Here is a 72089-nt window from a genome sequence, read left to right on the forward strand (position 1 = left end):
AGGATATACGTCACACGGATCTTATCTATACTACAGTGCTATGAATGAGGATTTATAGTGTCAATTGTCACTGTAGCCATGGTCTAAATTAATTATAAAATTAAGGGGTACACATCATATCCCTACATTTTAGGAGAAGCATTTACATTGCTGATCCTTTTTCCTTTTGTAATTTATTAATGTTAAATGTATATTACATGTCTTTAGAGAAATAAAATACTGTTTAAATCATATCCCTACATTTAACTGATTAATTTAAGATTTTAGAGGGGGCTACATTTATATATTATTGAAGCAGATCCCAAAGTGCTACATCCCTTTTCTCTTCTCTCTCTCCTTTAATTTCAGTACTATATTGCAAAGAAAAAAGCGGATATTTTGGTTTTGATAACTGGAATCCTGAAATGATAATTGTTGACTAAGATGATTTTGAAAATCGTGACTTCAGTCTAGTGGCTATAGTGACATGCTGATATCTGTCTGTTTCTGTGTTGTTTAACAGCACTATAAGCAATATTCTAACTATCTGACAGTGGCCTGTAAATAATCAAGGCTGGACCAGTCAATCCAGTGATTCCAGCTTCCTGTGCATCAAGCCATGCTGTTGAGATATGATGTGTGCTTAAGCAAAGTCAGCCAACCTGACTGCCTGATCTGTTAGTCACCTTATACGACAAACATTGGTTGCTGATGACCGTTTCTAACCTGGATCTTCCTGGTGGTATTTGATAGACACTGACAGTCACTATGGCTGGCTACACCCTCTGTGAGCTTGCATGTCGGCAGGAAGGAAGGAAGTTGCACAAAGTCATTGATGTTTACACTCCATTTGTGTTGAGCCACATCTCAAAACAAGGAAGTTGATTCACCTTCAATTATGTGAGACTTAAATATCATATTTCTGTATGAAATTGATTTTGTTGTGAATACTTGTTGACTATAGTGGTAAAAGTTCAGTTTGAATAGATCCACTCTGCAGTCCTCTACCACGCCTCTGCAGTCTCCAACCATTCCTCTACCACTCCTTCGCAGTCCTACCATTCCTCTACCTTCCATCTGCAGTGTCCTACCAGTCCTCTACCATTCTTCTGCAGTGTCCTACTATTCCTCTACCACTCCTCTGCTGTGTCCTACCATTCCTCTGCAGTCTCCTTCCATTCTTTTACCATTACTTTGCAGTTTCCTGCCATCCCTCTGCAGACCTCTATCCTCCTCCTGCAGTCTCCTACCATCCCTCTGCAGACCTCTATCCTCCTGCAGTCTCCTACCATCCCTCTACAGACATCTATCCTCCTCCTGCAGTCTCCTACCATCCCTCTACAGACATCTATCCCCTTCCTGCGGTCCCCTACCATCCCTCTACAGACCTCTATCCTCCTCCTGCGGTCCCCTACCATCCCTCTACAGACCTCTATCCTCCTCCTGCGGTCCCCTACCATCCCTCTACAGACCTCTATCCTCCTCCTGCAGTCTCCTACCATCCCTCTACAGACCTCTATCCTCCTGCAGTCTCCTACCATCCCTCTACAGACCTCTATCCTCCTGCAGTCTCCTACCATCCCTCTACAGACATCTATCCTCCTGCAGTCTCCTACCATCCCTCTACAGACATCTATCCTCCTGCAGTCTCCTACCATCCCTCTATCCTCCTCCTGCGGTCCCCTACCATCCCTCTACAGACCTCTATCCTCCTTCTGCAGTCTCCTACCATCCCTCTACAGACCTCTATCCTCCTCCTGCGGTCCCCTACCATCCCTCTACAGACCTCTATCCTCCTCCTGCAGTCTCCTACCATCCTTCTACAGACCTCTATCCTCCTTTTGCAGTCTCCTACCATCCCTCTACAGACCTCTATCCTCCTACTGTGGTCCCCTACCATCCCTCTACAGACCCTGCATGCTGTTCAGTGGCCCAGAGCTCAGCCAAATATGTGTCTTCGATGTGTTTAAACGAAGATTGTGCTAGTCACTTTTCCCATGTCTGTATGGCCAGAAGACTGCAAACATTAATCGATTACTGTTTGCCACCTCCTTATGACTGGCAGTTCAATATTAAGCATGAAATCACAGGTTCCTAGTCACCCTAATGGTAAAAGTTCAGGATTCAAGTACATTATATACCATGTAAACATCACTCCTCAAGGACACCGGACTCACTTGCTTTGGAACACTGGTGATGTGCGATAATGCTTTTTGAAGTGATTCTAAACACAATTGTCAACGGAAGTCAAATATCACCATTGCTTTATAACTCACTTGCTTTGGAACACTGGTGATGTGCGATAATGCTTTTTGAAGTGATTCTAAAAGCAATTGTCAACGGAAGTCAAATATCACCATTGCTTTATATGTCGTTCATCAATATGTAAGCATTTGTTGGCTCCAACGCTTTTGTGGACACGGGACACTTGCAGTCAAGGCATCTGATATTGTGTGTCATATATAATTCATATTGGATTTCATTTCTGCTGGTGCGAAGTTCATTAGGCTGTGCAAGTGGTAATAAGTTCATGTGGCGACATACACCTGATTAGTGATGAATCCCGAGATTGTCTTCTCAAGGTTGTCTGTCGGTCTTGATCTTGAGGTGCTGCACTTTCTGGAGTTGAGTTTTAGAATCCTCTAGTTGTTTGTTTTGAATCCCAGATTTGCTGTTATTATTTTTATTGGTTTAAGACAACCTTCTCTAGGTTATTGTCATAAATATTCTGTAACAATATGCTATTGTTAGTTAACATGAAACTAGTTAGTTAAACTATTAGCCAAAATTGGTACCTAGCATCATATTCAGTAGGCTGTAGTGTTATGTGAGGATCAGACATCCATGACGGTTCGGGTTAGAATCGGTCTTCAGCAACCCAAGCATGTTGTAAGAGGCGACTAACGGGATCGGGTGGTCAGTCTTACTGACTTGGTTGACACATGGCATTGTGTCCCAGTGGTGTAGACCGATGCTCATTATGTTGATCACTTGATTGTCTGGTGCAGACTTGATTATTTTCAGACTGCCACCTTATTGCTGGAACATTGCTGAGTGCGAGGTAAAACAAACACGTTTTTATCAGATGACCTTACTCGACCAAACAATTTTGCTGGACTTGGGCATCAGACTAGTGGCTCGTCTTACATTGCCCTTTCCAGTGTTCACGAATAGCGTCTGACCCTCTGACAAATCCGGCAGATTCGCCAATGGTCTGATAGAAGTCTAAAACCCACCGACCCCTGTGTCTGTCTGTATATTTCACAATGACTTTGACTGAAGTTGTTATATGTGACATGTGACACTTGTTTTCTGTTTATATTTCTTATGTTTGTTAATAATTTCAATGCCAATTATTAGAAATGTTCAATCTGAAATGTGTGTTTAATTTCATTCTATGGGTCCTGTGAATTTTCAATGGGTCAGACAGACATCTGAAACTTGCAGGACCCAATGTCCTGTTACTTTGAAACACCATTCAGTGAACACTGCCTTTCAAGCTAACAGAAAGATCTACTCTTTTATATTAATAGTGAGTGAGTGAGTGAGTGAGTGAGTATGGTTTAACACTGTTTTACCAGTATTCCAGCAATATCATGGCTAGGGACACCAGAAATGGGCTTCACACATTGTAACCATGTAGGGAATTGAACCTGGGTCTGTGGCATGACGACCTAATGCTTTAACCTCTAGGCTACCCCACCACCCCAAATTAATAATAGCTGCATGAAACAACGAACTTATAAATGTTAATCATATGAATGAAATCTGAATACGTTAGATTTGCAAGAAAATAATATTAAATGGTGATATTTCCATGAATTGTCACAGCTGTATGACTGAGTACATCACTTTGTATAACTAGAAATCAACATGATGAGCAAGTACAGCAAAGTTCAGCATGGTAATGGCAAAGCATTGAAAAGAATATTGGATACCGTTGAACATATCAAATCATAGTCATGAGTTGTGCTGTTTATGTAATGTCAGTGTTATAACGGTATCAGATTTCAGCGATGAAATGACTGTGTTTTTATGACCACTTTAACAATTTTACGTCCCATGTGGATACTTTACAAGCCAGAGTTATATTATCATCATAAATCTGTGTGTCATGTTTATATCATTCAGTATCATGATGAGAAGTAATGATATATTGTTATGATATATGGAAAATATTGTGAAACTGTTAGATGTTTCATTGAGCATCTTCCAGCTTGTCATGTACTCTACATCCCCTGCGTGAATGATACAACAAAGACGCGTTGTAGCCAAGTGGTTAAATTGTTCTGTCTGTGTACCAAAGATCTGGTTTCGATTGCCCGCTTTTTGTGCTAAAACGGTATTAATGCCTACTGTCTCGCCCCAAATGAAAAATACATGTTATTAAAGCCCAAATTTCAGCAGATCATAGATGCAGTGTTCACAGTGTAAAGCCTTACGGACTGTGTGTGGAATGTTAGTGCTTGGCCAGCTGGTCCCCGTTCCTCAAATCAATCCTAGCGAATGACTGTCGTAAGTCTATGTTAAAGTATAGGAGTTACGATCATCTTAGCGCTACAATCGCTTTTTAGGAACAGTGCCCTGAACACTAAGTCTCTGGTTGGTTTGTTGTTTAAAGCCACACTCAGCAATATTCCAGCTATATGACGGTGGTCTGTGCATAATCGAATCTGGACCAGACAAATCCGGTGATCAACAGCATGAACGTCGATCTATGATGACAGACTGGTGCCAGGGCCCATTTCACAAAATTGATAGTAACTCTATGACTTCATAACTCCTATAGTTGAACATAAACTTACCACAGTCATAAAGCTATGATGGCTTTGTGAATCAGAGACCTGGTATTGAAGTCGTGTGTAATGACTGGGGAGTTTTGTAAACATAAACAACACAGCGTGATTCTCTACCATACAAGCTGTGCGTGTGTGATCGCTGCCACAGTGATAGCAGGGATTATTTGCTTCAGGCATCAGTTTACAAGATGTCCCGTGCAAAGGTCATGTCCCTCTACTTTTCACAGCAATTGTTATTTAATACTGTTAAAGGACAAAAATAAGTCGTAATGATCAGACAAGCAAAGAGTGAAAGTCCATGCTTAATGTGATGATGGAAAGTGCTGACTGAGCATGATCGACTGTCATTCAAAAATAATCTGGTTCATCTTGATTGTGGTGATGGGTGGGCAGGCTTCCTACGACAGGTTGATTATCAAAGTCTATTTCTTTGCAGGAAATATTTTTATTTTATGTTTGCTTTAATATTTGTATTAATTAATTAAGTTTTTGAAAACATTGCATTGATAGGTTTTGATTCTTTGATTCAAGTGTGATCATCTGCAAGATACCTGTGCTGTGTTGTCGGTTAGGAAGCTGTAAGTCTTCATGAAGATGCTTGTTTCCTACTGGTTACTGAGTACTATTTTCCCACATACTACTCTGACACAGTTAAGGTACAAATTTCAGTGTCAGAGAGTTGGGTTTTATGCTGCTTTTAACAATACTCCAACAATATCACAGCGGGTGGACACTAGAAATGGGCTTCACACATTGTACCGGCAACCATGGGGGTAGTCTGTCTCACAGTCCCTGAACCATATACTTTTCCCAACAGCCTAGCCCTCCCTGCAATGCTAAAGCCCTGAATGAAGCAAGTCTAGATTTCCCCAATCTGCCTTGGGTCTCCTTTTCAATTTAAATTGGTTTAATCAAAATTATGCATGTTCAGAGACTAAGCATTAGTCTGCTATGTGGGGAATTGACCAAGGGCCTTGAGTGAGTGAGTTTAGTTTTAGGCCGCACTCAGCAATATTCCAGCTATATGGCGGTGGTTTGTAAATAATCGAGTCTGTACCAGACAATCCAGTGATAAACAGCATCTGTGCAATTGGGAACCGATGACAGGTGTCAACCAAGTCAGCTAGCCTGACCACCTGATCCCGTTAATCGCCTCTTACGACAAGCATTGGTTACCAAGATCAATTCTAACCCGGACCTTCACGGATCATGGGCCTTGAGCATGACATGTGAATGCTAACCCCCAGGCTGCCCCTACTCTTGCGACTGAATTCTACTTCTCCAAAGGGACCACTGTCAGATGCATTTTTACTTAACTTAATAGACTAACACTTAGTCCTTAAGATATTGATAGTAACAAATAAAGCCATTTAAATTGAAAAGGATCCCCAGTGAGTTGGGAGATTCAGGGGGGATTCCTGAACCTGGTGAAATCTACACTTCCTTCATTTAGGGCTTTAGCATTGCAGCAAGGGCTGGGCAGTAGGGAAAATAATGTGGTTCAGGGACTGTGAGACAGACTATAAATGTAACTGTGCCTTGTGGAACTGTCATGCAAGGGCAGTAATGGGATGTGAAAATAGACAGGTGAGGTGAGGTGAAATGGGGTTTAACGTCGCACTTAAGAATATTTCGCTCATAGGACGACGTGCATACGTGTGTATGTGCGGCTGCTTGTACTAGCCCAGACTTAAGCTGGTTTTATAGTGCTAGCCCACTGAGATACCATGCCGCAGTGAAGCATGAATATGCCACTTAGACACATTATACTGACTCCAAGCCGACCAGTCTTTGTCTTACCCATTAATGCCGAGTGCTAGGCAGGGACCAGCAAGTACCATATTTTGGTATGATGCGGCCGGGGATCAAACACTCGACTTTCCGCTGTAACCACTACACCACCACACCACACCACACCACACCACACCACACCACACCACACCACACCACACCACACCACACCACACCACACCACACCACACCACACCACACCACACCACACCACACCACACCACACCACACCACACCACACCACACCACACCACACCACACCACACCACACCACACCACACCACACCACACCACACCACACCACACCACACCACACCACACCACACCACACCACACCACACCACACCACACCACACCACACCACACCACACCACACCACACCACACCACACCACACCACACCACACCACACCACACCACACCACACCACACCACACCACACCACACCACACCACACCACACCACACCACACCACACCACACCACACCACACCACACCACACCACACCACACCACACCACACCACACCACACCACACCACACCACACCACACCACACCACACCACACCACACCACACCACACCACACCACACCACACCACACCACACCACCACAGCACACCACAGCATACCATAGCACAGCACAGCACAGCCAGCCACGCACACGACACCACACCACACCACACCACAACAACAGCTGATAGACTCTCATGTGTTCGTTAAAATTAAGAAGAAGTTGACATCGATAGAGGAACCCTTTCATGTCTATCACTTCTGACTGCCATTCAAAGACTTCAGCTGATAAGACTGAAAGTTTATCAGAGATGTTGCTCCACAATGTTAAAGCCCAGTAATGCTAGCAATACCTTGTGTCAAGGCTGGTTCTAGTGAGCTGGTCCTCCCAATTATTTTACAGTCAACACCATGCTTCAGTTTCCATGTCTGCTAGCCCAGGACACTACAAACATGGACTACTTTGAGTGTACGACATGGGGTCGGTGGGCGGTTACTGCACAACGGGAAGTCAGTTTGTCATGTTACATTGAACTAAGTTTTACTTGCTTTTTGCAATATTCCAGCTATAACACAGCAGGGGACACCAGAAATGGGCTTCACACATTGTACCCATGTTGGAATCGAACCCGGGTCTTTGGTGCGGCCAGTGAACGCTTTAACCACTAGGCTACCCCATTTCCTGTCATTTATAGACCACAAAACATAAACTTCAAAACAACAGCTACTTGTTTTAATAGATGGATTTCTTGAACATGGAACACTTGCTATTTTACAAGTAATATGACCTATCAAATTGTATAGCTTGGCATCTCTAATGTCCTCGGTGTGCAGCCTGTGGGTGCAATATGAAACATGGGAGAGTCTCAGTGTTCTTTTATCCCAATGTCCTGAGCACTATCTTCTAGATTACCAATCAGTATTATTTATGTGCGAGTCTCGAGGCTGGCAGTATGCCAGGTCATGTGACCGAGTCTGCTGCTTGTGCGACCACTGAACCCTGTCTATTGGGACCTGTCTGTATGGAGTAGCCACAAGGGGAGGTAATTGATGAGTGGAAAAGGAGTTTTATTCACTTTCCTCATTATCGAAACCACTGTCAGTCTACCAACAAGTTGTTTTTGTTAACAGCTGTAGTTGGTAATCATACCGCTGTAAATTTTAATAGGTCGGCATTTAGAACCAATGTGTAAGGGGCCATGTTGTAACTTGTTTACAAAAAAGTGAATGCAAGGTTTGTTTATTAAAGTGCTGTTGACACATTTAGGTTTCTAATGTCATGACATTTTTTCGGAAATGCTTTCCAGCAAGTTTGAGATGTAAAACATCTCAGTGATAACTCTTTATTCATAGCTGAAATTGAAAGATTGATAAAATAAAATAATAATCATAATTATTTTTACCATAGCAGTATTATGGCTGTCCTTAAGAATAAGATAAAACTATAAGGGCTGAAATTAATATTTATTTTCACTTGTCCACAAAGTGGATAATCAGCTGAGTTGTCATCTAACTCATGTTTAAAGTTGTAGTCCTCAAGCTAGCTCTCACTATAATTTTGTTATAATTTTTGATTGAAAAATTAATTAAAACTGCCTCTGCTGCTAAACAAGGTAGACATAAATAAAAGCAGTTGGGTTTCGTACAAGCAGGACAGGCTACAAGTTCCAAATGACCAGTGTAATAAGGTTTCTCTCTCCTTTGGACTAATCTTAAAAGAAAAGAAGTTCTAAGGCTGTCAATGCATTGACTTGTCATGCTGATGACATTGGTTTGATTTACCACATGGCTACCTTGAGTGAATCGACAGCCCTTTCTTGATGCTCTCCAGCTGTTACAGCTAGATTGAAGTGAATTGTGAATCGTCTAGCAGAACAGGCTCATACCCTCACTCCTTTGCAGATTGGAGAAAAGTGAAACTGTTCGTCCCCGCTGGGTTCAATTAATTTATAATTTCATGAGTCAAAAAGATGATGTGGCATAGAGTTGCATTTTCCTGATACACCCTAAATGCATATTAGTGGTCCACAATTAATTGTCGCTCGTCCTTCCTGAATTTAGCTCATCTCAGAATAGGGCTGTTTGTTTAGTGTAACATTTCATGGCATATTGCCATGGTTTTAGACCAATTAGTTAAACCTCAAGTATTTAGTGTGAAGTCAAATTTACCATGTGAACAAGCTCATACGTGTAGTCTTGTACTGTGGTTTCAAATAACCCTAGGTGTATGGCAGCGTCTTCAGCCAGGTGCTCCCAGCATGCTCTAGGGGAAGCAAGGTGGTAGATCACTCTACTCTAGTAATGTCTGATGTCTACTCTAGACAGGAAGTTTATTGGAACAGGTGATCTGATCTTTCTGTCTCATATTGGTAGGCAGTTCTTACATCCTAAAGTAATGTAAGGCGTAAAAGACTTCGATGATGTCTAATTCAGATCAGGGCCCCATTCCAGAAGGTAATTGTTGCTCTGTGACAGTTGTACATCAGTGTCTACGTATGGGAGTTGCGATCACCTTAGATTTAATTCTTTGTTCAATGGGTCCCTTTGTTCAGAATATTTCAGAGTGTTTGGTGTTATCGAATGAAAATGGTTGGTTGATTTGTTGTTTAATGCCTCACTGAGCAATATTCCAGCTATATGGCGGTGGTTTGTAAATAATTGAGTCTGGACCAGACAATCCAGTGATCAACGGCATGGGCATCGATCTACGCAATTGGGATACGATGACATGTGTCAACCAAGTCAGCGAGCCTGACCACCTGATCCTGTTAGTCGCCTCTTACGACAAGCATGGGTTACTGAAGATAAATTCTAACCCGGATCTTTTCGGGTCTCTAATGCAAATGAACAGGTTCTGGAAACTGAGAGCAAGTGTGAACATAGATATTTTGAGGGACTGGATTTGTTTTACAGTTTTGTTTCATCAGGGCTCAAGAGAACCGTGGGACTGTTGATTATTTTCTCATGTTTTTCACGTTAGGTATTTACTTTTCTTTGGGTATTCAATTCTTTTTTCTCCCTTGGGTCAGTCGTTTAGGTATTTTGAAACCAATGTGTGCACCTTTGTTTTCAAATTCAGCTGTCGAAACAACTTTGTTCTCTAAACAGCTGTCCTTGGTCTGTCAAGGCCGTGCATCATGTACCCGGGAAGACCTGGGTTAGAATTAGTCTTCGTAAACCCATGCTTCTCGTAAGAGGCGACTAATGGGATCAGGTGCTAAGGCTTGCTGACTTGAATAAGATGTCATCGTATCCCAATTGCATAGATCAATGCTCATGCTGTTGATCACTGGATTGTCTGGTCCAGACCCGATTAATTACAGGCCTCTGCCATATAGCTGGAATATTGCTGAGTGTGGTGTTAAACAACAAACAAACAAACAATCTGTGCAGTACAGATTTCACAGTTTGTCTGTAACCTGGGCCAATTGGGATTTCCTCATTTTTGAACTACTGGCAGTGATTAGTGTTTTCTGGCATGCATCCTCCAGGTAATCTGGGAATTATCCATCAGAGCAACTGAACTGCTAAATTGTTCTAATTATATTTTTGTGGTTGGTAATGTGTTTTCTCTTTAAGTATGTAGGTGTAGATGTTTCTAATAACTGAAACATATGTTTATGGTAATACTCTTGAACAACCTGTGAAATATGATATAAACTGTTGCGTATTTGCTATATCATGGTTGTGAGACTTTGTTGCATTTAACAATATTGGAATATTAGACGATGGGGTAGCCACCTTGTCCCGGGTTTGATTCCCCACATGGGTAAAGCCCATGTGTGAAGCCCATTTCTGGTGTACTCCGCTGGAATATTGCTGAAATCTGCGTAAAACCATGCTCACTCACTCCTGCAGTACTCGTGAAAGTCTGGGTTAGAATATTGATCTTCAGTAACCCATGCTTGTCGTATGAGGCAACTAACGGGATCGGGTGGTCAGGCTCGCTGACTTGGTTGACACATGTCATCGGTTCCCCATTGTGCAGATCATTGCTCATGCTGTTGATCACTGGATTGTCTGGTCCAGACTCGATTATATACAGATCGACGCCATATAGCTGGAATATTGCTGGGTGCGGCGTAAAACATTCACACTCCTGTTGACCGGAATAAATTAATTTACAGTTTTAATCAGGGCTTGTCCTTTCACAGTTCACCTGTGTTATTTGATTTTGACAATTCAACTGCTGTAATAACTGATTGAACATGTATTTGTCTGTTGATGATAATCTATCCAGTGAGAGCAGTTCGATCTGTATCCACACGCTGAAGTAGCGGACAATGTTTGTGTTTCATCATGAAGTCCTTTAAAGTCAGATCAAGCTCATCACAACCCTACCTGCTGGCTTGTTTGTATTGAATCAATATGCCCGATTAAATGCTTGTTGCTGGCTGGCGACTGAAAACATCGCTTACCCCGCAAAGGGTTAATTATTGATAGGTGTGAAAATAAGGCCGCATGTGATCCCGACCTAGTTGTATATCGAGGCCTGTGTTGGAACAGATGGATATTGATTTTCGGTAGAGTCTATGCATGTCCTGTGTAAGCAGGAAATGCAGACATAGAAAAAGCCATCCATTGGTGGATTTCTTATCATACCACTTCAAACTCGGATGTGTCAACAAATGTGATTCGTCGGGACATGAATGTCACATTTTCTGATTGGTTGATGAGCTTGTCAACATGTCCACACCAACATGTCGCCTCGGTTCTGCGTATATGATAACCACAATCTGTGGTAGCAGCATTTCGTAAATAGAAGAACGTTGGCAAGGATGTCGGTGAATATGAACAATGATGACAGCGATGCCGATGAAGGAATTACTTTTGAAGCCAGAGAGCGAAGTTGTTGGGCCGGTTTTGCACGCCACTTTGAGATGTTTATCAAATGGCTTCTGCATCATGCAACAGGTAGTTATAGGAGTTATGACCTGGTTGATATGATCGAGTTAATTACCAGCAGCAGAAGGGAAAACAGCCAGGGCTAGGTTACCCCCCCAGAGCCATGTTGGAAAGATCAAGTCATTAACTGCTGGGTGACATTTCGTTGGGCAGATTCAGCATATGCATTTTGATAATTGTAAACACAGAACCTGACTTGTGGTGTTGTTTGAATCTGTTAGGGTGTTGGATGTATGCTACATCACTTTATGTCTGGTTTTAAGATATTTTGACGTTTTGAAGGAAAGTTGTTTTACATATAGCTAATATGTAAAATATTGATCAATATGTAAGTTTCGAAAACAACATGAAACTGGTTCTAACAAGATTAAACAGGACTTGTCCAGTTAAATGTTTCACGCGCCCATGTGTCAGGTGCTTATGCTTTCTTTGTCTATAATCTAAAAAAGGGAAGTGGGGTAGAATAGTGGTTAAGTGTTTACTCGTCACGCCGAAGACCCGGGTTCGAATCCCCACATGGGTACAGTGTGTCAAGCCCATTTCTGGTGTTGCCTACCATGATATTGCTGGAATATTGCTAAAAGTGGCTTAATACTAAACTCATTCACTCACTCATTTAATCAAAAATAGTGAGCCGTAATTAGTGCTATCAGTTGGCTATGCTTTTGATTGCGCAATTTCACAACTGTTTTTGTCAGGTCAGCAAAAAGTAAGAATTCAGTCCTTATTGTAAGTGCTGAATGCCTAGTATCTATAGCTTGTTTACAGTAACAAGTATCTTCTCTAATTGTGACTGTAATTTTGTTAATTTGATCCAGTAATATTCTTAACATTATTTTGCTGGGTTTGTTTGACAGTTGTATTATTATATTTTGTTCTACACTTATGTATTCACAATGGGCAGACTAATTATGAAATCTTAAAGTGAGGATAGTGTTCTGTTTGGTTATCCTTTATGTTTAATTTGTTCGGTAGAATAAATATTTTGTTGATATCTTATTCTTTAATTTTCTTGGGTGGTGGGGTAGCCTGATGGTTAACGCGTTCGCTCACTCCAAAGACCCTGGTTCGATTCCCCACATGGGTACAATGTGTGAAGCCCATTTCTGGTGAACCATGCCGTGATGTTGCTGGAATATTGCTGAAAACGGCATAAACTAAACTCTTTCACTTTAATTTTCGAAATATATAAACAAACAAACAAATAAATAAATGCTTTTGTTCCCTTGGTTCAGTCTTGTAGGTAATTGAAACAAGTGTGCACCTTTAAATAAATAAATTAATAAATAGATACATAATAAATGATTAAATGTGAATGAATGATCTGTGTAATATCTGCAGAAATTATGTTGACAGTATAAGCCGATAGGAACAGCATGAAATGTGAGTTGATATCATGGATGTGACTACGTGTTAATGCACGTGATGTGAGATATATCAATACTTTGACATATGGTCATGTCACGTGTGATAAGCAATGTATTCAGCTCTATGAATAACTTGGTCTTAAAGACTGATTAGGACTAGCTAATAACGTGTCTTTGCAAAGTTTATTTGGTCCCTCATAAAACAGTTGATTGGTCTTCTTATTCAAGTCCCTTAATAATGTTATAGAAAGTCGCAGCATCTTCAATCTTGTATTATGAAATGTAATTTTGACACGTGTAGAAAGACAGCTTGTTTAATGATGCACTATTACACTTGTAACTCTGGAATTTTGGAACTTGTGCTCTAAAATATTTTTCTATAGTTCATGTAAGAAAACAAGCCTCAAAAGCAATTTCTTGTTATCACAATTATAGAAGGTTGCTGTGATTGGACGTTGCTGATAGTAAATATTCGCTGTCGTGTGAACACTTCCTTATTCTGTGAGGGTTATTGTGTTTTTTTGTGTATGGGAAGATTTCATTGTGGAAGATTGCTGCTTTGAGCGTGGGGAAGGCCATTGATTCTTGCCCTGACAAGGGACACGAGAATGTTGCAGCCGCTGTCAGTGCTGTCACGGGCTGAAAACTGTTGCATGCTGGTAATTAGTTTGACGAGTCCGCGAGAAATAACTTCAGCAATCTTTGAACCGTAATTGAATAATGACCACACTAAAGAAACTAACTGAATTACGGAGATATTTTGGGCCATGTAAATTGCGGTTCTGATAAGTTTGTTTCGGAAGTAATGTAGTGTTTTTCGGTTAGTTCACACATTTCAAAGGGGACAGGTTATGTGTGGTAAAAGGTTGTGTTTGACCTTTTTCAATAAGGGTTGATGTCAACACAATGTACCATGAAGCATGGAGGTCAGACAGTAGTGATATTTGTTTTATTCGTGTGTAGAAAGAATTTGATTTTGTGTTCTTTTCGTAACATTCCAACAATATCACTTTTGTTTCCTCAAAGATCAGCAGGTTGTGTCCATTGAACATTTTGGGAAGAGAACTTGGGGTTTGGGTAAAGCAATGCTATCCTTTCTCTCTGATTTGTTGGGGCATGTACGAATCCTTTCGTGAAGTTGGATGGGAAAGTGAAAACTGACCCCCTCAATCTACTCCTGCAGCCACAAGTTTGAACCGAGATTCTCAAAACATTTATCAGGGTTTTGCCATCTTATTACTAGTTTCATTGTATTTGTTCCCTAAGTCCAAAGATTTCACAGGTTACTTCTGTTGAACAAAGTGTGATCACTAAATGTTCGTTTTTAAGCAATGGTGGCAGATTTTAATCTCGGGGTCGCTGGTGTAGCCTAATGGTTAAAGCGTCCTCTCGTATCTCTGAAGACACGAGTTCGATCGCCACATGGGTAACGTGTGTAAAGCCCATGTCTGGTGTTCCCTGCTTTGATATTGCTGGAATATTGCTGGAATATTGCTGAAATATTGCTGAAAGCAACATAAAACCATACTCACTCCTTCACTACATGCCATCTAATGTTAATTGGAGGACTTTGAATTTAATACAAGAAATTTTGAAACCTGAACAATTTTGTGTTTGGAGATGATTTGTATGAAAGTAGAATTGCATTGAAAGAAGTAAGCCGAATTTACGTAATTACTGTTATGCATTAGAAAGATACTAGAAATCATTTGAGGCATGCACGGTCTTATATTTCTACTTGTGGGATCTTTGTTTTTTGTGTTATGTTTTGGGAACTGGTAGAATTTTAGTACATTAAAGGATTCCAAGTTAAATATTTGTTGTTATTTGGGCAAGTAAAAGTTTCAGGTTATTTTCAGTTCTGTTGCTCATTATGTGCTAAAACTGCTGAAAATAGAAACCGAGTGGTATACATGTTACAGATCTCTTTCATTAAGAGTGGAAATATTCAGCATTCAGAAGTAGTATTTTATTAGTAAATTATTCACCTTCTACATGTTTTAGTCAAGTTGAGCAAAATATGTTGACAAAAAAAAAAAGAAGAGAATTATTGCTTCATAGTTTAGGGATTTTCCTTGAGTCCTGTATTTGAGTGTCCCTGGGACTCATTTCTTAATTTTCAGGGGTCCTGGACAACAAAATGGGGGTCCCAGACACTTAAATATTATTATTGATACCATATAATATTCAGTTACTGTTATTGTATTGTGATCATGATCATCACATTGTTACAGTAATTAAATTGCAAATGATACCATAACCCAGCAAGTAACAAGCTCAGTGATAACTTATTGTTACAGTTACTTGATTGAAATTTTACGAAAAGTATTTGGACTTTTTCTGCGTCACCGTGGGCGCGCTATTAAATTTCGTTGCGTCCATTGTTGATTTTTATGTGTATAGGATGCAGGAATTTGTGTCCTGTAAACCCCTGCTAGTTTATTCAAAGTCATGCGAAATATTTGACTATGTGAAAGATGTGCCGCATCTGTTATCATTGAGGTGGTTAATATAGCAGCTGTGTTATCGACTGTCTGAGTCATTAACCACCTGAGTATTATCGTGATATACATACCTACATACCTACATAATGTATAATATTATACCAAAGGGAAACACGTGCCGTAGACAGCTATCAGTTTGGATGCATGTAATCTGTATCGTATCTTCCACTAGATCATTGATAAGAATAGTGACAAGGATGAAATTGATTAACTAGAACTAATCAATATACGGGTGATGATTTTATGGTGGCTGATGAAAGTGTTACGCACAATTTGAAAATGGTTAAGTTGAAAATATGTTCATTGAATTCTTAACCAATGAATTGATGTGGTTCATTGAAACTGTGCAAGCTTTGGAGAGAAATGTAAACGACAGAGTGCTTGAAATTCATCTTTTGAAGTTTATCGTAAAGACCAGGGTGCCATTCTACAAAACAACCTTACTGGCATGACAGTCATAAGTCTATGTTACGGTATTGGAGCAGGGCGTGACATTCACCCAAATTCTCGAACCAGACCACAGGACCAATAGCTTTTAGAAATCACTGGTCCTTACAGATTCTTACTGGTCCTGTTAAGGGACTCTTATTGACAGCCTCAAATATCTACTAGACTGTTGGGATAGCACTTATCAAAGTTTCACTGGTCCTGTCAACATTTTGCTAGACCCGAGCCAGTGGGATAGCGTGAATGTCGAGCCCTGTGGAATGACGATCACCTTAGCCCTAACATCACTTTGTACGATGACACCCAGGTGTCTGTGACACAGATGAATGTTAAAAACTAAAGACAGGAAGGAAGTTTGCAGATTTAGGAATAAATGTTTATTGAACTAGTTCACAAAAAGGACGTGCTACCGAGTAGCCATACTTAGTCATCAAATGTTGATGGTAATTGTCGTAACCCACAAATAAGTTTCATCATTCCTTCCTGAGGAGGAACTGCATTTTGTGGACCTTACACATGTCAAACCCATTTGAATCTTGGATTTGTATGATTATGTTTATAAGTCTTCAGTACATACTCCTACTCATGGATTCTGCCTAAGTGGTTACTGTCTTAAGACCTGCTGTGATTTAACTGAAATATTGTTCAAAGCAGTATTCAACCAAACTAGTCATGAAGATCCTGGTTAGAATTCGTCTTTAGCATCCCATGCTTATCATAAGAGGCGACTGACAGGTTCGGGTGGTCAGGCTCGCTGACTTGGTTGACACGTCATCATATCCCAATTGCATAGATTGATGCTCATGTTGTTGATCACTGGATTGTCTGGTCCAAACTTGATTATTTACAGACTGCTGCCATATAGCTGAAATATTGCTGAGTGCGGCGTTAAACAACAAATAAACAAACAAATGATTTCGTTTTGAATTTCGTCATGTTATTTTGAACTGTCCACCCATCATTATGTGCATCCAAGCCACTCCCTTTACAGGACTCCATTTTAACTGTGTTATTCAGCAAATATGAGAGATGGTTGAAGTGCAACAAGGCCAATCATGGGATGCTGTTGTATTTTTAGATCTGCATCATCTGCTTGAATTTCAGAATATCATATTTCCAGGTCTGTTGATTAAATTGTGATGCTGGAAATAAACTTTAATCTTTAATACTAATTTCCTTCGGGTCCTCAAGTGGCACCGTGAACACTGTTAAGTGAAATGTTCATTTACTGGTTAAATCAATATGGAACTGAAAAGAGATTGATCGTCTTGGTGCTCAGTCAGATGCTGGTTTCAGAAATTGATTCATAGACGTTATTGTTGTCTCTGTATAGATTTTCATGTATCGTTTCACTGGTTGCCATGCCAACAGGTGTTGTTTTTATCTAGGTTCATGCACCTTTTGTTTGAATGGTGATTTTCTTTTTGCTTTTTAGTGTTTGATATCAAAAAGGTCACCATGTGAATTGTATACTGAATTTGATTTCGTGTTTTGGAGAAAGCATGTTTTTGTTGAGTTCTGAGAAAGGTAATGTTTTTGTTAATGAAATGTGTTTTTGGTTGCTTTGAACAATAGGTTTTCGCTGTTTGTGATGTCTTGGAAACTGAAAATATGTTTTATTGAAACTGTTAAAGGGATGCCTGGATTCACAGTTGTGGGAATATATTGATTGCATTTTTTCATATTTTCATTTTGAAACACAAATAAGAGGATTTGATGATTTTTATATTATTAGTTATTACAAATGTTTCTAACAAATGACACTTTCAAGAAAAACATTATGTGACCATGATGGGTTTGTTTCCACCTGCTTACAGGCTAAGGAGATAATTACAGGAAATATTGATTGGAAATGTCATGAAATATAGGAAATGTGTGTCATCAATACTATTTTGTCATATGATGAAATATAGCTTTAATGTGAACACATAATGCACAAAATGCTTTTATCCATGGTCTGCTACTAATTTATGTTACAAATGCTGTTTTTGTTCGTAATCCATGCACAAACATGTCATCACTAAGTGACATGAGATATGTGGTTTTATTTCTGAATTTTTCTGCATTTTTGCTAAAAACTGTTTTAAAAACTGTTGATAATTGATAGAGATTTAGTTAACGATTCATTCTCTATGACCTATAGCGATATCTATCCCCATTTATTACTGATATCAGGGCTGTGGGGTAGCCTAGTGGTTAAAGCGTTGGCTCGTCACCGAAGACCCGGGTTCGAATCCCCACATGGGTACAATGTGTGAAGCCCATTTCTGGTGTCCCCGGCCGTGATGTTGCTGGAATATTGCTAAAAGCGGCGTAAATCCAAACTCAGTCAGTCAGTCAGTCAGTGTTACTGATATCTCTTGTTCACACGTGAAACTCTCTTTGGGAAGATATTTCCAGAATGCGTATCAGAGACACTGGAATACCTTGATGTAGTGATATCAGTCTAATGGCTTGAATAGATAATAATTGACTGTGCCACACAGCGTGTCAGATATCTGTTTTCGAACGTGCTAAATATGAAGACATCTGTTCAGCTGTAACAGTATCTTTGAAGCCGAACAGAAGCAGAATTCATGAATATAAGAAGACCAGGCTTTTGTTGTGAGGGTCGCAGGCTGGATGGGATATTGTTTATATTACAGTTTATATACAGTTTATTTTGTCAGAAGGTGTGTCATTTCATGTTATTAGCACAATTTTTTTCATTTTTGTTTTTGTCAACAAGGGTAGTAATCATGGTTAAGCCTTTAAGTAAATGTGGCTGAGAAATGGATAGTTATGTGTGTAACAGATTATTCACATATTCATTCACAAATTGTCTATTGTGTTTTGAGCATATCTATTAGGCATTAAGGCCATGTGGCCAAATGTACAAATAGTTGACAACATTTTCCAGTTTCCTTCCAAGACACTTAATGGATAACATCTTTTTTATCATTTTATCAAATATTTATGATACTTATAAAATTCATAGTTGATATTATTCTGTATCATATCAAGAAATATGATAAAAAAAAGTTGTCATCCATATAGTATCTTTCATGAATTGTTGCTCACTAAAATGGCAGTGAAACATATAAAGTAGGGCTGCTGTGGTGGTCAAATACATAAAATATGAACTTGCATTCTGTATCATCTATATATTTTGTGGAAGTTAATTTAAAGAATAATTTAAAGCCCATTTCGGGTAACCCTCGCCTATTTCTGGAATATTGCTAAAAGCGGCATAAAACCATACTCACTCACTCCATAACTGGCTGATATATTCTAACTCAAATAATGCAAAACATAAAGTTGGTATGGTATGGTATGGGTATGGTATGGTATGGTATGGTATGGTATGGTATGGTATGGTATGCCCCCCAGTGAGATACGAGGAGTACTATACACATGATCCTCATGAAATCTCCCTGAGTTCCGCTGTCCGACATCTGTGCTGTAGACGGCTGTGGCATGTTGTTGTAAACACACCACAATGTGAATACAGAATGTGGACCATTATATCATGTCATGTCGTCCCGGTGCTTATGATTATTCATCGTCGTCCCTGTTGTTTATGTTTTCCTTGTTTGTTTTCCTGCAGGGTCGTCGACGGTGTCGCTGAAGAAACCACGCAGCAGTCGTGGTCTGCTGAGTTCGTTCTTCTGTTGTTTCGGGACAAACAACAACAATAACAACAACAATGCCCAGAACCACTGCCAAGTGCCTCAATCACCAGAAAATGGCAACCCTAAGGTATTTAGTCACACTTTGAGAGGAAATCTAAGGAAGAATATCTTCCATTGCGTCAGTCTCCAGAAAATGTGCCCATTCTAAATTCAGAAAATGGCTAATAATCCTGAAAATGGCCCATTGTCAAAGTTCTCTATCCCAATCCCTGTGCCAGTAATTATACTTATATAAACACCATAAAGGCAATTCTGGGGCGGTATATCTCACATACAAACATGGACAGGTAGATTAGCTCCCCAGTGCCTGAATGAGCAGAATATGGCAACCTAAAATCCTAGAATGTAATAACATAAACACAATATGTAGCACATAAACCTTTGAGACTGTTATATCCTGGCTGACCAATGCTACATATTGCCTACATAAGCCAGTATTCAACAATAAAGTTAGCTGATATGCTAGATATTGGCTTTTAAGCCTGGACATAACAGTTCAAGCATGTAGACATTACCGTTACAGTCTGGATGTAACACTCATTGTTACATCGGTATTAACCAGGCAACATGTGTAGCATCTCTTCCCTCGTATTCATATTGATTGGGCCAGTCAAGTTAGACAACAGCTGTCTTGTGTTGTTAATATTGTCCAAGTTGTCTGGCTCAAAGTTTCCCAGTGATGCTTACAAGGCCAGAATATACACTGATTTGTCCTCTGTCCTTGGTTCATGCTGTAGAGTTATTGACCCGTGAAGATCCGGGGTAGAATAGGTCTTCAGCAACCCATGTGCTTGCCATAAAAGGCGACTATGCTTGCCTTAAGAGGCGACTAACGGGATCGGGTGGTCAGTTTCGCTGACTTGGTTGACACATGTCATCGGTTCCCAATTGCGCAGATCAATGCTCATGCTGTTGATCACTAGATTGTCTGGTCCAGACTCGATTATTTACAGACCGCTGCCATATAGCTGGGATATTGCTGAGTGCGGCGTAAAACTAACCTCACTCACTCATTGTAGAGTTATTGAATATTCTGCATTATACATGATACACCCACCATGGTAGGGACGGATGTTGTTGCAGTGATCACGATCAATATGAATGTAAAATCAATGTAATGGTCTGATAACCAGTTACTATTAGTGCGTCAGTTTGATTAAAAGGAAATGTATATTTGAATACATTTTCTATTGTCCTGCTGGAATACAAACGTCAGTGTAAGGTGTTTTCCTTGTCAGACTCTTTACGAGCCATTGTTTTGGTTTCCGCTGCTTTAAACAGACATTTACACAGGAATGTGTAATGTCTTCAATCAGAGCCCCAGATAAGCCGTGTACTTGCGTAATACTGTTTTTAAAATAATAAATTTTGAGTATCTATTTTCTGTCGCATATTACAAATGAATTTATCATGATTCTATAACTATAGTCGACAGTGATATTTATAAAAACTACAAAAATCGTAACAGACCACAATGTGGCTAATTTCATTCCCCATTTTCCGGCTCGTGGTCCTTTTTTTAGATCTGGCAAAGTAGAAGAGACGTTTTGGTTTTATATTGTTCTGACACTGTACCAATACCTGCTCAGTAATTGTGATTGTTGGTGACGACATGAGAAGTATTGGCATCTATATTTATGGAAGGCATGACAGTTTAGGTTGAGGGAACTCTTGAAATAGTATGTAGTAAAGCAGAATGTTTTTATACCATGGTGTCATTACAAAGCAGTTCACTATTGTAGTTATTATAGGAAGAGTTGAGGACATACATAGAATATTCTTCATATCTAAAATTATTTGTATTTATCATGTTTAACCCATCAGCAGGATTTAAGGATTATTCTATTGATAACAGTAATATTTCAAGCACCTGTTACTGTTGTAAAATCTGGACAATAAGTCAGAAGCACATTATTATTGTAAGTTACAATGACTTTTATAATGTAAACATGTCAAAGCTTCATGGAGTCATATGAGACCGACACAAACAGATGTTGTTGTTTTTTATAAGGCTAAGTGTCACATTGAGCAAAGTAAATCTGACTTCAGAGCTCCAGATAAGATTTAGCTCATGTGGGTACTGTAACCACTGTATTTTTTGGAGTGGGTATTATGAATGTTGAGTGGGTATTTCATTTTCCGTTACCCACTGCTATCAAATATGTGCGTATTTCAGTCATTTTACTCACCTAAGTATTATGTCATTGAGTAAGTTTACTAAGCAGGTATGTTCTGCCTTATGTAATCAAAACCAACTTAAATATAATGGAAATGATTTCATAAAAAATCACTCATCCTATACTGACAGTACAACACTTGTCCTATACTAACAGTACAACTTGATAGCAATCGATGTCTTTTTCATTACGCAAGCGATTTTTATAAATATATTCCGTACGCATTTGTTTTAAACTTGTTGCGTATCTAACATTTTAAATGCGTAATTGGTACGCAACAATTATTTTTTCAATGCGTAATTGGAAATTTTCTATGCGTATTTTACCCGGATACGTAGCTTATCTGGGCCTCTGTGACTTGTTCTTCAGTAGATTGTTGCATGTCAGGGGCAGACAACTCTAACTACATAGAGTGTAATGTGTCTCGTTTCCTCATTGTGTTACATCTTGAATATTCATTGCTTAATAATAAGTGATAGCCATCTGTTGATTTGGTAAACAAAAGGATGGGAAACAACAGTATTTGTTTTTGAATTATTGTAAATATGTTTGGCATTTGTTTCAGCCGATTGAGAAGTACTTGTTACCTCCAGTCCGGAACATGGACACAAGCAAGAAATGCGTTGTGATTGACTTAGATGAAACGCTGGTGCATAGCTCATTTAAAGTAAGTGTGACTGATTCACTGGTTCTTTTGTACAAGGATACGATTAACATGTATTATGATGTAACATGTGTGACCCATTTATGGTGTCACGCTATGATATTTGCTGGAATATTGCAGAAAGTGGCGTAAGACCGTACTCTCCTACTCAATCACTTTTAGCTCAACATTTTAAGGAATCTATTTTGGTGAACAGGCCTTTTCAAAATAATATCAGAAGTGTGAAAACTTGCAGTTTGTTTAATTTACAATCACTGGCCTGCTGGTAATAATATAGCATATGTTCCATCAGATCATTCTAATGTTTTGTACCTTCCTTTTCAGCCAATCAGCAATGCAGACTTCATAGTTCCTGTGGAAATAGATGGCACAATACACCAGGTAGGTACACACAACATGTGGCGTCATGTCATGCTGACGACTTGGGTTTGATTCCCAACATGGGTTGTTATATGGATCCAAGAAATGTGGTTGTTACATTGTTTCCAGGAGCACTAGTTGATACATTGTTTCCAGGAGCACTAGTTGTTACATTGTTTCCAGGAGCACTAGTTGTTACATTGTTTCCAGGAGCACTAGTTGTTACATTGTTTCCAGGAGCACTAGTTGTTACATTGTTTCCAGGAGCACTAGTTGTTACATTGTTTCCAAGAGCACTAGTTGTTACATTGTTTCCAGGAGCACTAGTTGAGCACTAGTTGTTACATTGTTTCCAGGAGCACTAGTTGTTACATTGTTTGCCACTCCAAATATGTTAAAGGACATGTTGACTGAAGGCTCAATGTTTACTTGACTTCAGCCATCACAGATCAACTGAAATATGAAAAATGTATGTAGGGTGTTCTTTTACTTCCTTTCAGTAGGGGGTGGTGGGGTAGCCCAGTGGTTAAAGCGTTCGCGTTCGCCCGTCACGCTGAAGACCCGGGTTCGATTTCCCACATGGGTACAATGTGTGAAGCCAATTTCTGGTGTCCTCTGCCGTGATATTGCTGGAATATTGCAAAAAGCGGCGAAAAAGAAAACTCACTCACTCAGTCCTTTGAGTAGTTGTGACCCAAGAAGATGTGGGTTAGAATTAATCTTCAGTAGCCCATGCTTGTCGCTTGGGGGTCAGGGTCTCTGACTTGGTTGACACATGTCATTGTATCCCAATTGCGTAGATCGATGCTCATGATGTTGATCACTGGAATGTCTGGTCCAGACTCGATTATTTACAGACCGCAGCCATATAGCTGGAATATTGCCGTGTGTGGTGTACAACTAAACTCACTCACTCACTGCCTTTGAGTAATATGTGTAGGTTGTAAGTTGACATATGGAAACAGCCGTGACTCTGAAATTTTGAAGCCCGTGTTAGCGGTTTGAATGGAAGCTAAGATGTGTGGATTGTGTGAAGCCCATATCTGGTGTCCATTAAAATTGCTGGTACATTGCTAAAAGTGACGTAAAACTATAATCACTCACTCTTTCTGTATTTATTTCTATGATGTAAAGACACTAGTGTTTATATGAGAGGTTCATGTTTCAGGTGTACGTGCTAAAACGTCCATATGTAGATGAATTCTTGCAGAAGATGGGGGAGATGTTTGAGTGTGTGCTGTTCACAGCTAGTTTAGCAAAGGTAAGAATTAGGTGTCTTTGTCTCATGAACCTGTAGGTTGATAGTGACTCATATACAGAGATACCAACCACTCCGATTTTGGCAGAGTTACTGCGATTTTCAAATACAAAATCGGTTCTCCGATTTCTCTTTAAAAAACTCCGATTTTTGAGAAAAAATTATGAATTTATTTTTACAGTATGCAATTTCGTAAGTCACCGGTGATTTATTTGAGTGAACACTGGTAAAAGCATTCAGAAGTTTAGCGTGTGATCCTTTGGGTGTCGATTGTGTATATTGCGTGTTATTGATGTTGAAGTTTCATAAAGTTTTTCCGAATGCATGTCATAGTGCATATGAAAGTGAAACAAAATGGTAGAGCCGACCACCTGCTCACCCCCAACTCGCACCTTTGGTGCTCAGGCCTGGATTTCAGCCAGTCATGACTCCGTTTTCCTTAGATTCAGGGTTGGCATCTCTGCATATACCACTCAAAACAGTGAAGGACCACAGGATTCTTTCAGATTAGTATTGTAAATAGCAATCCTTAGTTATTTTTGAATAGGGGCTGTGGGGTAGCCTAGTGGTTAAAGCGTTGGCTCGTCACGCCAAAGACCGGGTTTGATTCCCCACATGGGCACAATGTGTGAAGCCCATTTCTGGTGTCCCCCGCCGTGATATTGCTTGAATATTGCTAAAAGTGGCGTAAAACTAAACTCAGTCAGTCAGTATTTTTGAGTAGTGTGGTAGGTGGTGAAGTTCAACATGTCTGCTTCAATACCTACCTCATTTACTGGCAATAATCAAATTCATTTTAGGGCCTTGGGAAGAAATTGTTTATAAAAATTCAAATTGTATTCAGTAATTGTGAAATTGTTAACAGATTAAAAGTTTGTAAAACTATAATGCTCTGATTTAATCTGATGATACTGTCTGATGAAAAGGTCAGTGTACCCTGCTTCTCTGGTGGCTCCCGTCACACACACATGCAAAGGCATGTCAATAGCTCACCTGGAAAAAACGGCAGGTATATGGTAGAGGTCAGAATAGTGAATAGTACAGAGCTACAGATAACTTTTTGGGTCATTGAGTTATGTACTCGCTTGTGTTCATCTCAATTGGGTATCCTAATTTTTCTTTGAGTAACCAAATAAATTGTACCCACCTCACTCAAACTCAGTTGGGTATTTTACACTTTCCCATTTACTGTTAAAATATAATAAAGTTCAAATGTTTGTTTACATGTTTGTTATTATGTTTGATCTCTAATATGAGAAACGACAAGAAAGACTGCAAGTTGCCAAGTTCATGTGCTGAAATAGAACCTCTCAATATACCTGTTAATTTTTCCTTATCCTGACTCATGCTCTTTTTGCTTGTCTTCTTCTTCTTGCGAACATAGTGGAACACTTGTATCTCCCTAATTGAAGCTCCCTTCAATTTAAAATCACTAATTAGTATTCACCACGAGTTACCTCCTTTTCACAAGCGCGGGAACGAGGGCGCCACCTCTACCCATGTGCCTCACTCTCTCCTTCTTCGCCCAGTGAGCTGGACGTGAGAGCGCCTGTGTCTCCCGACACACTATATCCTTTGAAATATATTTAGTTAGTTACCTCGTATAGACATCTATAGAGGTTTAGCTAGTATCCTTCAACGATTATATATTGATATTTAGTGGTTTTTCTACAGTTTATTCACGGGACCTTGCGTGTTTGTTTCAGTGGATTACGTTGATGAAAATTCTGTACTATTGCAGATTCGTTTTTATGCTGCTGCTGATCCGCCTTTAATATGATGTGCGGCCATGTTTATTATATTCACATTGCAGTTGCGGTACTAATTTATCAATTCTACCTTTTTATTAATATTTACTTTCGTTTGCTACGCTGGCAGATAGGTCGGCGTATGCAGACTCTAGTATGACTGATACACGGAACCCTAAGCCAGTCTACTGCTGTTGGCCGACTCCCCTCCCGTGTGGTGTTCGCTAGAGTGGTGGAGAGGTGTGGGGCGTAGTCCGCCATCTCAAGAAGCATCCTGCTTCCCCAGACATCCCATCGTCGCAGCAGAAGACTAGAGGGTTTTCTACCAGTACATCAAAGATTGACCGATGTCGGCTCAGATCAGCATGCAGCCTGATGTACCAACGCCAGATATGTCGATGATGCGTCCTGAGGTCCCATCATTACCAACACTCAGCGCGGGCGTCGCACACCCAGGGCAGCGTCGACCTCTGAGGGAGAAAATCAGCGAAGTCTACTAGGACTTTCTCAAGCGAGATTGTTCCAGCCGATGACCTGGACCTCTCGATGATCAGCTGATCATCATCCCGGCGTGCGCCACAAGAAGCGACCCGGTGACAGCTAGCGACATCAGCAGAGATCACCATGCAGCCTGATGCCTCTACACTGATGTCGGACGATTTTCGGTGGACCCCTCCATTAACACGCCAGATAAAGCACCGGCGACCTGCGTGCAGACCATCCCAGAAGACATGATGCGACAAATTATGAACATCATGGAGGACCACTATATCTCGCGGTAGCAGGGTCGAACCTTAGCGAAGGCTCCAACGTGAACAGCACCCCAGAGGCACCCCCGTCAGCGTAGCAGCCAGGGCGATGTCACCTTCGCTGAAGGAAGTCACGGACCACCTTGGCCGAAGGACCTAGATGTACAGCCAGCGAGAAGGCCTTGGCGGAAAAGGACCTAGATGTACAGCCTTCACGGCGGAAAGAACCCTAGATGTACAGCCTTCATGCGAAGGACTTAGCGAAGGCAGGATAGATCATCACCTTATGCGGTTTCATCCCTAGATGTGGACTCGGACCATCAGACATCACGGAAGCCTTCGCGAAGGTCATATCGTCGTTCCCCAGGACCACACGACTTCTGAATATGATAAGATGATCCATGCGGCCCTACTTAGGCAAGCTCTTCGCCGATCCCACATCCTGTTAAACACAGAGGCTGTTCCGCGAAGCAAGCTCATATATATATTTATATATATATATATATACTAATCGGGCTTTGACTCGACACCTTCGAAGGTCGCGAAGGCTAAGTGGCTCAAAGTCTACTTCACCCAGAAGATCTAGAAGGGATGCTTGAGAACTTCGCGAAGTCTCGGCGTTCACCGAGGAAGTCTCCTCCAAAGGTTTCCATATACTAGCCACTGCGTCATATATAGCTACTTTCGTCCAGTCCGTTCAAGGCGTCATAAGTTGATTATCAACTGTATGCCAGATGCCGTCTATAAGCCCTCTGGCGAAGATAATTGCTCAGGCTATTTACAACACAGAGCGTCGCTGTATTAATAGTCAGCGACATTTCATAGATCTTCACAGAAATCAACTATTCGGTATAAATTGCTAATATACAATCCCGGACGGCGATCACGATTATCTACATGCGTGACCATTACGCATATCTGCAACAATTCAATATCGAAATTGAACAGCAGCCTTGTTACAGCGAGTATAACTCTTAATCGTCAAAGTTTCTGAGAAGAAATATGTACAACAAGTTCAGCGTTAATTCTACAATTATGACGATACATTCATGTATACAGTCTACAAGCTCACAACTTGCAAGTTGTTTTATACCCTTATATATAAGGAAGTCGAATTATATTCAAAACTGAAATTACTTTCCGCGACAACCAGGAAAATAACCTACCCAGCATAAAATTACAGAAGCGAGATATTTGGCGGAGGTTTTCAGCGATTACCATTAACCCTCGAAACCGTGGTCACTTTCGGATAACCGGGGAAGCTACGGTGAAGACCGGCGTTTATGCTAATATCAGCGGCGACAAGAATTTATTCAAGGTGGGTTTTCCGCTACACCGGTGACATCACAGCGGGTATTATACAGAATCAAAATGCCTTGTTCTGATTGGACGCGGAGGGACAAGCGACCTACACAGAGGTCGATCTCAATTCACAGTTCAAGACTTACGTCTGAAGTGACAACTATATATCAGTGAGCGAGCAAGCCTCATTACAGTCAGTTAACCTGAACATTCATGATTAGACTGCCTTTCTTCAAGTTAGAGACCTCCCTGTCAAAGTTAAGGCGAGGGATCGGCAGTCAAGCGATTTTACATAAAGTTCAGCGAGGACAGACACACCTGGTTGTGCACCTACATCGTCAAAGGACTTATGGCGAATTACCTAGGCGAAGATACAAGTGGATCTAAATCCACAGCGTTTTCAGACTACAGCTGAATTTCATCAGCGACTAACACAACTAGATGGTTAGTAAACCTACTAAACTTCTGTTTGGAGAATAAAGCGAAATTTCACAGCCCAACCTGGGGATATGAATATAGTGCTCATTAAAGGTCACATAAACCCTAGGGGTACAAATACATAAATCACTAACTGGCATCGTTATAAATGAAACCCGTCATTAAAACTACTCATTTCGACCTTTAATTGACTTAAATCGACCTTTTTGACAACAGTGCACAATTCTCACCCATGAGAGCGAAATTTCAACCAATCAGCGGTAGCCTCTGTGGCGTCATATGAGGAATAGCTTTGAGGGCCGATGCAGAATTCATCTACATTTTAGGGGTTAAATTATCTTGTTTACAGGCTTGTATAAACCTGAAATCGTGACAATTGTTGTGGAAAATGAAAGCTATATGTTCTCACAATCTACTGTCATTTAATTTTGTCTCCTGCTTTGCCTAGTTTCCGAGTTACAACTTGTTTTCATAGGCGATTCTGTCAAAATCGATTGGTGTCGTTAGGCCCTATTTGTATAATGACTGATCCAAATTGATCCCATTTCTGTGTTTTTTTTACCTCGATATTTAATCATGTCATGTAAAATCTGTTTTGTATTCTCAAAACAGTGTAATACCATAAGTTTTCACATGCAATACAGCAATTAATACTCCCTTGTTGTAACCCGTGTTAGGTGGTATAAACCTACACATGTTATTTGTCATCATTCACTTGATGGTCAGTTAATGAATTTATAACAGGTATAATTAGTGGTAACACACTTAGATTACCGACAAAGGTTCCCATTTGGCATTTCTTGTGTCTGGAGTAAATATTCAACATTATAAACATCGATCAAAGGATTAACCGATAACACGCTGATTGATTAATTACTTTTATCTTACACAGCGGATTGTCAAAGGTAGTGTTTATGTATGTAGATTTACTAATCTATACTGAATACACTCTGTGGGTGTGCGGTGTCTCTAGCGTAAAAACAAGCGTCCTTCTTTCAAAGGATTAACCGGCAATACATTGATTGATTGCCCATTATTGGCTAACTAAATTACTGTTTTTAAAGAAAGGCGGACATTATGCAATTAGTTGCCAGGTGTGCTATCTTGGGTGACCAATGAGACTATACACCAATACCTGAAAAGATTTATCACTTTTTATATATTAAACTGTTAAAAGACACATCATTTGGAACAGTTTTGTGGATATTGATGGATACATTCCTCGAACAAGGTAATGGCCTGATATTGTTCCTATAACTTTAATCTGTTTTAATTTTAATATTTGCATTTTGTTTTATTCATTTGTAGTAGCATTCAACAGAATCATTGTTTTAGCCGTGAAGTGTAATGAGACAGACAACATGCACTAGGGTGTGTGTCGCGAATTATGATTCACATTGGCAAACTATAAAATGTCTAGATATTACAGTTCTGTTATAAATTCACTATAAGTATCAACAGATCGTCTGCTTTTTATTTAGTTTCAAAATGCATACAAAGTATGATAATAAACTAATTAGGATTATAAGACCAAATATAAAGAGGCACATTGACTAGTATCTACATACTGGTGAGTGGACATTAACCATGGGAATGTAGCAAAGAAATTTATCGGCGCAGTATTGTGACTTGACCCCCACCTGCGGCTTCCGTGGAAGAAATGCGTTATGTTATAAGTTGTGTCATGCAAAATCCGTTTGGTTATGATTCCAATACATATTTAACTTCTGAGTAGAAAGTAGTCTTGATTTTCTAGCAGTGAAAACAAACTATAATCTCATTAATTCTAACAGATTTTTTATTTTTAAAAATGAAATGACCCTGTGGGAACATCCAGCCAGTCTGAGGATAAATGGTATTTAGGTTTGTTTTCACCCGAGTTACAAAATCAAAACTACTTTCTACTGATAATAAAATATGTATTTTATTGATAGCCAATAGGATTTTGCATGACATGCCGTATATATAACAATTTCTCTAAATGGCGAGCGTGGAGTGTCAATATAATACTACTTACAATATTATTGTTACTTCGACCACAACCTCACTTCGAGGAAGAAATCGTTATGTTACAAGTTGTGTCATAGAAAATCTTTATGGTCATCAATCATATGCATATTTTACTACAACTAGTAAGTAGTTTTGATTCTTTAACTTCCGTGAAGCGATCTGAACACAAGTAAGATATCGTTTCAGGCTTCCCTGGCAGCTAAACCGCACTCCACAAAACATAACCCATTTAGCGCGAACTGCGGGGGTCCTGTGGAAATCTGTGCATGGGGACACCATCGCCCGACCCCTAGAAGCAATTGGCGACAAAGCAGCGATTAGGCATGTAAATTACGTTGATGTCGAGAAATCATCAAAATGATGGCGTGCTACACATTTTCTATACAACTAACTGAAAATCGTTCCTCATATGGCGTCACTGCAGTGCTCTGGCGACAGGGGATTCGTAACCTGTCTGTGGTTTTAGTTGGTGGGCGAGTGGAGTGCAGCAAAACCAAACTCACTCACTGCCATGTCATCTCGCTCCCGCTACTAGAAAAGGGAGGTAACTCGCGGTGAATACTAATTAGTGGGATTTTAAACTGAAGGGAGCTCTAATTAGAGGATACAAGTGTTCCACTATGTTCGCAAGAAGAAGAAGACAAGCAAAAAGAGCATGAGTCAGATACATAAAATATCAATTTTAATTCCAAAATTACATTTTTATCTATTTTTGTGTATGCATGTAAGATCAAATTTATTGAGTATTTTAAAACTCAAAGGTAACACTTATATTTATTTATGTAACAGTAGTCTGTTCCTCTGGGTATATATGCTTATTTCTTCCCCATAGGGGGCGGTGGGGTAGCCTAATGGTTAAAGGGTTGGCTCGTCGTGCCGAAGACCCGGGTTCGAATCCCCACATGGGCACAATGTGTGAAGCCCATTTCTGGTGTCCCCCGCCGTGATGTTGCTGGAATATTGCTAAAAGCGGCGTAAAACCAAACTCAGTCAGTCAGTCAGTCTTCTCCATAGTTTAATATATTTCTGTTTTTTCTTGTGTTTATTTATTGGCAGGTGATATTGCTGTTATTCCTTTAGCTTTTCCATACAAGTGACATATGTTACTGTAGTTGTATCTTGCCCACAGTTGATATTGCTTTATATTCCCTACTAGTAGTTCTGCTATTTCTATCACACACACGGTATATCCTGTGGGTAACATTGTTATTTGGTGTCCGCAGGTGCCTGATGACATATTTCCCCTATATTAATTTTGTTTCTCTAATACACACATGATATTGTAATATCCTGCAGGTAACATTGTTATTTGTTGTGTGCAGGTGCCCGTTGCCTCGTGGTTTGATGACATGTCTGACACTGAGCTGCTGGACCTTCTGCCCTTCTTTGAGAACTTGTCACGAGAGGACAGTGTATACACAGTGCTCAAAAACAACACAAACTCTCCTGCCTCCACCCCACCCTCATAGCGAACTGCCGCCTGGCAACACAATAACTTAACAAAACTCGTTTATGCAAGTTTTTATTATAAATCAGTGAATGAAAAGTGTGTGAATGATCAGGAGCGCCCAAGAGCAAATGTGAAATTGGACACTTGAAAATTTACACATACTTATCTACTCTGCTTAGAAAAAAAAACAAGAAAAAATACAAAAAATGGCGACATGCTCAAATTTTCTGCCTCGCACTCATTGGTTGTGATGTATCACATGACTCATAAACCAGTGTTTGGTTGGTGAATAAAGAGGTTAGTTAAACCAAGAGTGGCCTGTGACAATCGAATCTTGGGTTGACGAAGAGTCTGTCCAGATGGAATGAGAAAAGGAGACATTAGTAGTGACGGAGATTCCCCCTGCAGCAGTAAAATAGCGACCTAGCATCACTTGCTCCGTCAGTGGATAAGCAGATTGTCCACTATGACAGGGATTAAGTTGACTGTGTCGACTTTATCCCCATCCTCGCATCCACGTCTGAGCTGGCCCGGAAAAAATAACCAGTACACGACACACCATGAGATGAACTACAGAGGTGAAAAATGGTGTACAGATCAAGGGAGACAACTTTGTTGTGGCACTGGGCAGGAGAATTTCGGCACTGAGGAGGACAAAGAAAACTTGGTTGGCTGTTGTTACAAGGAATATCATTGGCTGCTGATGGTCATGTTTTCATCGGCTGATGTACCAGGACTAATCAAGTGTTTGTTGCCAAATGTTCGTGTTCAACTTCAACTAGTAACATAAGGTGCACAACTGTTTTAATTTCTAGCTTACAGTTAATTGTAGCGCTGCAAGTTCAAATCATGTGATATAATATTCAAGAGAAAATAATTCAGACTACTGTTCTGAATTGAAGAAAAATGGCAAAAATTGTTAAAAACTAAAAATGAAACAAACAAAAAAAGTTTTTCGTTCTCCCCTTTTTCACTCTGTGATGAGCTTTATTCACTTCAGGGCTCTGCCCCATCCATCACGTGCAATGAACTCTTTTAATGTGTAAAGTTTTAACTATCTGAAACTGAATGATCTTTAACTTGTTTTAGTGAAGTAACATTTGTCATGCATATGTGTCATGTTAAAGATGAAATGTTTATTGATGGGTTACTAGGCAACACATGACTCAATGTTCTAGTGTGTTCTCATTCTATACTGTGCGCATGCCCACTTTCTCTATATTGCCTTGCTCACAGAACTGATGGCTAAATCCACAACAAATATGAAAACAGCATTGTTCAGCATAGCTGAAAACAGTAGGAAATAATTGTATATACTTGTTTATGAGCTGAAAAAACAACATAGTTTTACATAGAAATAGAGACAATATTTTACATGTTTATACATAGGGATAAAGAAACAACATTGTTTTACATGTTTATAAGCATGGAAATATTGACATTGTTTTACATTTTTATCAGATTCCAAGGCTATATTGTGGTTATTTAACCTGGCAATATAAGCAAAGACATCATTCTATCTGTACTACCTACCAGTCCGGAGGATTTCTTGGAAAATGAATCTTATAGAAATAGATTGTATTGTAGATTTTTTTCAAAAATATTTTTCTTGGCAATGCCAGTTTTAAATATTGAGCTTTCAGGGTCCAGTTCTATCCCTGATTGAGGATATTTGTATTCAGTGTCAACTGAATTTGATTAAATAAAAGGTATGTTTTCATTTTTGTTGTGGGCATTGCCATCAGAATGAAAATGGCAGCTATCTTTAAAGTTTGATCAATTGTCTACACAAGCCTGTTGAGTTGGAGTATATATATGCGCCTATATAGAAGTCGTCTACAGATACTGTTATGCTGTGGGTTTTAATTTCTGTTGATTTCTTACCTAGCAAGAATGGTGTTAGTATTGAAATAAGCCATGTTTGTGACACCACTGATGTATATCAACCAAATCGGCATCTCCACCCCTAAACCCTATCCTGAAACTTACATTGTAAGAAATGTATCGTTGAGACAACTAACCCAAAACTTACACCAGTTTATTGCAATCTGGGGGTTAACTTCATGAGCAAGTAAGGTAGCTAAGTTGTGGAAGAAGGCAAATGGTCCTTTCGACTGTGCTCTGGTCGAGTATACTATTGCTTCTCTGCAGTACAAATAATAGCAGGTTGTAGTTGTCAGCGGGTGAGTCGAGGTCATAGCTGCTGTTAGTTATCAGGAGCTTGCGTTTTGAGAAACATTTCTCGGCTGTCACGTGTGATCACTTATCGTAACATATTTTTGTTTGATGAGCCACGATGTACTTAAATGATATCACTTCACTCAAGATTGATAGTAAATCTTTGTTTTCTCGCATGGCTGATTTTAGGACATTCAAGTTTGGTTCTTGTACTGGGAAAGAATGTATCCCACACTGGCTTTCAAGTTTGAATGTATACATAGTATTCTATGCTTGGTGCTTATGAACCATAACATCTATGAATGATTTTCGTTATACACCAACAGCATGACGTTCAGGTTGATAATGAAGTTACCCATATTTTGTTGTTTCACGTAGACCTAAACGAAGCTCACTGTAATATTGGCGATACTTGATTCAAGAACATCACATGATAATAAAAACATTAACTTTATTATTATACCTACAAGATGATGATGATGATGATGATGATGATAATGTTACTCAAATCATGGCATTATTTTTAGGCGTATTCTTATTACAGATTCAGAATCTGATCTTTATGACATGCATTTTAGACGTTGTTAAGACATATTTTTACTCGAAGAAACCAACTATTCATGACTCGAAGATTTGTAGAATTTTATGAGAGTGTGTTTATCAATTGTATATAAATTAATTATTTTAGTTTATTTCAGTTTCAGGCTGTTGATGAAATTTTCATTTTTTTGTAAAGTAAGATGAGGGCTTGTTAGGCTATGAACACCTAAAAGGTACGGTGACCCTCATTGAAACACTCAGATTGCTGGGCAAACTGTACCTACATGCAATGTCACTTACAGAAGGAAATTATTTTTGCTACTTTTGAAAATAATATATATATGCTTGTAATATAACATTGGCCTTGTCACAAGCTACTTTTTACAATGCCAAAAGGGCAGTGTAGATGTTAAGCTTGAAACAAGTGTTGAGGTTGGCCTATTGTACATGGAGTTGATGTGTGTACAGACTAGCGGAAAGAGTATATGAATATACATGTATACATATGTAGATAATGTTATATGCCAGTGGTGATGCATATAGTGTACATGCATGAAACACTTGTGTCAGTCACCTCTGTTGTTTGGATCAAAACACTCCCCTTAACCCACCTACTTCTGTTGTACCATCTTGTTTCCTACCCTGGCAAATGTGAGTCGGTGATGTACGTCGGTAGATCTTCACTCCTGTCAACATTTTCATATGGAATACTTGTGGTGTATACTGAATGTTTGTAAAAACAAACAAGGCCTTTAGTTTTTTTGCTTGATTTGTTTTCTAGGGTTTTGCTGATTATGGAAAATGTTTTTGAAGTCAATGCGTTTACCTGTTTTGAATTAATTGTTTATGACTTTTTCATGGTTGTTGAAATATGTTAATTGTAGTGAGATGATTACAAATTACTTAACTCTTTAAGAAGAGCTCATTGGATTCATCATTTTTGCTGACTGAACAAAACTGTGAGCACAAATGGTCTGTTACTGTTTTGAAAAATAGTTTTGATAGATGTTTATAGATTTTGAAGAACGATGTCTTCCATGAAATGAACTATTTTGCAAAAACGTTAAGTTACTTGTCAATAATGGCTAATTTGGTTAAGTCTATGAAACTATGCCTCTTTGTGTTGAGATCTGAGGACATGTCTATCAAAAGGTACATCAGGTGAACTCCGAGTGTACTTTGACTGCCCAATGTAATGGAAGGCGGAGTAGATTTTTGAGCCTGTCAGGAGTCTGAAATGATGAGGCTTCATTTTTGTACCATTTTGATGCTGACATTTTTTACAAACCCACACGGCACACATTCCTGCATTCTGAGACACAAGAATTTCTGAAATGTCGACAAAAGTATGAAACAGCAGGACTAAACTTTCTACTTTTGAAACTCGTGTTAGTTTTGGCAGATGAAGTATTTTCTAGTTTCAGTGCCTCACTCGTGCTGAGAAATCAGAAAAGACTCCACCCTGATGCGGACTAGTTGATTGAAAGTTCAGTTGATGCGAGCTCGTCGAGATGTGTCCTCAAATCTGTACACAGAGTGGTGTTGTGTCAGAGTGTAAAACCTGATTTTCAAGAGAGTAAAGGCACGGTTGATTAATTGTTACATAGTGTCAAGTCTTGAGGTGTTCATTCATGCAAATATGTTGCATGGCTTGAATGGAAAATATTCTCGCACCTTCCTTACCGTTATAAACATAATAATTGTGCCATATGACTACCAAATTCCCAATTTCATTTAATGTGGTTACTATATTTTGATATAAACTGCGTGTGGAAGCACCTGTTGGTTTGATGAATCCCCATTACGATGGCCTAATATTAAGTAGTAGGTAATGTTAATCAAATGGTTTGAACCACAGCTTCGGGATGACATTAGTGATATGACTTCACCTTATGCAGAGGTTTAACCTCAGGTTTGGAGGGGCGGTGGGGTAGCCTAGTGGTTAAAGTGTTCGCTCGTCATGCTGATGACCTGGGTTCAATTTCCAACATGGGTATAATGTGTGAAGCCCATTCCTGGTGTCCCCCACCGTGATATTGCTGCAATATTGCTAAAAGTGGTGTAAAACCAAACTCACTCACTCATGTTTGAATGATCCAGTGGAAGAGTTGCCTACCTTATCCATACCAGGATCTGCAGGTTGTGTGTTTGAGTCCCCAAATTGCCCAGAATATGATCATGTTCTATCCCAACCATGTTTATAGGATTCACAAACATGATGGTCTCACCAGCTAGAACTTCAGCTCTCCATTACACCGAGCTCATAGATAGTGAAATATCTCAAATTCCGTCACTACAGCATCAAACCCTAATCCCTCACTCACTTTACCAAAGGAGACACATCTGTGAACATCTTTGCTTGACCTATTTCCCAATGTCTGCTGTATCTATTGACCCTCTACGACCACCCTCTGTTCTTGTGTATATCTATAAATGTATCTCACATTTACCTTTGTTGATGCTTCTAATGGCAGTTATATGTGTATTATGTCCCATTATGGAATTGTAAATAGACCCAGTTAAGCATGTTTTGATCATAACCTTTTCTGCTTCTAGAGCCTTACGTATTTATTTTTTGCAGTTACATGTATATAAGGGCTTTGCTTTCACTAAACCATTAATATTGTAAGTTGGCAAGATGAACCCGCAAGGTGTTATCAATTCAATTCTTCAAGTCTGAGTGCCTCTTGAAAGTATCACACAAGGTATAATAATTTTCAGAAATATTGCGAGATCAACATTTAATCCTAAATGTAGGTCTATGAGATGTCCTCATGGTTTAAGTGTTGGCTTGTCAATCAAAGCCCAGGTATGTGTGGAAATCATTCTTGATATTTAAGCTGTTATTTGAATGATATTGCTAAAAGCAGAGATGAGAATGGGTATTAATGAAAAAAGAGGAAAACAAGCCAGGGGTGTTTGGGGCCTCAGGTCCCCATGCCAGATCCAGTGACCCCAGCCCGATCAAATCCACGGAATTCAGTAGATCCACAGAAAATTCTCATCCCTGTTAAAATGGGTTCAAACCTCACTGACTTGTGTTTAATGTTAGAAGTTACAATTTTGCGTAATGGAGTTTTCGAAATAGTTATATCTATTATGTTCTGATAATACGTGGTACTTGTTTGGAGAAAAGACCTAATTGAAAGAATATTTAAATTTAATATCAGATATCGGTAGGTGTCTTGGTATCACTGCACAAACATATCACAGGGTTCTTGTACTATAAACACGACTGACATCAGTGGCGTATGTGAATATAGCAAACTGTAATCTCTTTAGAGAGGCTGGCAGCCGTATATTTGAGAGATTACGGTAACTGTCATATATATTTATATATATGTGTATGTATCTGAAATTATCTACCTGAATAATCAGAGGTATACAATATTCTTTCATTACCCAAAAACGTTTTTTCATGAAATATGAATTATGAATAACACTTCAGTTTGTGACACTGCTTCTGAGGAAATTAGAAATATCACGGTTTGGACAGATTCACTTTGTGTACCTGTTTCTAAAAACTGTTGGATAGCAATTCAAGTGGTGCTCTGAAGATTCTAATCTAATAATGCTGATGGTATTGTTTGCTCACCCTGTCTGAGGGTTTATGTGAGCCTATGTTGAGGTGCAATGTCGGTCTCTCAGGATCATATACATTTTTAGTCATCATCTAAAGCAAAAAAAGTTTAATGTTGAAAACAATTCATAAATGGTCACAGAAACATCATTTCTAGATAATGCTCATCCTCGATAATCTCCAGGGTATACGTTACGATCACTCTCCACTATACCCTGGATGCATCCACAGCTTGGCCCGATGATTTTAATACCTCCCTTTGCTGGCTTTTTATCCAATCAGGTGTCTACGATGGGAAGTTGAGCGAACCATCATAACTCACTTTCGCTTCTTAAGTTATCTAACCGTTTAAACTTGGCAACACCCGGGTTGATTCAGAGTGTAAGCCCATTTCTGGTGAAAGAGGTAGAAGGAGTTCTTTACATCAGTCAGTCTTTTTATCTAACCGCTTAAACTTGAAAGTTTCAGATCTGTCAATTTGTCTGTATGTTTTCCTAAAAGTCTGAGTGGCACTGCGTACAAACCTTTGTGACTGCGACTGTGACCGCTACCTTTGTTAACACTGGCAAGCTTGGATGTAACGGCAGCTTAGCTGATTGGCTACTGTGAGAATGCGGAGCCAGCAAAGGGAGGTAATCCAAGCAGTGGATGCATCCAGGGTATAGTGGAGAGTGATCGTAACGTATATCCTGGAAATTATCAAGGAAGGATAATGATACGACTGTTATATTGGTATAACATGTATTTTGGTCCCGCTATGACTCTTCGCCTCCCATTTTTTCTGATGAGTAGAATCAAAGGTTCTGGCCTGTGTAGAAACAAAAATGCTTCGTAGTGTTTCTGTTTTGAGTTTTACTCTCCAGGGCCTGTTTTGTATTAATTTCATATCATTTTGAACTTTTGTTTTAAATGTTGCACAAAATACATTTGAGAGACAGCCTTGTGACTTACCTGTTGGGTAAAAACCTCAGAATGTAAGACCAGCCATTTTATCTTTTGTGGAAAACAAAACAAGATGAGTGCTGTTACTGTATAGATGCATATTTTCAGCAAATGAAAATATGTTTTCCTAGAAGAATTGTCAGAAATTTAAATTAAATTTGAATATCCGAACTCTGAGAAGTTAATTTTTCTGTATCTTTTACAGATATCCAGATGTTCTTGAACCAAATATATTTTCTTTTGGTTGACATCCCAGGGGATAATGTGGCCTGTCTGTTATCATTGAGACCATCATCATCTTCAAATTTCGTTTTTGTTACTGGCATGTTTCATTCAATTTAAAAAAATAATAACATGACTAACTCATGTTCAATGATTTAATATTCTGTGAAATTTCGCTGTTTGAATTGCATGCAATATTAATAATGAAATTACTGTTTTTTTCGTTTATAATTTTCTATACAAAAAAAGAACTTATATAGTCTTGTTATGCTTAGTAGCTCTGAATTGTGTGAACTCTTTGAATGACGTAATCAAGCCGACTGAGTGTTTGAGTTGAGTACAAGATTGCACATGTGACAGAGATCATTCTCAGGCTAGGCCTAGAACTTGGATTATGAATACAACTAAAATAGATTAAAATGTAAAAATAAATGAAAAATGTTTCTGTTGATTCTGCTTACCAGAAATAAGTAATATGTTAAACTATCAATTAAATCATATATGTAAAAGATATAAAAGAAGAGACCTGGTTAAAATATGTCTTTAGGATCACCCATCCCTTTTATATGATGATAATTTGAAAACAGAAACCAAACAACTTAACTTTCAAAGGATCTACTTGAAATCTGATCTTTTGATTTTTAATTATTTTTGACCTACCAAAATGAATTTGTTGCAGATTTTACATAATCCCCAGCACTTTATTAAGGTCTAGCCTAAGGATGATGCTCTGTTGAAGGTCAGGATGTTTTCAAATGGGTTCCATGTGTCTACTGATGAGAAGCTGAAACATTAGTGATGAACATAATGGGCATTTGTCGTGAAATTGGGCTCAGTGGTCACTGTGTGTTTGTTCTGAATTTCAACTCTCTGCATGTAGTGAATTCAGAAACACTGAATTGTATTGGTTCAAATGGAAACAAACATACAAAACCATAATTGTTACGGAAATTGCAATGAATTTATTTTGTTGATGTCAAAATTTTCTAAAGACATATTGACTCAATGATGTTAAATTAATGAAATATTATTTTGGGTTATTTATCTGAAACACAAATGTTTCTTATAGTGTTGACCTCAGTCTGTCTGGCTTGCTAGAAGCAGGTTACTTGTAATTCTGGGTGTTCTATTTTGTAAGGGGAGACAACTCTGTCAGTTCTTCACCATCCCAATAGATGTGTTGTATATTTGTAAATACTAGTGTAGCCATTAAGAGTGACTGATTCAATGTTTTGACTTTTCTAAGCAATGTAATTTTCTATACATGATTATCCCCATTAACATGAGGTGATGGGTGTATAATGCATATTTTCTCTGATAATTTTAATATAAACAAAATAAAAAAGTTACACATCATTTGATGCTTTTCTTGTTCTTTGAGTGAGATGATCCCTTTGCTGCTTGTGTGATAGTGGGACAAATCTGTATATCCATTCAAGTCCTGTCTACTTGAGTAAATGTTGTGGTTGCATTAGTCTGTCTCACAGTCCCTGAACCACATTATTTTCCCTACTGCCAAGCTCTCTCTGCAGTGCTAAAGCTCTAAATAAAGCAAGTCTAGATTTCCTCAGGTTCAGGTTCTGAATCTCTGGTCTCCCTAGGGCTCCTTTTCAATTTAAATGGGCTTGTTTGTTCCTATCAACATTATATATATTCAGAGACTAAGCCTTAGTCTATGGTTGCATAGCCTAATGTTGGTTTCGCTTGGTGCCTTAGTTGATACATGTTGTATACCAATTGTGTAGACTGATGGTGTTGATCACTGGATTGTCTGGTCCAGAATATAGGGGCAGTGGGGTAGCCTGGTGGTTAAAGCGCCCGCTCACACTGAAGACCCGGGTTAGATTCCCGACATGGTTACAATGTGTGAAGCCCATTTCTGGTATCTCCAACTGTGATATTGCTGCCATACTGCTAAAAGCAGTGTAAAACTATACTCCCTCACCAGAATAGATTCTTTACAGACCGTCGCCAAATAGCTGGTATATTGCTGTGGCGTTAAACAACAACACAAACAAACGAAAAGACCCCCCAAAAAGGTGTTTGTTTCAGCACACCAATTTCTATATGGGTACAATGTGTCAATACATGTCAATTCATTCTTAGGATGCTGAGTCTGTGGAGAGGAAGCGTACAGACTTGTTCCTTTGGGGACAATAAGGAATGGAAAGCATCTACCCTGGGAGTAGAAGGTGGGCCATGGGGTCCCCCCAGAAGTAGCACCCTAAAAATATGGTTTCTTAATATTTGGCACTTTGTGAAATCTTGCTCGGCATTTACACCACTCGTTCTGAAATCTGTGAACACCATGTGCAACTTGATTCACCTCCTCTGTATCAAACAGCATGTTTCTGACAGAAACCTAAGAGGACTATTTCATGGAGGTGAGGAGTATAGGAAGCGCTCATACAATCTTTCACTATTTGGATGCAGGCGCTAAGAGCAGGGTGCTTATCATGACATGTGATTATTTTAGTTTCCCCAAAACAGAAACATTGACTGGGTTAAGTTGTGAGAGTCTAGGATGACACACAGTCAATCAGGTCATCGACACTGACAACCAGATCCGTTTGGTCACCTCGAACAGCACAGGCTGCATTGGAGTCATCTATGTGTTAAGTGATTTTGTTTGCTGTTTAACGCCAATCTCAGAAAAAAATCAACCTAAGCTCTCTATAAATAGAGTCTGGGTTAGAAGTGACACATCATGAACATGGACCTACGCAAGTGGATTTGGTTTTGCTTTGGTTTGTTTTACGCCGCCCTCTGCAATTCTCCAGCTATTTGGCGGCGGCCTGTAAATAATCGAGTCTGGACAAGACAATCCAGTGGGATACGATGACCTGTGTCAACCAAGTCAGCGAGCCTGACCACCCGATCCTTTTACGACAAGCAAGGGTTGCTGAAGACCAATTCTAACACGGATCTATACTCAGTACGGGTATCTACGCAGTTGGAGCACGATAGCATGTGTCAAGACCGCGAGTCTGACCACATAGATCGCCTCTGTTGACAGGCATGAGATGCTCTAGGCCAGTTCTTCGTGAGGGTACATGTGTAAAGCTTGACGTGGTATACCTCCATCAACTAAAGTAAAATGCAACTCACAACAAGCAGTGTGTGGTCTACTGGACTAAACCTTAGATCTCTGAAAATGTGTCATTTTGATAGAAACAAGGAACTTCATTTCCATTGAACGGGGAGCCCCGTAGTCCAGCATATAGGAAGGCGTTTCCTATTCTCGCGGTACTTACGGATATCGGCTGAAAAAATAACACAAACAATTCTTATCATATGAATGCTTGTTGTTTTTGAATGAAGGGCCTTCTCCTCTAACATCTACATCTATCAGCTGCTAGATCCATCAGGTGAATTACCACTCTCGAGCCCGGTGATAAACAATGCCATCCGCCATTGACGATACGAGGCTTCTCCCAATCTCGCGGTATTACCAGGAATTAACGCTATTGAGTGTATATAAGAGCAATCCTGCCGGAAAGGGCGGGAAAAAGTAATGATATGTCCAAGTTGGTATAAGATCCCCAATATTTGTGACACTGCAAGAGTTTGATCACTTACAGACTTGGTCCACTTCCTAGTTACCAGTCGGTGATGTAAACAACCGGTAAGTGTCGCGCATCGGCGATTTCGGCAGAAAACGTGTTTACCGCGAGAATAGGAAACCCACGAGAATAGGAGACGGACTTATAACTAGACGACTTTGCACTATACCAAGGTGTGCTCGATGTAGGTCTTGGCTGGAATACGAGTTTATTCATATGAACTAGGAGCCCCGGTGAGATGACAGACTCCTGAACCTTTGGAAAATCCTGACTTGCTTCAATAAAGGCTGCAGCTTTACAGTTTTGGCTGGCAGAAGGGAAATAACCTGATTCGGGGACCTTAAGACGGACTATGTGATCTAAGGGCGAAAAGGAGGCTCGGGTACAGTCAATGTCTAAATCCGTTGTATGTGGCTATGGGTCTTTTACGAGTCTCCTGACAAAAATTCTGATCAAAACTGTATTTGAATCCTTCTTGAATCGTAAATGTGCATGTGACATTTCCGACCAACCTCATAGCAAAGGCTGCGACTTGAATACACTTTGTATCTGAGAGAAGCTCGGGCAAATGTGAGTTACCTCCCTTTGACCATACATCACGGCAAGGGCTCCGCGTGACGTTTGATGGTATCTGCAGGTCTGTTGCAACCCATTACTGTATGTAATAAAAAACAACTAACACTGGTTCCTGAAATTCGTGAAAATCAGAAATATTATTTCCCCCATTTGTGATATATACCGGTATTCAATCTATATAACCGGAAAAAAGTTAACATAAAATTGCATTAAGAAAAGTTATTAGAAAAGTAATAAAAAAAACCTAACTAACCATGTAGCAAAGCGCTTAACATAAAATTTGATGTCACGTATCGCGCGTGCACTTTGTGCACAATGAACTTACTCACTTTTTACATGCTTTTTAACACCTGAAATTCACAATCTGATATTGAAAATTGAAGAACGGTTGATTGTTCTCTTGCCTCTGAATGTTGTGGAAAACACGTTATTTCAACCAAGACTGCGCGTACTTACAGAAAGTCAGCATGGGTATGTTGAAGACTGGATGGCCCAAAATGAAGTGGCCAGAGGTGAACGGTATGCTGACGCGTGCGTTGTTCAGCGTCGACAGTTTGGTAGCGAAAGCGTTATGGTATGGGGAAACATCACATTTCATGGTCGGACACAACTTGTCATTGTCAATGGCAATCTGACAGGTCTGCAATACAGAGATGAGATCATGTGGCCTCATGTTCAGCCGTTCATTCAAGGACAGAGACGTAGCTTCACGCTTGAAGACGATGCCGTCCACATGTTGCTTGTGTTATGACAGATTTCCTGAGACAACTAAACATTCCAGTACTCTGGCCAGCTGTTTCTCTGGACCTGTTCCTTATCGATCCGATTGGGATGAAATGGGGAGACGTTTACGTCAAGCTCAGAATCAGCCATTGACGTTAGTTGAATTTAATGGAGCAAACGTTGGTTCAGACATGGAACAACATTCCCCAAGCTTTCTTCAATTGAAAGTGTCGTCTATGCGTTGGCAAGCCTGCATCAACGCCAATGGTGGACACACTCAATACTGAAGCTGTGAACTGACTTTTGACACCACATCGTGTCACGATACCTATTGTCAAATCATACAGATTTCGATGTCAACAGTTCAACACTGATTATGATTGATTGATTTTATTTCGGAAATGTAGGCCATCCGGCACATAATTCACATACAGTCATTTAATAAACTGGACAGAGTACCTTGTTATATAAATTACGACATATAACAATATTTGATTGTTTTGCCAACAACGTCTAAATATGCTTACATGATACATTAAATCATTTACAATTGTTTTAATCCAGTTTTTTTTCTTAATTTAAAGCTGTAAAATATAATAGCTGCTAACTTAAGGAAAACACCACAAATCATGTTATTATCTTTTGGCATAAAAATGGCCTAACATCAAATAACGCACAGTTACTTTATTCCAGTAGTATACAATTGAACTGGCAGTTATAAATGTCGCGACAACGTGACCTATGCTTGACCGACAGCCAATTGCAAGGGCGACAACTGGTCGTTTTGTCACACGAAATAACATGCTGTCACACACTGAAAGTCTCATGGATGTAGCCAAATGTTGTCAGACAGACAGACAGTTGTATTTCAGTATATAAGGCCATGGCCCACATTACAGAATAATTTTACATTTTATTTGATGCTCGTACAACCAGTAACAGTCATACATTATTGCTTTGAAAGCTATGGAAACAATTTTGCACAATGTACAGGCCTAATATACCCTTTTAAAGAAAAAGTAGCAATACTTATCAAAACATCATCCTTAGATGACACAAGTCTAACAAAACTATCCTTCCACGGGTTACCAATATATAGGTATGTTGGAAAACATTCAATCTTATGCATCTTTTAAACTTTGACAATTAAATGGTATTCCTCTTCAACTACTGGTATGTACACACGCTAAACAAACAGACATATAGAGACAATGTGTCACTTTACTATCAGTACATGTTGACAGTGAAGATAGCATGTGTCCGATTTGGGATTTCTGCTACACTACAACATTGGAAGGACCCTAGTCTGTCTCACAGTCCCTGAACCACATTAATTTCCCTACTGCCAAGCCCTCTCTGCAGTGCTAAAGCCCTAAATAAAGCAAGTCTAGATTTCCTCAGGTTCAGGGAATCTCTGAATCTCTGGTCTCCCTGGGGCTCCTTTTCAATATAAATGGGCTTGTTTGTTACTATCAAAATTATATATATTCAGAGACTAAGCCTTAGTCTAGAAGGACCCGTGAAGATCCGGATAACAATTTGTCTTCAGTAGCCCATGCTTGTCGTAAAAGGCGACAAACGGGATCAGGTGGTCAGGCTCGCTGACCTGCTTGACACATATCGTATCCCAATTGTGTAGATTGATGCTCATGCTGTTGATCACAGGATTGTCTGGTTCAAACTCGATTATTTACAGACCGTCTGAATAGCTGGAATATTGCTGCGTGCGGCGTTAAACAACAAACAAACAAATCGAAAGAATGTCAGAACATTTCGCCTTTGGGCTGTGAAATATTTCTTTGGAAAATAAAGCAGTTCTCATTGACTAATTAGTTAACGTCGGAGTCCTGATTTGAGACGTTTTGAACAAACAACAAAATGTTACAATGCTACCTTATAAAAAAAATCACCATTAGCGAACGTAATTTGACATTGAGATCAATCCACGAGCAATGAATGGCTGGGAATCGAAGTGTGTTCACCAATACATGGACTGTGAAACTCCTAATTACGCCGACGCTCATTATCATCGTGAGTTGCGATATCTCTAAACTCCCCGCAGTGCCCTACAGGGTAACCAGTGCCACAATCCTTTCATAACTTACGGCCAGGTGCAAGCAAGACGTCGGTATGGCACTGCCAGGAAATTGCAACTTCACGTCTTGAAAATAATTTACAGGCGGGCTGCGCTGTGGGTTCCTTCGTTATTAAACCAACTTTTGACACTAATTGACGTCTGGCGCGTGCAATGACGTCACAGAACACGATATGAGTTTTATCAGCGTGTTGATAATACTTATTAAATATGTCGCTTCGTAAGTGTGAAAGTTCTCGGCAGCGACCATGACGGTACATCACCCTGCAGCTCTCCTGAAGATAGCATGCTCCGCTATCTCTGATGGAATGTTGGCGAATTGGAGGGGAGTGTCATCACTTAAATTTAATGTTCTTTTATTGGTGTTTATTGATGAATATTGATTGACGAGAATAGTATAAGCATAATTCTTATCTCCATAACACCGTCTTATCTCATGTACATTCTCCCTAAGTCAGCTGTCACGAGTGAATGGAATACAGTAATGCGGAAGAGATAAGGACGCTATTTGTGCATGTTATAATTTGGGGTAATTTTGAGGGGGTAATTATGCTGTTGTCTCTACCACACAGCAGCTCAAAACCATCAGCAAAACCCCTACAAAACACAGAATAACCAGCATCGCAATCGGAAAGATAAATACCGTATATTCTTTAAATGCGGAAATGTATAAGGCAGTATTTTTCTAAATAATAGACCCTACTAATCTCAACACTCTGTTAAAGCAATTAAATGAATGCATAACATAAGCCGAAGTTTAGACTTCAGAAGGTAAGGTAATGCCTTTCCATGAAATAACGTTGAAGTTACCTGGAGTGTTATTATTGAGTTGCAGACTGTTGCCATTTTGAATTAATATTGGTTTCATGATCTAGGAAGAAATTATGCTCAGCATTTGATTTTGATTAGAGTAGAAATTATACAGAACATATGGTCAGTATTATATAATGTTTGATCATGATCAGGGTGGAAATCATGCATAACATTTGATCATGCCCTAGGGGAAAGTATAAATAACATTTGATCATTCCCTAGGGAAAGTATAAATAACGTTTGATCATGCCCTAGGGGAAAGTATAAATAACGTTTGATCATGCCCTAGGGGAAAGTATAAATAACATTTGATCATGCCCTAGTGGAAAGTATAAATAACGTTTTATCATGATCAAGGTAGACATTATGCATAACGTTTGATCATCACCAGGGTAGAATTAAAATATAATGTTTGATGGTGATATGATTAGATATATCATCATCTTGATATGTGTAAACATTTGGTAGAAGTTGATGTATATGCAACATTTGCGCATGGTCAGGGTAGAAAAAAATGCATATACTTTTGATCATGGTCAGGCTGGAAATTAAGCACAACTTTTGATCACGATGAGGGTAGTACATTTCACCTGGGAGCTATATGTCGCACGTCATAGCCGCTTCTTGTAAACAGACCAATAACACACAAATCACACACCAGTGACACACAAATCACACACCAGTTACACATAAACCACCCACCAGTGACACACAAACCACACACCAATGACACACAAACCACACACCAGTGACACACAAACCACACACCAGTGATACACAAACCACACACCAGTGACACACAAACCACACACCAAGGACACACCGCTGGCACACGAACAACACACCACTGGCACAGCAGTGACACACTAGTGGCACACAAGTGTCACACCAGTGGCACACAAGTGTCACACCAGTGACACACACCAATGACACACCGATGACACATAAGTGACAGAGGAACAACTTACCATTGACTCACCAGTGACACACCTAGCACACAGATATTCATGCACAATCGTTAATACCTATTCACATCCTACACACAGCAAAGTGTAGCATATCATTACGAGTATGTGCATCAGACGCTGCAATCTTTCTTTACATAAACTAGTTTTATTACATTGTTTTATTGCGTAATAAAACACGTTGCTACACTAACAGCTTAACAATAAAGTGTACTCCACATGGAGTACTATCGGCTGGAAGTGGTCAGGTCTCACGGGAATGGACGAGATATCCATTATCAAGTGGTTGGCAGCAGCGTTATCACCTGTCACGTGACATGATAACACAGGCGCGGTTAAAGTTTATCTATTTTCTGCTTGTTTACGAGATCATCTCAGGACTTGAAATGACAAAAGTTATTTTAAAACTTTGGAATATTTTATTGATGAAAATATTTAGGGACACCTTACATAACAAAGTAAAAAATTAAGCGAAAACTGGAAACGTTCACCGCGTTCGAGAAGACTGAGGATAAACCCCTGAACCATGATAGTAAAATAGGGATTTAAGGGTGTTTTGATAAAATTATTTTGACACAAAATAATAGGTATACTGATAGAAATAGAATTAAGTAACAATTGGAATAGACAGTATTTGTTTTGCAAGATGTTCCAAATTTTATACACTATGGTACCTGTAAAGGTCCGGACAAGAATTAGCCATCATCTAGTCTATCTCACAGTCCCTGAGCCACATTATTTCCCTACTGCCAAGCCCTCTCTGCAGTACTAAAGCTCTAAATAAAGCAAGTCTAGATTTCCTCAGGTTCTGAATCTCTGGTCTCCCTGGGGCTCCTTTTCAATTTAAATGGGTTTATTTGTTACTATCAAAATTATATATATTCAGAGACTAAGCGTTAGTCTAGCCATCATCAACCATTGCTTGTCGTGACATGCGACAATTACGGGATCGGTAGACGGACTCGCTTGATGCACCGTTCCAGAATTAGGTAGATTGATGCTCATGTCAATCACTGTATTGTCTGGTCCAGACTCAAGTTACAGACCGCAGTCTGGTCTGTCTCACAGACACTGAACCACATTATATTCCCTTCCGCCCAGCCCTTTCTGCAATGTTAAAGCCCTAAATAAAGCAAGTCTAGATTTCCTCAGGTTCAGGTTCTGAAATTCCCATCTCACTGGGGCTCCTTTTCAATTGAAAAGGAATTATTTGTTCCTAGCAAAATTAGATATATTTAGAGACTAAACGTTAGTCTAACCACCACCATACAGCTATGATATTGCTGAGGAAGGCTTTAAACAACGAACCAATAATACCATAGGCCCCGTGCGACTAAAAGCCTGGTTTGTTTAAGTCTTTCCAATGCGACCCATGCTTGTCGTAAGAGGCGACTAACAGGATCGGATGGTCAGACACGCTGGATTGGCTGACACATGTCATCGGTTCCCAATTGCACAGATCGATGCTCATGCTGTTGATCACTGGATTGTCTGTTCCAGATTCGATTATTGACAGACCGCCGCCATATCGCTGGAATATAGCTGAGTGCGGCGTAAAACTAAACTTTTCACTCTTTCCAATACACGTGTGAAAGGTCTGCCTTTTTAACATATTCCGACACGCTTTCAATAGTATGTGTCCAAATCATAAGGGTGAGGGGCGGTGGGGTAGCCTAGTGGTTAAAGCATTCGCTCGTCACGCCGAAGAACGGGGTTCGATTCCCCACATGGGTACAATGTGTGAAGCCCATTTCTGGTGTCCCCCACCGCGATATTGCTGGAATATTGCTAAAAGAGGCGTAAAACCAAACTCACTCACTCATAAGGGCGAAATTAAGCATGTTACCCTGCATTAGGTAAATACTGATTGTCCTGTGTTAATCACCGTCATATTAGCAATTATACATAAATATATTTTCAATATTATGGATATCGATACGTAGGTCACGGTGACCTTAGGTAGTAATAAATTGCCTACGACACGATGTATGTGTTCCAGTGCCGTAGGTTCTGTTTCTTATAACAGTAACAGGTGTATGCATGTGCATGTGTCAAATATGCATGACGTCTATGCATAATCCACCAGTCGCATAAAGACACACAATTCCGTCAACGCATTTCAAAGTTGTGTCCGTCTGTTAACCCTTGTTTAAAGACGTCATTTTCAATAACATTAAACAGGCCGAATAATACAAACAATTAAATGTTTCTAAACCCCCTTTCTTTGATCTAAGACGTAATCGGGGTTCTGAGTAGATTCATGCTGAACAGAACTATAAACATTTCTTAAAAACACAGCCTACAACTGAATTGGACGTTAAGCTTCTTAAAATGGGAATCCGATTTCAACACATACTTATTGCCTTGTTTACTCAAGATCTTTACAACAGTTATATTGAGGGTGGCTGTATACACAATGAAATAATTACAGATGGAATCACCCGGTGTAGTTTGTTTATCGTGCAATAAAGTAAAGCCTCTCTGTCGATAAACATCCAGTCTAACGAGGTCCCTTCACACGCTGAATAAATCATGTCAGTTACGTCATCGTCTTGTGCTGCAGCTGAACCATCACGGTGTAGGTGCTGATGATGTCATGAAATGGGGCGTTATGCAAGAATCGTGGAATTTAATCAATCTCCATGGCGACATCAGTCCCGTTTCAAGCCTTAGTTGTTGTTCCACGCCGTGGTGCCTTCGGTTAGATAATCGAGGTTATGATCTGGTCACCGTGAACCCGAGTTGATATTGTATTTGTAGTGCGCTGTACATGTTAAAGTAACAAATATTTAGTGTAATTGAAGTTGGTGTATTGTTTGACGGAACAATCTGCAATATGTCAGGTGTATGACTCTGAACTGAAATAATCAGGACCAGAAAACTAGGGGTTGACGTCATGAACACCAATCTACGAACATGGGATACGGTGACATGCAGCCAGGCAGGTCATCGGGTAGAGGGGTAGACTTAGAGGTGTACTGGTAGAAGGAAGGAAGTGGAGAAAGGTAGATGTAGTGAGGTAGAGAGGTAGAAGGGTAGTGGTAGAGGTAGGGGTCTGGGTAGAGAGGTAGAAGTGTAGTGGTAGAGGTAGGGGTCTGGGTAGAGAGGTAGAAGGGTAGTGGTAGAGTTAGGGGTCTGTGTAGAGAGGTAGAAGGGTAGTGGTAGAGGTAGGGGTCTGGGTAGAGAGGTAGAAGGGTAGTGGTAGAGTTAGGGATCTGGGTAGAGAGCTAGAAGGGTAGTGGTAGGGGTCTGGGTAGAGAGCGAGAAGGGTAGTGGTAGAGGTAGGGGTTTGAGTAGAAGGGTAGAGGTAGGGGTTTGGGTAGAAAGGTAGAACGGTAGTGGTAGAGGTGGAAGCAGAGGTAGCGGGGGAAAGGTAAAGGTAGAAATGTTGGAGTAGTGATAGAGGTATGGGGTAGTAGAGTAGTGTTGGAGGTAGTTAGAAACAGGGTTAGTATTGTTGAGGTGGAAGTAGTGGAATAGTGATAGATGCAAGGTTAATGGTAGGGTAGAGGTAGAAGTAGATGGGTAGTGGTAGAGGTAGTGGGGTAATTGAAGAGGTAGGGGTAGTGGGTTAATGAGTTAGTGGTGGAGGTATAGGGGCTAATGGTAGAGGTAGCAGAGGGTAGGTAGTGGTAGAGGGTAGAGGGTAGTAGAGTGGTAGAGGTGGGGTAGTAGTTAGAGGTAGAGGTAGTGGGTAGTGGGTTAGTGGGTTAGTGAGTTAGGTAGAGTAGGGGGGATAGTAGGGTAGAGGAGAGGTAGGGGTAGAGGGGTAGTAGAGGAGGTAGGGGTTGGTTAGTGAGTTAGTGGTAGAGGTAGGGGTAATGGTAGAGGTAGAGGGGTAGTATTGTAGAGGTATGGGGTAATGGTAGAGGTAGAGGGGTAGTATTGTAGTGGTAGTGGGGTAGTAGAAGAGGTAGGGGTAGTGGGTTAGTGAGTTAGTGGTGGAGGTATAGGGGCTAATGGTAGAGGTAGCAGGGTAGTGGTAGAGGTAGAGGGGTAGTATTGTAGTGGTAGTGGGGTAGAAGTGGGGGTAGAGGGTAGTTGGGGTAGGGGTAGTGGTGTATTAGGGTAGAGGTAGATGGGCGGTAGACGGGTAGTAGGGTAGTTGTAGAGATGGGGTTGCAGGATAGAGGTAGAAGATAAAAGTGGAAGTAAGCAAGGCTATGTTGTTAACAAGTCAAGAATTATAATCACTGTGAATCATACTTTGTAAGAATCACAGACCTTTCAGTGATTCCTGTTTACCACTTCCAGATCGTGCCGATCTCTGCCTGGCCATGCATCTTCCGCCAACCAATGTCTCCAGAACGTCTTCAGAAGCAACCAGATACCAGGCTTATATGGAAACTTCTACGGTTATCGAACATCCCCAAATCCTGATTAATATGACTTTGATACACCAGTCACGGCTATCTCCCGCTGGTCAGCTGGTCAGGGAGTACAGGCTTATGTGCTTCCTATCTCCTTATCATATAACCACTCTCGGGAAAATGACCATAAAATGTCCACACGCTGACCCCAAATGTCCTAACAAGCTTTAATTTGTCTTCGAACTGACCATAACCCCTTATGATCCAAAGGAACACACCAAGTGCCAAATACCAATATTTGAGCGGAAATACTCCACGCTGAGAGGACAGAGCGCTAAGTGGTCAGCGGTGCCGACTAATGCACTGTTACGTCCGCCATTACCGGTCAATTTCAGCCATTACTAACTGTCGGGGTCAAAGGTGCAAGGCCATTACGGCGGAGATGGTGGTGCTGGTGTTACGTGGCGTCTGATTACAGTGATTTTCCCACAGTGGTTGTCATTTCGATCGTCTACTTATGTCTAATCCAACACAGGAACTCGATAGGGCATAATGAAAGTATCATTTCTGATCATCTTGCAGTGAATGTACTACCGTTGTATTGCCAGAATGCCAGCCTGTCTACAAGCTTGAATATACATGATGTTGTATGGCACGTCACGTCCCCGCCGCCTCTCAGGGTGAAAAGCGTTGTTACTGATGGCGTCGTTGGTTTAGACATATGGGAGTCTAGCACTGTGACGTTGTGTCATAATGCAAATACAAGCGACAAAACCTTTTCCATATTCATCAGAAATCTCTGCGAAAATCAGAATCCATTGTAGGATTCCGACTATATCACGACCCTGTGGTTATGAATCACCGTCTGATAGAGACGATATAATTGGTTCGATAAAACGCGAGCGTATCCTGCACGGTGACCGGACAAAATCCACCCAAAAATTGCCACCCCGGACAAAATCCACCTCTTCTTAAATAAAAAATGGACAAAATCCACCCTTCTCAAATTGCTATTGTTAAAAGTTTTAGTGTGTCCTGATCTTTGATCAAGTTGTTTTTCTCAAGCATTGCAAGCATTGCTTTGATAGCATCCTGCACCTACCGGTGGCGCCGTCAAAAACACATGGAAAGGCATTTCAATTTAAAATACTAGGTCATCTGAACTAAAGCTTTGTCTCTAAATATATCATTTTGATAGTTACAAATAAACCCATTTGAATTGAAAAGGAGCCCCAGTAAGATGGGGAATTCAACCTGAGCGAATCTAGACTTGCTTCATTTAGGGTGGGAGGGAGGGTTAGGCAGTAGGGAAAATAATGCGGTTTAGGGACTGTGAGGCAGACTAGGGGGCATCCTGTACAAGTCAAATAGGGACATCGGACATTACTTTAGTCACAGGTGCGTCATCCTCGGGGAGTTTCCACGGCATGCTTCACTGAGGCTTTGAATGTTGTAATTTAACCTTGAAATCACAAGATGGGCTCAATAATATAATATTTAATAAAGGTCAATCGAAAAATTCAAATCTTGATACATAAATCAGTAAGAAATATGTTTTCGACAACTTACATTGTTGGCTGTTCGTTATAGTAGGATACAGTAATATTATAGTAATATACATATTTAAATGCCAAAATTTCAGAACATGGTGCCTTCTTCATAATTTTTGTAACCCACGGCAGATCCAGAGGGGGTGGGGATGGGGTGGTTGTGGGGTGGGGTCTCTTCCCCGAATTTTTTTCCCTGACGTGCATTCCTCCTAAACTTTGGACTTCATGATTTATGTGCACTCCTCCTTCTCCAAAATCCTGGATCCGCCCCTGCTCGGAAACTCCTTCCCTGTAACAGATTTTCCGACCACTTTTGGCATATAACGTCTTAACAATCTTTCAAAATAATGGTTATATTTTTATGCCTTTTATAATAAAAGCGATAAATCAATTTCCACAATAATTGTTGCTACAAACAGAATTCATTATACGATGCCAATTATAACACGAACAATTCATGATTCACTTTTAAATAGCGATGACACCAGGTGTTCGGGGCAGAATGAGCGTATATTGACCCCCGGTGGATATTTATTTTATCCTGCTTGTGTTATTCCCGGCCACTATTAAGAGATGCATATATGTTTACCTTCAGACCCTTACAAATGATATTTCAGTATGCGATGAGGGTTAAAATAATACTGTCGTGACTTGTTCGCAAATAGCAATCGCTTACGAACAACACGTGCATATAAACTGACATATCCTGTCTCCGTTGGATGGTTGACGACAAATTCATTAGGCTATGACATTTTAATCATCCAAGACAAATTTACATTTCTAATCAGTAAATTATACTCTGTCATATATGATTGACGAGGAAATTAAACTATGTCGGGAATACTACAATCAACGTGACATATCGTCTCGCGCTGTCACCTGAGCATGCGCACTACTGTGATCGGGTCACGTGTTTGAGCTCAATCCGCCATCTTTGTTGTCTTGACAGGGGTTTGACACTTGTCCGGGCTAATGAATTCATCGTGTACTGGCGCTTGGGTTTCGTTCATTGTCTCTCAGGAGTGCGAAATGGATCAGAAATTAAATTTTATACAAACATGTCACACGTCTGACACGGGATATTTGAGGATCAAATATGAGGCGGGTGTTATTCCCATACATCGTCCATGGCAGACAGATCCAGACTATTCACACGTTATTTGCAATCATAATTGGTGTCGTTTTTTGTTGATTGTTTCCAGTATTGCATGTTGAGCATATTTTCGGTCATTACGGCCTCGGTATGTGCCACGTGCGCAGAAGTCAGTCAAGAGATAAACTAACATCATCATCATCATCATCATCATCATCATCATCATCATCATCATCATCATCATCATCATCATCATCATTTTGTTTATTTGTGGCACTAATTAAATTGTAATGACATATTACACCTCATTTTCAAATTCTTACATAGATAATTTCCTCAGATGAGATCATCCACGCACTAAACACTTCCCTCAGATTGTTCTTCTAGTCGAAACCTACTCCTTACGCGTAGTTACGGTGGTTACATGGATAGAGCTTCCGCCAGGAGCGCGGGAGGGTAGGGGTTCGATCCCATACCTACTCCTAGGCCAAATGTAGAGATAGCATCAAAATCAGGTAAAATGATACACCCAGCTTTATCACCCACACTGCATATCTTGACCATGTTGAACACCAGTGCTTGTCACCGTCCATTAGACCATGTGGTTTATACTCATGCAGTTGGTCTATGAACATGTGGACACTGTTTCAACAGTGAGGAAAACACTGTTTGTGTTTAGTAACCTGATACATAAGTGGCTGGTTCCATATCAACAAGAATTTATGGAGGGTGGGAGATGTCATACTTAGTACTGGATAACACTTTTACTGCTGCTGGGAGACCTACAAGATCGGGATTTGGCCTTGGACTCCACCTACGTCATCCTTAAAAACAGATCAAACATGGTACTTGTTGTCACCCCGCCAAGTATTCGGCATTAAAGGTGTGCGGAAAAAAGTCCTCGGAAAAAAAGTACCGGAAAAAAGTCCTAAATTTGCCTACGAAAAAAGTTCTCCGGAAAAAAGGCCTATTTTGAAAAAGGAATTTTTTTTATCAAAGAATAAAAGTATTTTTTAGTTTTTACTAGTTTTTTCATAGCGTTTATTGACTTTCATGTATTGTATATTCATACAACAAATGTACAAGAGACAGATCCTGTATACATTACAGAGGTTTTCAGCTTTATTCCTACTACAGAATACTGATGGATATTAATGTCTACTGACTCGTATTCATTCTTATGTCTACTGCCACGCCACGCCATGCCATACAGCATAGGCTTTTCGACTTGCGTGTTTGGTGTACACATACCCATCCAAGACTAGCTTCAAACCATCCTTGTTGGTCTGAATAATTTCCATGGTGGAATCGTTACTGATGTATTTCATGTTTCTAAATGTCATTTAAAAGTTCAAAGGCTTATCTTAATATTTAATACGTCCTTTTAATCACCCTTTGTATGTGAGTGAGTACTTCATGTTTTTATAAGTGTCATGAAAAAGATAAAAGACCCATTTATCTATTTAATAACCCATATGTGTGAGTTATCAATGTTTTTCTAAAATCTTTGACCTCAAAGTTGATGAATAAATAGGTTTTTATTACAATAGGACCTTTTTCGGAGTATTTTTTTAAACAAGGGCTGGGGTATGAGTAAATTTCCAACCGGGAGATAAAACTATATTTACATAATATAAAACTGTAAGGCAAAAGAAAGTGTACACTTGAACATCGATTGAAATCGTGAACCGCAAATTCCTTGCTACGTCATGTATATATCTAAACTAACAACTAGTCTCCGCATTGAACATATGCAACTGTGGAATTGCCACATATTCTAGACTTGCATGGGCTTTCTTGGATATATTTGTTTCAGGGTCTGTATGGCAGACTAGTGCACGTCACGTGTCGTCATATATTCATTGATATCATGCATGTAACATCGCCTACGATACTTGTATCAAGTGCACCACCATCAAGTAAATATTTCTCCTTATGTTTCATTTAAATCTCCATTTGACCTATGATCACATGATCTGATTTATCGACCAATTGGAAACATTATATCGATCTTCAATCTACACACACAATAACACTGTACTTGCAGAGGTTCAAGATTCATATCAAACGTTACCTATAGCAAGAATTTTAAAATGAAGGTTAAAGTAGAAATTAATCCCAATTTTAATGTAGTTCCTTAGCTCAGAGAAACAATGGGTTTTCCTTCACGAGTTCAGAGGTAGAGTTAGACGTGTCAAGCTTGCACCTAAATCAATATTTTGTTATGATATTGTGTAGAGCGAAGTTATGTTGTTATGTACAAATTAAATGATGACGTGTGTTCCTTTCTAAAATTTGAAAACAAAACTCAAATCTAACGAGAAGCCAGAAAAGTGAGATACGAAAATTGCGTTGAACTGAAGCTATTTTTACGTTCATTCACGACTGAAATGGACGATACGTCAATATTCTGTGTCAGAGTTCTTGTAATTGAACTTCATAAATCTGCCAGCGTCAAGCGTAATGATACGCGCACTTTGTGTATTTCGCTCACCTGCCGTTTAAAAGTAATTTCCATCATTACATCCCACCAGTTACCCGGATGTAACACCGCCACCTAGCGGTGCTAATTGTTAGTTGGCAGTTAACTATCTACCCTACTGAGTAAATCGCGGCCTAAAACTCCCGCATAATGCATTGCAGGGGATGTCGTCCACATCCATGATGTAACTCCTGTCAAAGAAGGTGACGATAATTACGTTCAGATGGCGTCGTACGTGATATTATTTTCTTCTTGTACTGGAGAATGTGCTAAGAAATTATCTAAAAGGGTTATTGTTGAATTGTGACTAAAGGACCCCAGTGCTTTAAACTAATGTATGACAACCTTCGAGTTACTGAAATACTCGTGATAAAACGTGCCTTTGCATGTGTTTGTGATGGCTGGAGCAGGATATGTTGACCCATTCGCGAACACCAACAGAGCGAACACGCTACTAAGAGGATCGTAATTTTCATACTTAAACATGGTCTTTCGTCATGGTTGCGCTCTGGAGAGCTGGCGATAGGTTAAGGCTTAGTCTCTGAATATATATAATTTTGATAGAAATACGTAATTCCTTTTAAATTGAAAAGGAGCCCCAGTGAGATGGGATATTCAGAACCTGAAAGACTTGCTTCATTGAGGGTTTTAAGCATTGCAGAAAGGGCTAGAAAGTAGGGAAAATAATGTGGTTCAGGGACTGTGAGACAGGCTAATCAGGGGATTCAGCCTGAACCTGAAGAACATCTAGACTTTCTTCATTTAAGGCTTTTACATTGCTGAACAGGGAATGCGGAAGGGCTGGACGGAGGGGTTCCATTCCTAGAATATAGATGTTCATTAGATCCCAGCAGGGTTCTTCTAAAGGAAGCTGGCATGGGGATGACAGTGGAACAGGGATGATTGTTTTATTACATATATGCTCAGAGGTGTGATAGAGACCATGGACTGTGAGGAGGGGGAGTGGCACCACCCACAGAGTTGACGCCCTGTGGGAGACCGAACAAGACAGTTAATCACATAAAGTGATTACAGTTACCTCCCCTCTCTGTGGGCTGAAGTAGGGGGCCTCCCTGACACCCAGGGAAATGTAGCCACACAGTGGCTGTTACATAACACCCTCGTGGTGGGTGGGGAATCAGTTATTACGGGTGGACACGGGGTGTGGGGTTACAAGTGCACTTGGTCGTATTGGTAACAAAGGCATGTCCTTCTCGAACGTGTTTTTCACAAAAGCCCGTACAGATTGACTTTGAATCTTTAATGCACGATATATTTCTCTGTTTGAATTTCTGTCGAATACTTCTTATGAAATATAGCAAGGTTGACTTGCATATCTTTATCACCCTGGCAACGATTAAGGGAAATGAGATGCACCTCCAGCATGGACGCACAAGTACACCTCCTGCACGGATGTATGAGGTATAAGTACACCTCCTACACGGACGTGCATGTAGACTAGTAATTAGTCTTACAGAAAAAAGGTTCATGAGTTATATTCATGAAGTATAAGAGCCCAGACTAGGGGCGTAGCTACCATTATAAAAAAAGCCCGGGCTTACACATGATTTTTGCTATGAAAGTTTGGCAAGCCCTCAATACTATCTTAATTTAAAGCTTTGCAACCTATCGGGCTTACACGAAAAAATGTCTAGGGCCATATCTAGACTTGCCGGAACTGTATTTGGTATACATTTGGTCTATATGGCAGACTAGGACGTATGGGATACAAGCACACATCGTGCACATACATGTATGTATAATGTCAAAGTACATCTCCTACATGGCCGATTGACCAGGTTGGATAGTTGTTATAGTTTATGTGTGAAAAGTTAAACAAAGTACGTGCCTCTTGAACAATTGTATTTTGTAAAATGGGGTTACGCCCTGGATCTAAGTATCGGACCATAACGTTAACGCTTTTCGTGCGTTTGGACCGCATAAACAATGTTTGAAATTTGCACTTAATTGTGGTAGTTTTAACTCTTATCTAACTGAATTCTTATAAAACCTGCGTAAATATAAGGAATGGAGTCTGAAGTGTAAATCTTTAAGGACTTTGCATCTTCTATAAAGTTTCTCCAATATCTTAAGATGGAATTAGACGGTTTAATCTACAGAACAGTCTGTCTGAAACAGTCTCCGGGCTCCTTTTTTATAAACATAATTTAAAAACTTTATTTTTCTGTAAAGATGTTCATTTCAGGGACTAGATGCTAGTCTATTAGTCTGTCTTAGAGTCCCTGAACCACATTATTTTCTCTACTGCCTTGCCCTCCCTACAATGCCCTATATGAAGCAAGTCTAAATTTCCCTAGGTTAATCTCTCGATTCACAGGGGCTCCTTTTCAATTTAAATGGGTTTATTTGTTACTATCAATATTATATATTTTCAGGGACTAAAAGTTAGTCTTTTAGTCTTTTACAGTACTTCAGCCAGATTGCCGGATATGTACAGTGGTCAGTCTTCCCCCAGCCTTCACACGGGGATTAAATGTCAGTGTCCAGTGGCCCCCTGTCTCTAGGGCCTTCAAGAGGGGTGTCAGTGACAGGACTATGGTCAATCTTTCACCAGTTGACCAATGTGTATTACACAACCCCTTAGCCGCACAAAGCACCACAGAAAGTACGTTACGTAATTGTTTATGAATGCGTCTTCCTTGAAACTCGCTCGACTTAATTCGTAATTCCCAGATGTAATGAAGTGAGAAAATACATTATGAGAGATGAAAGATTTCCCGTCTTAATCAAACCTCGTTTTCTCAGCCCCATTTCCCCTTCCTGTAACTCCCCGTCATCTTACACCCCCATACCCAGTGTTACCACACCTGTAATTGGCGATATTCAGGTGAGCTAACGCCCGTGAACGCCGGCACAACCGTGTCAACAAAAAACACTTTCTTCATCAGTGTCATATTTACTTTGTCAGAGAAAGCGGCCTGCGTTTATGTTGTGAGAACTAAAAGATTAATGGCTGTTTTAATTTGTAATTCATGGTCTGGGTGGGCTTTACGTAAGATGACGGTAACTGGCAGTAACGACACGGCGGTATGCGTCACGACACGTCAGCTACAACTACAACAGATTCATCACGTTTCCAAGGACGTATTGTGTCGGTGGCAGGAACACTAGGACATGAATCTTGCATACAGCACCACCACCTGCACCATTTGGTACTACTACCACTACTACTACTACTACTATTCCAACAGTTACGACTACTTCAACTGCTGAAAGTAACGCTAAAGGGGTCGTTGTCGGCACGGGTGCTTCGGTGTAAGGTAGTTTCTGTGTACAGAATGTGGACAGAATATGGACTCGCCCGAGTTTAGTATAGGGGTACGTTTCTGTATTTAATATATTGATTTAGACTTGGTTTCGGGTACATTTCCGCATACAGAAACGTACCTGGGGTACACATCTGTAGTACCTGTGCCGACAACGACCCCCTCGGCGAAAGTTTACAACCATCTTTATTGTTGAGACTGTGCAGAAGTTAAAGGGTAAAGATGACGATCCGGGTGAGCCGAAGTTTGGTGTCCCACACCGTATACATTACTGGTATGATGCTGGAAATGGCATTAACCTCCACTCACTCACTCCAGGGAATGTTTCCACAACAACGCCCTTCTAGAATATAGTTGACAGGAGATGGTGGGAATATATGTGGAGGAGAGAAGGGCAGACTAATTATTAGTCTTTGAAAATATGTAATTGTTATAACAACAAAAACAAAACAAAAAACAACAACCAACAACTCCTTCTAAACAAAAAAGGAGCCACAGTGAGATGGGACGTTCAGAGTGAGTGAGTGAGTTTAGTTTTACGCCGCACTCAGCAATATACCAGCTATATGGCGGCGGTCTGTAAATAATCGAGTCTGGACCAGACAATCCAGTGATCAACAGCATGACCATGGAATTGCGCAACTGGGAACAGATGACATGTGTCAACCAAGTCAGCGATCCTGACCACCCGATCCCTTTAGTCGCGGGAGGTTTAGACCACGCGGAAGATCCAGTCTTAACAGAATGGTCTGGGCGGAAGGGAAATAATGGGATTCAGGGACCTTCAGGCAGACTAAGTTTTGTTTGTTTTCATGCTACACTCAGCATCATTGCAGACTGACGTATGTCTAAATAACTGAGTCTGGGCCAGACATTCCAGTGATCAACAGCATGAGCATCGATCTATTGGGATATGATAACATGTGTCAACCAAGTCAACGAGCCACACCACCCGATACCGTTAGTCACCTCTTACGACAAGCATGGGTTATTGAAAATAAATTCTAACCCTATCGTCACGGGTTGACAGACTGAGAGAAGGATGGGATTTACTGTTGCAATTTGAGGGAGATACTGGGGATGCGACAGGAAGAGGATGGGATGCGTGAGCTGCCTATTCAATAGTTGTAGGTTGAAAGGGTCGTTGTCGGCACGGTTTCTACAGATATGTACCCCTGCAGGTCCACTCTGCATTGTGCCGTTTTCATACTGTTGTAGTATATGCATTTGATTGCTTTTTATAAGAAACGAGGATACACAGTGACGAATTTTTCGCGATACATAATACCACTTGCAATTACTTGAACGGGAACAACTACGTACGGTTTCGGGTTTTGGTTGCGGGATATGTACTTGTCCGCCGTTTCGGGTACCGGGTACGTTTCTGTATTTTGACTTTGCTTAGGGTACATTTCTGCATACAGAAACGTACCTGGGGTTTCACAGGAGTACCTGTGACGACAACGTCCCCTTCAGATGTAGTAGGGGATGCTGGATGTGGGGATGAGACTAGTCCGGTCGGCTGCCTACTGCCTGTTGTAGCTAGTAGGGGATGCTGGGGATGCTTTAAGGGATGGGGATGACTAGTCCGGTCCGCTGCCTACTGCCTGTTGTAGCTAGTAGGGGATGCTGGGGGTGCTTTAGGGGATGGGGATGACTAGTCCGGTCTGCTGCCTACTGCCTGTTGTAGCTAGTAGGGGATGCTGGGGATGCTTTAAGGGATGGGGATGACTAGTCCGGTCCGCTGCCTACTGCCTGTTGTAGCTAGTGGGGGATGCTGGGGATGCTTTAGGGGATGGGGATGACTAGTCCGGTCCGCTTCCTACTGCCTGTTGTAGCTAGTAGGGCATGCTGGGGATGCTTTAAGGGATGGGGATGACTAGTCTGGTCCGCTGCCTACTACCTGTTGTAGCTAGTAGGGGATGCTGGGGATGCTTTAAGGGATGGGGATGATGAGTCTGGTCCGCTGCCTACTGCCTGTTGCAGCTAGTAGGGGATGCTGGGGATGCTTAAGGGGATGGGGATGACTAGTCCGGTCCGCTGCCTACTACCTGTTGTAGCTAGTTGGGGATGCTGGGGATGCTTTAAGGGATGGGGATGACTAGTCCGGCCCGCTGCCTACTGCCTGTTGTAGCCAGTAGGGGATGCTGGGTATGCTTTAAGGGATGGGAATTACTAGTCCGGCCCGCTGCCTACTGCCTGTTGTAGCTAGTAGGGGATGCTGGGGATGCTTTAAGGAATTGGGATGACTAATCCGGTCTGCTGCCTACTACCCGTTGTAGCTAGTAGGGGATGCTGGGGATGCTTTAAGGGATGGGGATGAGACTAGTCCGGTCTGCTGCCTATTACCTGTTGTAGCTAGTAGCGGATGCTAGGGATGCTTTAAGGGATGGGAATGACTTATCCGGTCTGCTGCCTACTACCTGTTGTAGCTAGTAGGGAATGCTGGATGTGGGGATGAGACTAGTCCGGTCCGCTGCCTACTGCCTGTTGTAGTTAGTAGAGGATGCTGGGGATGCTTTAGGGGATGGGAATGACTAGTCCGGTCCGCTCCTACTGCCTGTTGTAGCTAGTAGGGGATGCTGGGGATGCTTTAAGGGATGGGAATGAGACTAGTCCGGTCTGCTGCCTACTACCTGTTGTAGTTAGTAGCGGATGCTGGGGATGCTTTAGGGGATGGGGATGACTAGTCCGGTCCGCTGCCTACTGCCTGTTGTAGCTAGTAGGGGATGCTGGATGTGGGGATGAGACTAGTCCGGTCCGCTGCCTACCGCCTGTTGTAGCTAGTAGGGGATGCTGGGGATGCTTTAGGGATGGGGATGACTAGTCCGGTCCGCTGCCTACTGCCTGTTGTAGCTAGTAGGGATGCTGGGGATGCTTTAAGGGATGGGGATGACTAGTCCGGTCCGCTGCCTACTGCCTGTTGTAGCTAGTAGGGGATGCTGGGGATGCTTTAGGGGATGGGGATGACTAGTCCGGTCCGCTGCCTACTGCCTGTTGTAGCTAGTAGGGGATGCTGGGGATGCTTTAGGGGATGGGGATGACTAGTCCGGTCCGCTGCCTACTGCCTGTTGTAGCTAGTAGGGGATGCTTTAAGGGATGGGGATGACTAGTCCGGTCCGCTGCCTACCGCCTGTTGTAGCTAGTAGGGGATGCTGGGGATGCTTTAGGGATGGGGATGACTAGTCCGGTCCGCTGCCTACTGCCTGTTGTAGCTAGTAGGGGATGCTGGGGATGCTTTAAGGGATGGGGATGACTAGTCCGGTCCGCTGCCTACTACCTGTTGTAGCTGTAGCTAGTAGGGATGCTGGGGATGCTTTAGGGGATGGGGATGACTAGTCCGGTCCGCTGCCTACCACCTGTTGTAGCTAGTAGGGATGCTGGGGATGCTTTAGGGATGGGGATGACTAGTCCGGTCCGCTGCCTACCGCCTGTTGTAGCCAGGGATAGGGGATGCTGGGGATGCTTTAGGGGATGGGGATGACTAGTCTAGGTCCGCTGCCTACCGCCTGTTGCTAGTAGGGATGCTGGGGATGCTTTAAGGGGATGCTTTAGGGGATGATGACTAGTCCGGTCCGCTGCCTACTACCCGTTGTAGCTAGTAGGGATGCTGGGATGCTTTAGGGATGAGGATGACTAGTCCGGTCCGCTGCCTACCGCCCTGTTGTAGCTAGTAGGGGATGCTGGGGATGCTTTAGGGATGGGGATGACTAGTCCGGTCCGCTGCCTACTGCCTGTTGTAGCTAGTAGGTAGGGATGGATGCTGGGGATGCTTTAAGGGATGGGGATGACTAGTCCGGTCCGCTGCCTACTACCTGTTGTAGCTAGTAGGGGATGCTGGGGATGCTTTAGGGATGGGGATGACTAGTCCGGTCCGCTGCCTACTGCCTGTTGTAGCTAGTAGGGGATGCTGGGGATGCTTTAGGGATGGGGATGACTAGTCCGGTCCGCTGCCTACTGCCTGTTGTAGCTAGTAGGGGATGCTGGGGATGCTTTAGGGGATGGGGATGACTAGTCCGGTCCGCTGCCTACTGCCTGTTGTAGCTAGTAGGGGATGCTGGGGGATGCTTTAGGGGATGGGGATAGCTACTAGTCCGGTCCGCTGCCTACCGCCTGTTGTAGCTAGTAGGGGATGCTGGGGATGCTTTCCGCCGCCTACCGGGATGGGGATGACTTTAGTCCGGTCCGCCGCTGCCTACTACCTGTTGTAGCTAGTAGGGGATGCTGGGGATGCTTTAGGGGATGGGGATGACTAGTCCGGTCCGCTGCCTACCGCCTGTTGTAGCTAGTAGGGGATGCTGGGATGCTTTAGGGATGGGGATGACTAGTCCGGTCCGCTGCCTACCGCCTGTTGTAGCTAGTAGGGGCTGGGGATGCTTTTAGGGGATGGGGATGACTGCTGGGGATGCTTTAGGGGATGGGGATGACTAGTCCGGTCCGCTGCCTACCGCCTGTTGTAGCTAGTAGGGGATGCTGGGGATGCTTTAAGGATGGGGATGACTAGTCCGGTCCGCTGCCTACTACCTGTTGTAGCTAGTAGGGGATGCTGGGGATGCTTTAGGGGATGGGGATGACTAGTCCGGTCCGCTGCCTACTGCCTGTTGTAGCTAGTAGGGGATGCTGGGGATGCTTTAGGGGATGGGGATGACTAGTCCGGTCCGCTGCCTACTGCCTGTTGTAGCTAGTAGGGGCTGCTGCTTTAGGGATGCTTTAGGGGATGGGGATGACTAGTCCGGTCCGCTGCCTACCGCCTGTTGTAGCTAGTAGGGATGCTGGGGATGCTTTAGGGATGGGGATGACTAGTCCGGTCCGCTGCCTACTGCCTGTTTGTAGCCAGTAGGGGATGCTGGGGATGCTTTAGGGGATGGGGATGACTAGTCCGGTCCGCTGCCTACTGCCTGTTGTAGCTAGTAGGGGATGCTGGGGATGCTTTAGGGGATGGGGATGACTAGTCCGGTCCGCTGCCTACTGCCTGTTGTAGCTAGTAGGGGATGCTGGGGATGCTTTAGGGATGGGGATGACTAGTCCGGTCCGCTGCCTACCGCCTGTTGTAGCTAGTAGGGGATGCTGGGGATGCTTTAGGGATGGGGATGACTAGTCCGGTCCGCTGCCTACTGCCTGTTGTAGCTAGTAGGGGATGCTGGGGATGCTTTAGGGGATGGGGATGACTAGTCCGGTCCGCTGCCTACTACCTGTTGTAGCTAGTAGGGGATGCTGGGGATGCTTTAGGGGATGGGGATGACTAGTCCGGTCCGCTGCCTACTACCCGTTGTAGCTGGTAGGGGATGCTGGGTATGCTTTAGGGGATGGGGATGACTAGTCCGGTCTGCTGCCTACTGCCTGTTGTAGCTAGTAGGGGATGCTGGGGATGCTTTAGGGGATGGGGATGACTAGTCCGGTCCGCTGCCTACTGCCTGTTGTAGCTAGTAGGGGATGCTGGGGATGCTTTAGGGGATGGGGATGACTAGTCCGGTCCGCTGCCTACTGCCTGTTGTAGCTAGTAGGGGATGCTGGGGATGCTTTAGGGGATGGGGATGACTAGTCCGGTCCGCTGCCTACTGCCTGTTGTAGCTAGTAGGGGATGCTGGGGATGCTTTAAGGGATGGGGATGACTAGTCCGGTCCGCTGCCTACTGCCTGTTGTAGCTAGTAGGGGATGCTGGGGATGCTTTAAGGGATAGGGATGACTAGTCCGGTCCGCTGCCTACTGCCTGTTGTAGCTAGTAGGGGATGCTGGGGATGCTTTAGGGGATGGGGATGACTAGTCCGGTCCGCTGCCTACTACCTGTTGTGGCTAGTAGCGGATGCTGGGTATGCTTTAAGGGATGGGGATGACTAGTCCGGTCCGCTGCCTACTGCCTGTTGTAGCTAGTAGGGGATGCTGGGGATGCTTTAGGGGATGGGGATGACTAGTCCGGTCCGCCGCTTCCCTACTGCCTGTTGTAGCTAGTAGGGATGCTGGGGATGCTTTAAGGGATAGGGATGACTAGTCCGGTCTGCTGCCTACTGCCTGTTGTAGCTAGTAGGGGATGCTGGGGATGCTTTAGGGGATGGGGATGACTAGTCCGGTCCGCTGCCTACTGCCTGTTGTAGCTAGTAGGGGATGCTGGGGATGCTTTAGGGGATGGGGATGACTAGTCCGGTCCGCTGCCTACTACCTGTTGTGGCTAGTAGGGGATGCTGGGGATGCTTTAGGGGATGGGGATGACTAGTCCGGTCCGCTGCCTACTGCCTGGAGTAGCTAGTAGGGGATGCTGGGGATGCTTTAAGGGATGGGGATGACTAGTCCGGTCCGCTGCCTACTGCCTGTTGTAGCTAGTAGGGGATGCTGGATGATGGGATGACTAGTCCGGCCTACTTCCTGCCCGTCTCATTATCAACGAACCATAAAGACCAGGCAGGTGCAAGCAGTTCCAGCTATCTGGATATGAATGGATCTATGTCATACATCCCTGATTATATCATATTCAACCTCGGAACAAAACAAAACTCACAGACAATTTAATGTGTTTAGGCTATTGCATACATCGGAAGTGATCCCACACTACTTGTCAAGCAGGCCGAAGCACATTTTATGTTGAGTTTGAATAATGAAACCCAGCTTCTCTCACTGTTAATGTCCCCGCCACGTCGAAACACAATGTGCAGGCTAATCCCCTTGTATCAGGGCAGATAGGCTTCTTGTACTTCCAAGACAGCACCTGCATTTCGCCATAAAACTTAAAGAGGGGGTAAACCGATGTGCCCTGCAGCTAGTCTAGATTATTTTGGACAGTTTTGATAATAGGCAATGATGGCCAATCCAAGACTTATCAAAATTGGATCAGAATTGCCGCTCTTAAGGCAGGCGAGATAAAGGTGATGGCTGGACTGGGAAACTAGCCCTGAGGTGGGATCAGATCCTGGACTGGTAATTGTTTGTTATCTGCGCTTGCGGCAATTCGCGTGCGTTTTATGTTATGAGGCCGAAGGCGTGAAACATGGCTAGAATTTTAATTAATATTACAGATTGGAAGGATTAGTCGCAGAATTGGGGAGAAAAAGAACAATATTGTGCGAATTCGTAACATGCTGACTTTGTGGCCAAATGTTTAATTAAACACCAAATAAAGACGGGAAATTGAGTAATTTCGTGTCGACAATAGCTGTGCAGCAGCTTCGTGATGCTAATTAAATGGGATTATTATGTTTTTGCAAATACTTGATATGCATAAAAAGTCTCTTATTCTTTCTAATGAAACGTGACATGAGTAAATTTGTAAGGTGTAAGAATTCGGGTTGATTTCCAAACGGGAACACAAATCTTCAAATATTTATAAATCTCAAAGCATTACGTCAATATTTGCAGTTGGGCTACTGATGAGCCGAAAAAAACTGTGATTACAACATTAATAACACATTTAATCAAAAGCTGTGATTTTTCCCCTGAAAGCACAGGTCCATTGTGCGCCTCCGAATACAAACTAAGCATCAATGAATGCATTTTTATTTTGTTGTTTGCCACCGTACTTAGCAATATTCTAGCTATACGTTAATAATCGAGTCTGGACCACACAATCCAGTGATCAACATCATGAGCATCTATCTACACAATTGGGAACCGATGACATGTGTCAACCAAGTCAGCGAGCCTGACCACCCGATCCCGTTACTCGCCTCTTACGACAAGCATGGGTTACTGAAGACCAATTCTGACAGGTAGTCATCGGTCATAAATAGTGCAGATAGCGGGTGTTTTCGATAACGGGTGTATCCTTTTCTCAGGGTGGCACCTGTCACAAACACAAATCAAGACAAGTGTTTAGATCAACATACACGTAAACATGATCCAAGTCAAAAGTCAGAGTGAGTGAGTATGGTTTTACGTCGCTTTTAGCACTCTTCCAGCAATATCACGGCGAAATGGGCTTCACACTATGTACCCATGTGGCGAATCGAACCCGGGCCTTTGGCGTGACGAGCGAACCCTTTAACCTCTAGGCTACCCAACCATACCCCAAAATTTAGAACTATATCGGACGTATTTCTGGTCACCGATGAGTTATAAATGTCCACCGCAAATCTGTCTTTTAACGTTTTGTAAGCTTTAGCATGGCTGTAAGAAAACAGAACATGCATGTTCTTGAAACTTCGACATTTTGGACAAAGATAACAAGTAACTAATTACTTGAGAGCGAGAAAAGAGACGCAGAGAAAGAAAGCTCGATAGAGGGTGGGGTGGTGGGGTCGTTGGTCACACAATATTGGAGAAAACCTCCTCAGAAAACAGGCTGTATTATCTTAATTATAGAAGTGAGTGAGTGAGTGAGTGAGTGAGTGAGTGAGTGAGCTTTGGCAATATTCCAGCAATATCACAGCGGGGGACACCAGAAATTTACCCATGTGGGGAATCGAACCCGGGTCTTTAGCTAGACGAGCGAATGCTTTAACCGCTAGGCTACCCCACCGCCCCTAATTATAGAAGAAATCTTCCAGCATGGTTATAATATAACACATGTTTGTGGCGATTACATAGTTACATGATCATTTAATTAAATTAATTTACACTTATTTAAAAATTACCGAAAAGAGTTTAATTGTTTTACCCTCTCGCAATTTCTGAAGTGAGTTCCAGAGCTCCTTATTACAGAAATATTATAAAATATATTCAGAGAAAAAACCCATGAAATATTTTTATTTCGATGCTTAATGTAACTTTATGCATTATTGACACTAAATATAAAAGACAAAGTCTTTTTTCTCATCGCGGATGTTAAAATAAAACTAAAGACATGGTTCAGAGAACACTTATGAATAAAGTATTTTGGCTAAAGATATCATAGATATCTTGACACAAAGATAACGTGTACTGGAAATAGTCTTATGTTGCTGAATGTCTCATCTTGATAGGCAGTGAGTGTAAATTGGATATCATTGCAACCTGTTCAGATCCACGAAGGCTGAACTCGATTTGTAAATCAATATTGGTGGTTGGGCTAATAAGGTTGCGGCTGACCACGGACTTAAACTGACCACCTTGGAGAAAACATGACCGCGGTCAGCGGGTAATTAACTTACATCGTGGTGGAAGTGTAAATAGTTGATGGCATCACAGCTGTGTTGTAGCCTGACACATTCACTGTATGTCCATGCATTCAACATGCTCTCACTGCCCGACGCGTGGACACATTCAACCTGTTATCTTGTATAGTCTTAGGCCAAATCTTTTAGGATCTCTCAGCAGCAGTAAAAGTGTTATTCAGTAATTAGTACAACACCTAACATTCTCCAGAAATTCTTGATATGGAACTAGCCACAGAATGAATCAGTTTACTAAAAACAAACAAGATTTACCTCACTGTTGAAACAGTGTTCACATGTTCATAGACCAACTGCATGAGTATAAACCACATGATCTAATGAACGGTGACAAGCACTGGTGTTCAACATGGTCAAGATATGCAGTATGGGTGATAAGCTGGGTGTATCATATTACCTGAGTTTGATGCCATCTCTACATTTGGCCTTGGAGACAATACAGTTTTTGGAAACACTCATGGATTAAAGTCATGCATGTTTAACTATTTCTTTTCCGTTATCTTGTATATCCATAATCCTTGATCGAGACCATTTTGGCAGCGCTGCAACGGCTCATACCATAGATTTATGCTTAGTGTCTGAATGTAACTGTTTTGGATAGAAATAAATAATTATTTGAAATTGAGATGTAACTAGACCCAGTGAGAAGGGAGATTCAGAACCAGAAAGGGCTGGACGGACGGGAAACTAATGAGGTTCAGGGACTGAGGTTCAGGGACTGAGACCACACAAGTCTAGAAAAATGTGGCAAGTCTAGATTTCCTCAGCTTCTGAAAATGAAGAAAGTCTCAGGGCTCCTTTTCATCATATTTTATATTTTTTTACTATGAACTTTTTTCAGTAAAATATGTTCATTTCAGAGACTAGTTGTTAGTCTACCATTACGTCTACTGTTGGAGATGTAGAATGACATTTAGTCTCTGAAATGAACACAATTTACAATAAGATTATGACATTATTTTAATAAGATACAATAAAGTATACATTTGTTTACAGTCATATATTTACCAGTAACATTCAAGTATTCACTAACTTAACTGAACTTCACTGTTACTAGTGAGTGAGTGTGCGAGTGTCGTTTTACGCCGCTTTTAGCAATATTCCAGCAATTTCACGGCGGGGGACACCAGAAATGGGCTTCACACATTGTACCCATGTAGAGAATCGAAAGCGGGCCTTCGGCGTCACGGGAGGACGCTTTAACCAATAGGCTACACCACCGCCCCGAAAACTGTTACTGAATAGTTTTAAAATTGTCTTAATGAGATATAACGAAAAGGACCCAAAAGAATTTCTTCATTTTTAGAAAAAAAGCAATAACCTATTATCATCATTATGGACATGCATGGGGGGATTTGGAAATAATTGTGTCAAGGTCTGTATGGCAGATTATGTTGAACCCAGTCACCTTCAACAAGCGCACACTGCATGACACACTGACACATTCAACATGGGTCTGCGTGTGTATATAGTTTGGGGGAAGATTTAAAGATGGAAGCCATGTGTGTTGAAACCTTATATATGTTACCTTGTATCTCTAGAATCATTGATCTCTTTAAGATAACATATGCCATGTTATTATACCAATAACCAGTCCAACATCAGTTTTACATCTATGTAATCTTCGATCTTCTCACGACAACCCATGCTATGTTATGAAAGCAAAAATCAGTCCAACATCAGTTTAACATCTATATAATCTTCGATCTTCTCACGATAACCCATGCTATGTTATGAAAGCAAAAATCAGTCCAACATCAGTTTTACATCTATGTAATCTTCGATCTTCTCACGATAACCCATGCTATGTTATGACAGCAAAAATCAGTCCAACATCAGTTTTACATCTATACTGACGTAAGTACACACCTGGTGTTTTGAGACTATTCCCATTAAAACCATAAATATTTTGCTACCAATGTTGTAATGGGGTACCATATCAGTGGTGTTTTGGAAACACTTGC

The 72089-nt window shown here is 41.1% G+C and overlaps 1 protein-coding gene across 1 annotated transcript; it reads left to right on the top strand.

Annotated features, from left to right (window-relative positions):
- Window positions 1-11756: 11756 nt before the first annotated feature.
- On the top strand, window positions 11757-38205 carry LOC124288517 (CTD small phosphatase-like protein). Its single transcript, XM_046725039.1, has 6 exons — window positions 11757-11993; window positions 19889-20040; window positions 22716-22817; window positions 23139-23195; window positions 24343-24435; window positions 32002-38205. Exons 1-6 carry the CDS (start codon window positions 11858-11860, stop codon window positions 32146-32148), a joined length of 687 nt encoding a protein of 228 aa, XP_046580995.1. The 5' UTR covers window positions 11757-11857; the 3' UTR covers window positions 32149-38205.
- Window positions 38206-72089: the final 33884 nt, after the last annotated feature.

This window comes from Haliotis rubra, unplaced genomic scaffold, assembly GCF_003918875.1.
Source record: "Haliotis rubra isolate DU_JTF1 unplaced genomic scaffold, ASM391887v1 Scf42, whole genome shotgun sequence".
NCBI classification, from domain to species: Eukaryota; Metazoa; Mollusca; class Gastropoda; order Lepetellida; family Haliotidae; genus Haliotis; species Haliotis rubra.

Bases quoted from the DNA above. Each gene is read 5' to 3' on its own strand.
- LOC124288517 (XM_046725039.1), top strand. From the start codon at position 11,858: ATGTCGGTGAATATGAACAATGATGACAGCGATGCCGATGAAGGAATT. The intron at 11,994-19,888 runs GTAGTTATAGGA...GTTTTCCTGCAG, and splicing joins GCTTCTGCATCATGCAACAG to GGTCGTCGACGGTGTCGCTG. The intron at 23,196-24,342 runs GTAGGTACACAC...TTCATGTTTCAG, and splicing joins TAGATGGCACAATACACCAG to GTGTACGTGCTAAAACGTCC.